The sequence below is a fragment of the Capricornis sumatraensis genome, chromosome 20 (genome assembly GCF_032405125.1).
Source record: "Capricornis sumatraensis isolate serow.1 chromosome 20, serow.2, whole genome shotgun sequence".
Taxonomy (NCBI): Eukaryota; Metazoa; Chordata; class Mammalia; order Artiodactyla; family Bovidae; genus Capricornis; species Capricornis sumatraensis.
Genome location: NC_091088.1, coordinates 60,608,374 through 60,676,191, shown reverse-complemented (window position 1 = coordinate 60,676,191; position 67,818 = coordinate 60,608,374). Strand labels below are relative to the sequence as shown.

The 67,818-nt window shown below is 52.3% G+C and overlaps 5 protein-coding genes across 7 annotated transcripts in view; 3 read left to right on the top strand and 2 right to left on the bottom strand.

Moving 5' to 3' along the window:
• Positions 1-12,970, top strand: part of RASIP1 (Ras interacting protein 1) — a 14,071-nt gene extending 1,101 nt beyond the window's left edge. For both annotated transcript variants that reach the window (XM_068992040.1, XM_068992041.1), the window contains 10 exons: positions 1-670; positions 2,410-2,765; positions 6,227-6,880; positions 7,704-7,741; positions 7,974-8,125; positions 8,244-8,347; positions 9,702-9,945; positions 10,133-10,305; positions 11,308-11,455; positions 12,010-12,970. The exon at positions 1-670 is cut by the window's left edge and continues 16 nt beyond it. In XM_068992040.1, the coding sequence (XP_068848141.1) occupies positions 1-670; positions 2,410-2,765; positions 6,227-6,880; positions 7,704-7,741; positions 7,974-8,125; positions 8,244-8,347; positions 9,702-9,945; positions 10,133-10,305; positions 11,308-11,455; positions 12,010-12,209 (2,739 nt within the window). In that variant the 3' untranslated portion in view covers positions 12,210-12,970. The remainder of the gene's footprint in view (positions 671-2,409; positions 2,766-6,226; positions 6,881-7,703; positions 7,742-7,973; positions 8,126-8,243; positions 8,348-9,701; positions 9,946-10,132; positions 10,306-11,307; positions 11,456-12,009) is intronic.
• Positions 12,971-13,954: 984 nt separating this feature from the next.
• Positions 13,955-18,221, top strand: MAMSTR (MEF2 activating motif and SAP domain containing transcriptional regulator). Of its 2 annotated transcripts, none has more exons than XM_068992836.1 (9): positions 13,955-14,030; positions 15,198-15,236; positions 15,856-16,031; positions 16,210-16,394; positions 16,693-16,795; positions 16,962-17,156; positions 17,441-17,635; positions 17,714-17,768; positions 17,938-18,221. In XM_068992836.1, exons 1-9 carry the CDS (start codon positions 13,973-13,975, stop codon positions 18,219-18,221), a joined length of 1,290 nt encoding a protein of 429 aa, XP_068848937.1. In that variant the 5' UTR covers positions 13,955-13,972. The 2 variants fall into 2 exon arrangements, with proteins under 2 accessions (XP_068848937.1, XP_068848939.1); XM_068992838.1 differs by having other exon boundaries at positions 13,973-14,030; positions 15,886-16,031.
• Positions 18,222-33,811: 15,590 nt separating this feature from the next.
• On the bottom strand, positions 33,812-35,085 carry LOC138096536 (galactoside alpha-(1,2)-fucosyltransferase 2). Its single transcript, XM_068992777.1, has one exon. It carries the CDS (start codon positions 35,083-35,085, stop codon positions 34,051-34,053), a length of 1,035 nt encoding a protein of 344 aa, XP_068848878.1. The 3' UTR covers positions 33,812-34,050.
• Positions 35,086-53,494: 18,409 nt separating this feature from the next.
• Positions 53,495-62,534, bottom strand: FUT2 (fucosyltransferase 2 (H blood group)). Its single transcript, XM_068992868.1, has 2 exons — positions 62,453-62,534; positions 53,495-54,519 (listed from the first exon to the last, which is right to left on the bottom strand). The coding sequence occupies exons 1-2, from the start codon at positions 62,532-62,534 to the stop codon at positions 53,495-53,497; spliced, it is 1,107 nt and encodes a 368-aa protein (XP_068848969.1).
• Positions 62,535-64,816: 2,282 nt separating this feature from the next.
• The window catches only part of NTN5 (netrin 5), a 4,907-nt gene continuing 1,905 nt past the window's right edge, over positions 64,817-67,818 (top strand). The window contains exons 1-4 of the mRNA XM_068991631.1: positions 64,817-65,447; positions 66,764-66,952; positions 67,137-67,286; positions 67,703-67,756. Of these exons, the coding sequence (XP_068847732.1) occupies positions 64,817-65,447; positions 66,764-66,952; positions 67,137-67,286; positions 67,703-67,756 (1,024 nt within the window). The remainder of the gene's footprint in view (positions 65,448-66,763; positions 66,953-67,136; positions 67,287-67,702; positions 67,757-67,818) is intronic.

Genomic DNA, 67,818 nt, shown 5'->3' with positions numbered 1-67,818 from the left:
ACGGGGAGCCGCAGTAGCGAGCCGCTGCCCCCGCCTCCGCCGCACGTGGAGCTGCGGCGAGTGGGTGCGGTCAAGGCAGCCGGGGGAGCCTCAGGGAGCCGTGCCAAACGCATCTCTCAGCTCTTTCGGGGCTCGGGCACCGGAACCACGGGGTCCGGTGGCGCGGGAGGTCCTGGGACCCCGGGGGCCGCGCAGCGCTGGGCCAGCGAGAAGAAGTTGCCGGAGCTGGCGGCGGGTGTGGCCCCCGAGCCTCCACTGGCCACACGCGCCACGGCGCCCCCGGGGGTCCTCAAGATCTTCGGCGCCGGGTTGGCTTCGGGCGCCAACTACAAGAGCGTGCTGGCCACGGCGCGCTCCACCGCGCGCGAGCTGGTGGCCGAGGCGCTAGAGCGCTACGGGTTGGCCGGCAGCCCCGGCAGCGGCCCCGGAGAGAGCAGCTGCGTGGACGCCTTCGCGCTGTGCGACGCCCTGGGTCGCCCCGCGGCGGGCGCCGTGGGCAGCGGCGAGTGGCGGGCGGAGCACCTGCGCGTGCTGGGAGACTCGGAGCGCCCGCTGCTGGTGCAGGAGCTGTGGCGGGCGCGGCCAGGCTGGGCGCGGCGTTTCGAGCTGCGCGGCCGCGAGGAGGCGCGCCGCCTGGAGCAGGAGGCCTTCGGGGCGGCGGACAGCGACGGTGAGCGGGATCTGGGGGCGGGGCCTGCGGAGGGCTGGCTGGGGCTGGGGGCGGAGTCGTGGTGGGCGGGGGCCTGAGGAGCTGGTGGGGCGGGCTGGGGCGGGGTCTGCGGGAAAGGATGCGGGATTGGGCTTGCCTGATGGCTCAGACGGTAAAGCGTCTGCCTGCAATGCGGGAGACTCAGGTTTGATCCCTGGCTTGGGAAGATCCCCTGGAGAAGGAAATGGCAACCCACTCCAGTACTCTTGCCTGGAAAATCCCATGGACTGAGGAGCCTGGCGGGCTACAGTCCATGGGGTCACAAAGAGTCGGACACGACTGAGCAACTTCACTTAAAGCACTGTTCAGTGAAAGACGAAGCTGGGGCAGGGTCTAAGTCAGCCAGATGGGCTAGGCCGGGGGACATCACCCTTGGGATAGGTGCATAGTTGATGGACGGAGCCTGCGATGCTGGGACCCGGCAGCGGAATCGAGTGATAGGAAGGCAGAGATATTGTGCGCAGCGGGTGAGTGGTCCTCATGGCAGGTGGCCTCTCACTAGAAGACTGAGTTGGTTCATGAGAGACAGGGCCTATACGGATGGAGGCTAGAAGGAGGATAGGCTTGGAAAGTGAGGAAATGAGTTATTAGATCGCGGCCTAAGAATGGGTGGATCCTCAGAAGGGTGGGCCTTGGAGCAGGTGACTTTAGGCTAGATTGGCTGCAAACCGTGAAAGGGGGCTTGAGGGTAGTTCACGAGAAATGAAGAGGTATTTGTCTTGGCGGAAGACCAGGCTACCTGGGGGCCTAGCATTTGGCTCTATGGTAAAGAATCCACCTGCTGCTGCAGGAGACGCAGGTTCAATCCCTGGGTCAGTAAGATCCCCTGGAGAAGGAAATGGCAACCCACTCCAGTATTCTTGTCTGGAGAATCCCACGGTTAGAGGAGCCTGGCAGGCTACAGTCCATGGAGTAGCAAGAGTCAGACACGACTTAGCACCTAAACCACCACGACCAATATTCTTGCCTGGGAAATCCCATGGACAAAGGAGCCTGACTGATTACAGTCTATGGGTTCACAAAGAATCAGACACGACTTAGCGACTAAGCAAAAACAGCTGGCACATGGTAGTTGCTAAGTAAAGAATGGCAGTTATAACCATCGTTATTCCACCTCCCCCCAAAAAAAGCATTCATTGGACACCTTCTGTGAGCCATGCATTACCTAGGGCCCTTGGGGAGTATAATGGGGACACTGACAAGTTAAGTTTCCGTCTCCTAGGTTCTACAGCCCAGTGAGAAACACATCAATTCACTCATTCAGCTCATTTCCACTGGGTATCAGTTAGGTGTCAGTGTGCTGTGTATGACAAACTTCATAGTGCCCAGCACGGCTCTTCTTTGCTTCGACTTGGAATGTCAAGAAAAGGTGTTCAAGAGGAAGTGATTTCTCTTCCTTGGTGCAGGATCTTCTCAGTTCATCGCGAAGTTCCGAACACCTAGAACAGTGCCTGGCATATAGTACGGGTTCAAAAAATTCCAACTGAAAGAATAAATGAATTTATTAGTTGAAATTACAAGATAGGCAGGACTCAGGCAGGAATTGTGTTCCAGGCACCGGGAGCAGCATATGCAAAAATCTAAATGTGGGAAGCAGCCTCACTTTGCAGCCAACTGTCTATAATCGCTAGCTCTCTAAGCCTGTCTCTCCCTTTGTCTTTCCAGTCTCAAGTCTTATCGCTCTCCATCTCTCTCCGCAGGCACAGGCGCCCCCTCGTGGCGGCCACAGAAGAACCGCTCCCGGGCGGCCTCCGGTGGGGCGGCGCTGGCCAGTCCCGGCCCGGGATCTGGGTCAGGGACCCCGGCTGGGTCCGGGGGCAAGGAGCGCTCGGAAAACCTGTCCCTGCGGCGGAGCGTATCGGAGCTCAGTCTGCAAGGTCGGCGGCGGCGCCAGCAGGAGCGCAGGCAGCAGGCACTTAGCATGGCCCCAGGGGCAGCCGACGCCCAAATCGGACCTGTAGACCCCGGCGACTTCGATCAGTTGACGCAGTGCCTCATCCAGGCCCCCAGCAACCGCCCCTATTTCCTGCTGCTCCAGGGCTACCAGGACGCCCAGGTAAGCGCAGCCTAACCTACAGAGAGAGACCTATGTCCCACCCTTTGGTTGAATGGGCGACAGAACTACAACTCCCAAAATTCCATGGGTCGCATTAGCCTCAGGTCTGTTGGACAGTAGTGCTGGCAACTGATGAAGAACCCATCTGCCAATGCAGAAGACCAGGAGACGTAAGAGACACGGGTTCGATCCCCGGGTAGAGAAGGTCCCCTGAAGGAGGGCGTGGCAACGCACTCCAGTATTCTTGCCGGGAGAATCCCCATGGACAGAGAAGCCCGGCAGGCTGCAGTCCATAGGACTGCAAAGAGTCTGACACGACTGTAGCGAGTTAGCATGCACACATATGGTTCCAGTCAGGTTCTAGAGGAGGAAATACTATCAAAGAAGAGAGTGGGAGGGTCCAGAGAGATCTCGGAGAAGGATTTCATTGGAGGGATAAGTAGGCGATGACTCATTCCGTTCAAAGTTAGGGGAAAGCACTGTCTCCCACCAGAAAACATTGGGAGAGCCTGTTTTATTTTTATTGGCCGCACCACGCTGCTTGCCGGATCTTAGTTACCTGACCAGGGATTGAACTCGGGACTTGGCCGTGCAAGCCTGAATCCTAACCACTAGGCTACCAAGGAATTCCCAGGAGAGCCTATGTTAGAATGATCTTCTTGGAAAGCTTCTATTTCTTGAGGAGTAGTAATGGAAGGGCATCTCCTGGGGAGGGAGCTAATTTGATTGATACATGGAATCTTGTCCTGGGTAAGCCTATATGGTCTTGGAAGAAGCGGATTACATCACTTTTTAAAGTTGATGGTTTACTCTGGAAGAATTTTGACCATTGTAGATGGGTACTGGTTCTTCTATTTTACATATTTGAATGGCGATAGGAGAACCGGTTTGGGTGTTGGGGAGCAGAGAGGAAGAAAGGGTTAGCAGTTGGGGGTCAGTGCTAAATTATTAAAGAAATGTATTATTGAAAATATTCGTGTGTGTGTGTGTGTAATGATGATGATGATTAGGGCTTCCCTGCTGGCTCAGATGGTAAAGAATCTGCCCACAATGCAGGAGACCTGCATTTGATCCTTGGGATGGGAAGATCCCCTGGAGAAGGGAATGGCTATCCACTCCAGTATTCTTGCCTGGAGAATCCCATGGACAGAGGAGCCTGGCAGGCTACAGTCCATGGGGCGTGAAGAGTGACGTTTAGGAGAATCATTCTGACGCTTTAGTCCTTTGGGTAATAGTGGTACAGCCAGAGTACCCCTGGGACTAATGGGAAAGCCTCTTCTGGAAGGCAGTGGAGTTTATTGAACAGTTCCATTTTTACTCTCAGAGAAGGATCCAACTGGGTTAGGTCATTTGGCTGTATATATGGGTGAGAGGTTACAACTATTCAAGGAACTTCCATTGGAGGAATTCACTCCTTGTTGGGGCAACAGGACAAGGCAAGTTCCTTGTAGAACAGGGTGTGTATATATTGCAAGAGCATATTCCTCCCGGCAGGGTTGGCAAATTGGAGGCTCTATTGTGGAAACGTGGTCAAATTGGAAGGATCTATTCTGAGAGTATAAGAAAGTAGGTTATGGGAAGAGAGGGAAACACTGGAAATGTTCATTTCTTCAGGTAGGATTGATGAGAAATTTCTTTGTAAGAGACTTCATTGGAAGTGTCCATTCCTTGGGAACAGGAATAAGAGTTCTATCCATGGGTGTCTGTAATCTGAGAGTTCATTTTAAGTGCGGTGGAGGAAGCCCTTTGGCAGTTAAGGAACAGGAAAGCCTCTTGTAAAAAGGGGGTTCATGTATTTTGGACCATTCCCGATCCTCCAGACAGGGAAGAAGAGTGGGAGGTTTTACCTTCAGAAGGTGGTCAGACTGGAAAGATCCATTTTTCTTGAGAGGTAGATGAAACAATATATTGTAGTAAGAGGATTTAAAATATATATACATATTTTAAAGTTTATTTATTTATTTATTTTTGGCTGTGCTGGGTCTTCGTTGATTCGCACAGGCTTTCTCTAGTTGTGGTGAGCGGGGGCTCCTCTCTAGTTGCGGTGCAAGAGCTTCTCATTGCGATGGCTTTTCTTTCTCTAGGGCTGGCAGGCTTCAGCAGTTGTGGCTCACAGGCTCTAGAGCACAAGCTCAATTGTTGATCACAAGCTCAATAGGCCCGTGGGCTTAGTTGTTCCACTGCAGGTGGGATCTTCCCCGATCAGGGACTGAACCTGTGTCTCCTGCATTGGCAGGCAGATTCTTTACCACTGAGCCACCAGGGAAACCTAGTAAGGGGTTTTAGAAATGAGCATTTATGAGGTGGGGGTAACGGGAGAGTTCAGTGTAGGAGGGGGGTTTATGACTATTGGGATGCCTGTTTTCTCAGATGTGAATGAGGAACAGTGGGTCTACTTTAGGAAGGGTGTCAGACTGAGTGCTTCCATTTTTATAGGCTGCAGATAGGAGAGTCTTTTTTAGGAATAGGTCTTCTGGAATCCACCTCTTCATTTAGTGGATGAAATGGGCCACTCCATTAGAAGAGGGTCTCTTTGAAAACATCCATTTATAAGATGAGGTTACTTAAAGAGCCACTGTATGGAGATCTCCTTGGAGATGTCCTCGTGGGTGATGGTAACATTGAGAGCAACCACTGATGGGAAGAAGAGTGCCTTTGGAATGCTCCATCATGGGGGCAGGGGGAGTGGGGAACAAGTGAGTCTACTGTAGAATTATGTCTCCTTGGAAGTGAATTCATCATGGGGTGGGGAAAAAAATGAGAGTCCATTATAGAAAGTGGGTCTCTTTGGAAGTGTATATTCATGGGCTGGAGATAATGGAAGAAACCTTTGTTTGAGGGGGAAGTCTCTTTAAAGGTATCCTTGCTTTGGGAAAACTGAGAGCGGCTATTATTGGAAGGGGAAATGTCTTTGAAAGCCTCCATCACAGGGGTGGCATGAAGGGCATTCAGGACCAGGAGTAGGGAAGCGGGAGAGTTCCTAGGAGAAAGAAGGTTTCCTTGGGAAGAGCCACGGAGGGTGAGTGTAGAGGAAGAGTTTTAGTAATGGGGATGTGGTGTCCTTGTAAGCACCTATTCTTTGGGCTGAATGTTATGGGAGAATCAAGGGATTGCCTTGAAGGAGTCCTTTCAGAGGAGGTGAGAAGATGGGTGAAGCCATTGGAAAAAGATCTCCCTCTCTGAGGGAGGGAAATGGTAGAGACCCTGTCAAGAAAGGGATTTCCTCCTATCCAGTCTTCAGGATGGACTTAAGGGACAGTTCACCATAGGAAGTGCCTTTGAAGAGTCCACTTATGGGAGATGGGAGGTAATTAGTGAGTTCTTTGGGATCCCAGGAGATCTTGGAAGTGCTCATTCAAGAGATGTGGTTGATGGGAGAGTCGATTGTGAAAAAGGTATCTCCTTGGGAACGTCCGTTTCTCGTGGAGTAGTATCCTTAGTGCAGCTTCACTTCCCTCCAGGACTTCGTGGTGTATGTGATGACGCGGGAGCAGCACGTGTTTGGCCGAGGTGGGAACTCCTCGGCCCGCGGTGGGTCCCCAGCCCCGTATGTGGACACCTTTCTCAACGCCCCGGACATCCTGCCGCGTCACTGCACAGTGCGCGCGGGTCCTGAGCCCCCGGCGATGGTGCGCCCATCCCGGGGAGCCCCGGTCACGCACAATGGGTGCCTATTGCTGCGGGAGGCCGAGCTGCATCCGGGAGACCTTCTGGGGCTGGGCGAGCACTTCCTGTTCATGTACAAGGACCCCCGCGCTGGCGGCTCGGGGCCGGCGCGACCACCGTGGCTCCCCGCACGCCCCGGGGCCACGCCGCCGGGCCCCGGCTGGGCCTTCTCTTGCCGCCTGTGCGGTCGTGGCCTGCAGGAACGCGGCGAGGCGCTGGCGGCCTACCTGGACGGCCGGGAGCCCGTGCTGCGCTTCCGACCCCGCGAAGAAGAGGCGCTGCTGGGCGAGATCGTGCGCACCGCGGCCGCTGGCGCCGGGGACCTGCCACCCTTGGGACCGGCCACGCTGCTGGCGCTTTGTGTGCAGCATTCAGCTCGGGAGCTGGAGCTGGGCCACCTGCCACGCCTGCTGGGTCGCCTGGCCCGTCTTATCAAGGAGACTGTCTGGGTGAGCTCCCCCAACCGCCGTCCAGACTCTTCTGCGCCCCGAGTCCTCGCCCCAGCCTCCTCTTGCCATCTCAAACCTTAGTTTCATAGTTTGGCAGAACAAAACTACTTCTCCCAGGATGCCTCAGGAGCGGGGGGTGGGGTTGGGCAAAGGGCCCCACGGGATGCTGGTAATCGTGGTTTTATCCACAGTGCTTGAAGAGAAGGCCCTACAGTAGTACCTATCTTTGCAGGTGTGGGATAATGGGAGAAACCATTCTGTGAGATGGAGTGGGGTTAGAGATCACATAGGGTGCAAAGTTCAAAGAGACCATTATGAGAAGTGAGGTGGGGAGCCCATTGGCCTGAAGCTTGGCGCCATAGTGGGCGAGACCATTCTTGGAGCCCGAGGAGAGCAACCATGGACCAACAAATGGATACGCTAGGGAGAAACCATTTAGAGTGTGTGTGTGTTGGGGGGAGGTGAGTTGCATCCTACTGAGCTGAGCTCTAGAGAAAAGATTTAGGAAATTTTGAGGGGTAAGAAGAAACTCCACTTGAGCAGAAGTAGACCTAAGGGGAAACAGACCACTTATAAACATAGGGGTGTGTGTTTTAAAAGGTAAGAAGAGAACTGATTATTCTGAAGCTTGAGGATCAGAGTTCATTACATTTTTTTTTATTGGAATCTAGTTGATTTACAATGTTGTGTTAGTTTCTGCTGTACAGATTAGAGCCTGTTTGAAAAGTGAGGAGAGTCTCTGTCAAAAGGAAAACCAGGGCATTAACTCATGGCTTCTCGTCCTCATCCCCCTCACCTTCATTCTGATCTTACTGTTCCACAGGAAAAGATTAAGGAAATTGGAGACCGTCAGCCAGAAAAGTAAGAGAAACTCTGGGGAGAAGGGTCGAGAGGGATGTAGTGGTCAGGAGGATTTGCAGCCAGCTCAATGTTCACTTTTCCATGCATGTTTTACTGCAGATTTCTTTGGAACTCCACTTTTCTAACTGTGAAATGAGGGTTGGACTCTGTCCCCAGTTAGACCCAGATCTCTGGGTTTGGACATTATGGTGGGGGTTGGGCAATGATTACAGGCCCTTTCTCCTTTTCCCAGCCACCCTGAGGGGGTTCCTGAGGTGCCCTTGACCCCTGAGACTGTGTCTGTGGAGTTGAGGCCACTCATGCTATGGATGGCCAACACCACAGAGCTACTGAGCTTTGTGCAGGAGAAGGTGCTAGAGATGGAGAAGGAGGCCGACCAGGAAGGTGAGCCCTGACCCAGGCCTATGTTTGTCCAAACCCCCAGCCATTCCCTGTACCTGGGGACCTGGGTTTCTGCCTGGCACCCTCTGGTTCTCCTTCTCACTCCTATGCCTGTCTTCAGACCCACAACTCTGCAATGACTTGGAATTATGTGATGAGGCAATGGCCCTCCTGGATGAGGTCATCATGTGTACCTTCCAGCAGTCTGTCTACTACCTCACCAAGGTATGCCTCCTGTTTGGCATGGCATCACTTCCTGTTTCCACTGTATCATATCGCTCTGTTGTCACTTCCTATTTGACCTAACAAGATTTCCTGCTTCTCTGACATCACTTCCCATGTCCCCACAGGCCAGCCCCCTACTTTGCTGTTCTGAGACTGCTTCCTGTTTGAGATTACATCACTTCCTGCCTTTCTGACTTCTTGTCTCTGCAACTATCCTCTCTTGATCGGCTGACTTTGCTGTCTGGCTTTACCATTACTGCTTTCTCAAGCTCCTATTTTCTAAGTCCACTCTTAAGTCACTGATAAGTTTGATAGATGATAGATAGATATTAAATAGAATAGGCACTGTCATTTAAACTAAACCTCTTTAAGCAGGCCTTTCTGTGTTTGCTAACCTCACTTTCTATAACTTTGAGTTCATTCCCTTTTCTTTAAAAAAGAAAAAAAAAATGTTTTTTCTTTTCCTTGAAAACTTTTTCAATAGTTTTTTTTGCCATAATGTTTAGCTTGTGGGATCTTAGTTCCCCAACTATGGACTGAACCCATATCCTCAGCAGTGAAAGCGCAGAGTCCTAGTCATTGGACTACCAGGGAATTCCCTTCACTCCCTTTTCTGAGTCACAAACCTTTTTCTCCCTGGAGTGCCCATCCTGCAGGACCTGCTTTCTGCCCCAGTCCCCTGCCACCACTCTTGAACTTAACATTGCTTGCTGGAATTCTCAGGGTTTCTGGCTTATGATAAGCCTGATTCCTTATCCGTGAAATGAAAGGGGATCTTTTGGGACAGATAATCTCTGTATTTCTTGAGCAGCCTCGATCTGTGAAGCTCTTTCCTCCAAGGCTCTACTTCCTGTACATCCCTGCCAAGTGTGGGTTTGTTTCTTCTTTGGCTCTGACCTCATTTCCTGTCCTTGGCCTGATCTCACTTTCCACTGGCTAACTGCCACCCCACTCCCACTTCCTGACTCTCCATTCTTTTCCTTTCCTTCGGGAATTCTGGATAAATAAATCTTTGATTGAAGGGAGCCTCTTTGTTCGATGTCCTTTGTTCTCCTTGAGCTGTCTCTGTTGAGAACTACAGGTCCCGTAAGGTACCAGAGGTGGTCTTAAAATACCCAAGACACTTCTGGAAAGCCTTTCTTAAACTTGAGGTATCCCAGGCCTGATGAATGCTAGGAACCCATTTGGAAAGGAGGAATTTGCTTATTGGAGACATTTAGAGTGTTGAAAGTAGAATGGACTACAATTCCCAGAAGCCTTTGGTGGAGCTCCCTGGTATCTTTGTACTCCACTACCCTGAAGCTTCCAGGGAGTTGTAGTCCAATCTCTTGCTTGCGTCTCTCTATCTCCTCAGACTCTGTATTCAACGCTGCCTGCTCTGCTGGATAGTAACCCTTTCACAGCTGGAGCCGAGTTGCCGGGGCCTGGTGCTGAGCTGGGGGCCATGCCTCCAGGGTTGAGACCTACCCTGGGTGTGTTTCAAGCAGCCCTGGAACTGACCAGCCAGTGCGAGTTGCACCCAGACCTTGTATCTCAGACTTTTGGCTACTTGTTCTTCTTCTCCAATGCATCCCTTCTCAACTCGCTGATGGAACGAGGTGAGGGATGGACTGGAAAGGGGCTGGGAGGCAGAGACAGGAACCGCTGAGACATCACAGGCTCAGGCCTCATCCTTAGGGACTCTGGAGAGCGTGCTCCAGATCCCAAACTGAAGGACACGAAAGGTCTGGGAGGCAGGAGGGCAGGGTCCATGCACCCATTGCTTCTCATACCCTTCCCTCACAGGTCAAGGCCGACCTTTCTATCAGTGGTCCCGAGCTGTCCAAATCCGAACCAACCTGGATCTTGTCCTGGACTGGCTGCAGGGGGCTGGGCTGGGTGACATTGCCACTGAGTTCTTCCGGAAACTCTCCATAGCTGTGAACCTGCTTTGTGTGCCTCGCACCTCCCTGCTCAAGGTGACTCCTGACCCCCGATCTCTGAGTCCCCAACCCCACTCACCCATTCTCTGTATTCAGCTTCCCCTTGGGTTCTGTGTTATTCCCAGCCCCAGCTCAGACACCATGGATGCTGCACTGGCAGCTAGAAGGAAGCCACCCACATCAGTGTCTGAATTTGGCTACATCTGAATCCCAGTGGGAGTCATTAATAGTTTCCAGGGTCCCCTCCCTTAGACATGCTGATTCAGGAAGTCTGGTATGGAACCAAGAAATGTGACATTTAAAGCATTCATTGAACATAAATTAAATGTGCCATACTGTGTTTAGCCCTTCTCATTGAATGCTAATTAAGCCTTGTGAAAGGTTTTTAACAGACAATTTTGTTCAGACAAAAAAAAAAAAAAAGAATCAGGAAGGCTAGGTCACTTGATTTCATTTATTTACTTTTATTTATCAAACTTTTATAGAGTACTTAATAAGCACCAGTCAGAGTTCTGAGTACTTTACAATCTTGCCTTTTTGAATCCTCATAACAACCCTGTTGGGGTAGTTCCTGTTCTCTAATTTACAGGTAAGGAAACTGAGGCACCGTGGTTTGCCAGAAGGTAATGAGTTGCCAGGCAATCTGGGTTCAGTCTGTTTTTAATCACATTGATGATTCTGTTGCCTAGATCTAGGTTAGGTACAGAAATTTTCAGATACAAAAAGTAGCCACAGTCGAACGAACATATATGCACACAATAACATAAACTAATGGTCAATTTGTTTCTTCTCCACAACTGCCTACTTCTACTTCCTTGTGTATTCTGAAGCAAATCACGTTTTTCTTTTTTAAAGCTGAGAGTAGGCCCTCTCCCACCTTCACTTTGGTGATAGCCAGGCCTCACGGTGTCTTGGAAGACATTGCAGAGACACCAGTTTCTACCCGCTACATCCACACCCCCTGTGGAGGGCCTTCCACTTAGGATTTCTCAGCTGTCTCATAATGACTGTAGATTTCTCACCTCGTCTTCCTACCAGGCTTCATGGAGCAGCCTACGAACTGACCACCCTACACTGACCCCTGCTCAGCTGCACCATCTGCTCAGCCACTACCAGCTGGGCCCTGGCCGCGGGCCTCCACCTGCCTGGGATCCTCCCCCTGCAGAGCGAGATGCTGTGGACACAGGTAAGGAGAAAAATGGACAGAGGGATCGGGGTGGTCAGCTTTCTTCTGTCCTCAGGACCTAGGAGTCCATAGCCCCAAGCCCTCCTTCTTCCTAGCTCTCTCCTCCCCCTGGATCTAAGTGCTGGATTCCAGGATATAGGATTCTTCCACAGGATACAGATCAAGCTCCCAGCTCCTTATTTTTCCTAGGGGTCAGGCCTCCAGCCTCTTTGCCCCCAAGACTACCTCCGTCACCTAAGAGGCCAGGCTCCAGGCCCCTCAACTCTAAGGAATCTGTGAAACAAGTTTCCCAGCCCTTTCTCCTTTCATCCTCGCGGATTCAAGAACCCAAGTACATGGCCCGTTTTCCAGGCAATGGTGGCCTTTCAGTCTGAATTATAATTCCCATGGTGCCTGGGGACTCCAAGAGTCACGTTCGAGGGGGACCCTGCTCCAGGAGTTGCTGGGTGTTAAAGTTTTTCCTTCCTTCCGGCGTGAGGTAGCCTCGGCCCTCCCTGACATTGCTGCCTCATGCCCATTTTCAGAATTTAACTCTGTGTTCTTCCGTCTCTTAGGGGACATCTTCGAAAGCTTCTCTTCCCATCCTCCCCTCATCCTGCCCTTGGGTAGCTCGCGCCTCAGCCTCACGGGACCTGTGACAGATGATGCTCTGCACCGTGAACTTCGCAGACTCCGCCGCCTTCTCTGGGATCTTGAGCAGCAGGAACTACCGGCCAATCATCGCCATGGACCTCCAGTGGCCACGCCTCCTTGAGAACCAATAGCAAATGAGCGCGCGAACCTTGAAAATTCATCGGCTTCTAACCTCTAGAGCCCGCCTGAGCGCAGAGCTTTCTGGGAGTTGTAGTTTTTCTCCGCGTGGAATGCTACGAGTTTGAATTTGGGGGTAGCAGAGGATGGGACAGTGGGAAGATGGGTTTGGGATTTGAGTGCCAGGAACAATAAAGGTATCTGTGGTATTGGCAACGCCTCGCTTGTTAAGACTCCGGAGCGGTAGTGGTGATGATTTTTTTGTGAAATACGTCACCAGGGCCCTTGCCTGGAGCATTGGGCTCCTGCCCAATCCACGAGGTATTTATAGCCACGGCCTCAGCTTGCCCTCTTTCCTGTAATCCAATCCAGGTGCTGGGACCTCCCACACACCTCAGGACGGAGCGCTAAACTTGTTCAGCTAAAGATCAGTCCTGCCAGTGGGAAACAGCCAACGCTCCCTTCGACCCCCATAGCCCGTACTCCAGCCCCTTCCCTCCGACCCAGGAGTCTGGGTTTCCAAGCCCCTTCCGGACCTTTGCGCCTGTCGGGCACCCTGATGAGTCTCAGCACCTCTCGTCCCTGTTCTTGACTCCCTCCTCCCTCACATCCGAAAATCTGGGCCCCCAACCCACTCTTCTCTTGGGCCCAGGAGTTCAAGCCTCTGCCTCTTTTCCTTCAAACCCAGGAATTTAGCTATCCAGTCTCCTCCTCCCTCAGACCCAGCAGGTTGGGGCTCCAGTTTGAACTCCCCCCCGCCCCAACCTCTGAATCCGACTCCTGCTGCTGCGTCAGGGAAAAAGTAAGCGACAGGTGGCACCTGTCGGCAGGGCCGGGGCAAGACCACCTGCCGCTGCTGCTCACCCCGAGCTCCTCTCTTGGCACCTGCCTCTGTCAGTCTGCCTGCCGCTGCCCAGTCCGACCCCGCAGCCCCAGGACGCGGAGGAGGAGCGAGCTGGGAACCCCGAGGTCCGCCCCGCCCCAGCCCCTCCCAGCCCGTGCTCCCTCCCCTTCTCAGGATGCCAGGAGGGGCTCCTGTCTACCCCGCCCCTTCCCCGCGCCTGCACCGCTCCCGACACGCCCCCAAAAGGGTGGGGTCCGAGGCGGTCCCAGACTGGTAGGGCGGAGCCTGCGGCCTCCAGCCTTGACCACCGGACTCGACCCACTCCAGAGCACCGCTGCGCCGAGTCCACCTGGTGAGAGGCCCCTGGGATAGGGGCTGGGAGGGGAACCGGTCTTAACTCTCCTGTCACCTCTGTGATCCCAGTCCCTTCCCCACAAACCGTGATGGCTGACGCCCACCCACGCCTCCGCACCCTTCTCAAATGCAAGTGTCTGAGACCCTTCCACTCCCTAGGGACCTGTCGGATCCTCGCTTCCCCTTGATCAAAGCTATTGGATTCTAGGCCCCTTAGAGTTCCTGCCCTTCTTCCCCTTTTCCCTCCATCTCCTTTCATAGACCCGGAGTCCAGGCCACCAGTGCCCTCCTTCTTAGGACCCAGGAGTCCCAGGCCTCAGGTGCTTCTTTCCCCAGGCCCCAGGAATTTGGGCCCTCGGCGTGTCCTCTCTCACACCCAGGAGTCTGGGCTCCCAGTCCCCTCCACCCCCAGGATCCAGAAGGTGTGGCCCGAGGCCGCTCCCGTCTCTAGATTCCTCAGGGCCTTTCCCTGCTGCGTTCACACACAGGGGACCCCTCCTGACCTCCACTCTGACCCTGCCTCCCCCCGCCCCCCCTCCCCAGTCCAGGTCCCCATCCCAGCCTTGGCAATGACCCTGGCGGCTTCCTCCCAGCGCTCCCAAATCATTCGGTCCAAGTTCCGATCTGGTGAGAGATTTCTTTCTGTGCACGTTGGGAAGGGAGCCTCCTGGTCCTGGGAATATATTCTCAACCTGGGAGCATGCACCGCCGGGCGATGTGCGGAGGTGATCCCCAAGAGGCATGTGTTTTCCATGCAAAACATTATTTGTGTAGAAGGGAGGCCCCAGCAAAGGGGTGGAGTTCTGGTCGACAGTGAGTGTGCAAATGGCTGATGCAATGCTCACGTGAAGAGTAGGGAGTGGGAGGCCAGGGGTGGGTGTGCAGAGGACCTAGGACTGCAGAGGAACAGGGGCTTAAAGTGACAAGTGCTCAAAGCAGAAAAGTGTCCACAGTGGGGACTTCAGGGTGGAACCGCGGGCAAGGGGACAGTGAGCTCTCTAGCCTTGAAAGTGTCAAAGGTGGCATTTCAGGTCCCAGCGCAGGTGGAAAGTGTGCAAGTGGGTGTACACCTGGAGGCCAAGTCCGGGGTAAACAGAGCATGCTTGAGGGTGCAGACGAATCTGCTTCTGTGTTGGGTGGATACAAAGACACCAGGAACCAGAGAGCAAGGAGTGTGCAAGAGTACATGTGCACAAAGAAACGTGCCAAGAGAGATCCTGGCTCCAAAACTGGGGGTGAAATCCCTAGTGGACAACCAAGTGTGTTAATGTGGTGGGGTGTGTGCCAAGATGGTGAGGCAAGGGTGAAGAGTAGCAAGGGGCACTAGTGTATAAAAGTGGTATAAGTGCAAGACTAGAGCCCAGGTAAATACGTGTTTAGAGGTTGGTGTGCAAAAGGGGTGACTGAAGGGAGGCTGAGAAGTAGGGAGTGGGCATGTGCGAAGCGGGATGCACAGATAAAAGGAGGCAACGAAGCACAGATACTAAGATGGCAGTTGGGCAGAGGATAGGGTTGGTGCAGGCTTGCGAAAGGGGCAGGTTGGGGGGCAGGCTGCCTCCTGCCTGCATGCTGGCTGGCTCCCCACCCCAGAACAGCCCTGGCCTTCGCTGCCGTGCTGGCAGGGAGCAGGCAGGAGGCCCGGGAAGGGAGCAGGCTTCCTGCCCACCCGCCTGCACGGGGTGCGTATGGGGGCTGGACACACATGTCCCGCCAACAACTGCAGCTCACACTCGCCTGCCAGGCCAGGCTCTTGGACACTCCCTTCCCGCCTCTCTCCTCCCACTCCTTCCACAGTCCTTCAGCTTCGGATCCACAGACGGTATCAGGACCCGAGTAAGTGTGGGCCCTGCAAGGGAGGGAATGGTGGCCCCACTTCCCTTAGGGCACCCTGGGGGGCAGCTGCCACACATTGTGCTTTGGTTCCTGAGCCCAGTCTCTACGCCCCAGGGTTCACTGTGGTCCCCTCCTGTCCTTCCCCAGGACCCACGGGTACAGATCCCCAGCTGCCCCACTGGCTAGGAGCTTCTCTTCCTGCTCTTGGGCTTTTCCCACTCCAGGGAAATGCGTGAATCCAGATCCTGTTTCTTGGGAGAATATAGGCATCCCAGACTCCACACTTGGCACACATGCAAATCTCAGGATGTGACTTTCAGCTTCTCTCTCTCCCCAAGAACCCAGAGTGCTGGCTCCACCCTTCTCCCAGCAAAACCTCAGAAATCTGGGATCCTCTTACCACACCCCTTGATGGCTGAGGATGAGATTCCTGCCTTTCTTGAGAATGTAAAAGTCTGGATCCCTTGTGCTTCTGCCCTTAGATCCAGGAATCCCGGCACTTAGCTCCCACCACTTGGTTTTTACTCCCCACATGTCCTTCTGCACTTGGGGGCTGGGACCTCCAGGGCCCTCCTTCCCACACAGCCTTGTTTCTCCCTGCCTGGCTTGCTGCCTGCAGCCCTCTCAGGGTCCTTCACCGCCTCTCCAGTCTTGGATCCTGATCCATGGATCTCAGCTGCAGATCCGGCTCTGGCTCTGGCCCCTGCCTCCGCATTGGGCCCAGCCCCTTTCCTCTTCAACCCTGAAGTCCTTCTTCCTGAGCCGAAACCCTGCCCTTGGAGGTCCCTGAAGAAGGTGAGTCTTTATCACAGTGAAAGGAAGTCCCCCTGAGAGTCGAGCCTTGGTCCTCCTTGCTGCTGCCCATTGTGCTTCTCTGTGATGATAACAAGCCGACCCCATACTTTGGATGGGGCTCTGGGACAGAAGAGCAGGAACAGAGCAGAAGCATATGACATCATACCTGCTCTTTCAGGAGTCTCCCAAGAGCTCCCAACACTGGAGGGAGCCCAAGCCCAAGGGGAACTTGACATACCACCAGTACATACCCCCAGAGCCAAGACAAGGGTGCAGGGCAGACCCCCAGGTTGAAGGGTCGCCCTTGGATCCCCCTGGACCGCCTCTGTGGGAAGGGACAAACTCACAGCAGCCACCTCCTAGGTATGACCCCCATTTTTGTTCGGGAAGTTCAGGCCCCCAGCTCCCTCCTCCTCCAGGACCCAAGAGTTCAGGTCCTCAGCCCCCTCTTCCTTCAGTTCTCAGGAATCCTGACCTCCTACCCAAGAGTCTGACCCTCTCCCCTCAGTTCCTCGCCTCCCGTGCTTGCTCGCTCAGAGCCCCATAACTCGGGTCCCTCACTTTCCTGCATCTTCATGAATCCATGTCTTTGAGGACTCCAGAATGCCTTTTATCTCTCTGCTCCTTCTAATCTCTGTTTCCCCCTCGATACTATCGCCAGGATGAAGCCCACACCCCTCACTCCCTCCCCACCAGGAGTCCCCAGCCCCTCGACCCTGCCACATAAGTTGGAACTTCAGACCCTCAAACTGGAGGAGCTGACGGTGAGTTTGGGGAGTTCTGAGGTTCAGAAGTCTAACCCTACAGATCTCCGTTGGAGGTCCGGGTCCCCAGTTTGTCCTCTCTCGCGTTCAAAATGTTCAACCCCAGTAAACCCCCACCTGCGTCCGGAGCCCGCCTAGCACGTCCTCTCCCCGCCTCCCACCCTAGGTCTCAGAGCTCCGCCAGCAGCTGCGGCTGCGGGGCCTCCCGGTGTCTGGGACCAAGTCAATGCTTCTGGAGCGCATGCGCGGCGGCGCCCCGCCCCGCGAACGGCCGAAGGCTCGGCGCGAGGACAGTGCAGCGGGCGCCCCCTGGCCTCGCTTCAGGCCCAAGACTTTGGGAGCCGCCCGGAGTGCGTGCCCGGTGAGGGCGGGGCTGCGTGCGTGGACCAATGAAGAGAAGTCAAAGCGGGATGGGACGGCAAGCGGAGAAAAGAACAGCCAATAAAGTCTGGGGGCGTGGTTAAGGGCCAAGGGGGAGGATCTTAGGAGAAGGGAAGCCAATGAAAGAAGGGGCGTGGCAGACGGGGGTGGGGTCAATGGGTGAAGGGCAGGGAACAGGCCAGGGGGTGGAACCACAGGTGGCGAATGTGTGGGGTTGATCCCCTAGTGGGCGCGGCTTATAGAAACTACCCTTCTCGGTTCCAGTTCAAGCTGAGTCCAACATCTCACTCGCCACGTGCCTCGGAAACCCTGGTGACTGCTTCTGCTTCGGCTCCGGTTCCGGTTGCGACGACGGCTCCGGCTCCAACTGCAGCTCCAGTGCCAGTCCCTTCCTCAGCACCGGCCTCAACAGCCCTGACCCTGGAGGAGGAGCTGCAGGAAGCGATCCGCAGAGCGCAGGTGAGAGAGAGCGGGCCTAGGGTCTCAGACAGGATCAGGCTGGAGTCCCAGGTTCACGCTGTTGCTCCCTGTCCGCAGCTGCTTCCGCACCGGGGCATTGATGACATCTTGGAGGATCAGGTGGAGCCTGAGGGTAAGAGCCGAACTCCTAGATTTGAGGAAAAGGGGCATGAGGTCCAAGGTTCTGGATTCCTGGGTTTTAGGGAGGAGTGGTCTGGGGACCTAGACTGGAAAGGACAAATAGGGAGCTAGGGTCTGCACCTCTGCCTTCCTAAGCTCACGCTGCATTTCTTCCCCTGCAGACCCGCTGCCCGCCATCCCCTTGGACTTCCCCGGCTCCTTCGACATGTTGTCCCCCTCCCCGGACTCTGAAGGCCTTTCTTCTGTCTTCTCTTCCTCACTTCCGTCCCCCACGAATTCCCCGTCCCTCTCTCTCAGGGGCCCAACGGACTCCTTGGATTGGCTGGAGGCTCTGAGTGGGGGTCCCTCGCTGGGCTGTGGCCCCCCAGCCCCCAGCATTTTCTCTGCTGACTTATCTGATTCCAGTGGCACCAGGCTGTGGGACCTGCTGGAGGATCCATGGTGACGGATTTTGGGGTTTCCAGGGACTGTGAACTGGTGGGGATGGAGATGTCACAGAGATAGGCTCTGTGTGTGGGCGGGAGAGGGGGGGGTTGGGGGTTGGGGGGGGTGGGCAGAGGCGGTTGGAACAACTAGCAGAGCCCCTCCCACCACAGACACAAAATCAGAGATAACTCTCATCTACACCTGGCCCCTCTGCTGTTGCTGACATGCCAACCTCCTAACTTCTGCCTGACCTCCATATGATCCCCTCTGTGCTTGTGTTGTTGGGAGCAAAGAGGTTTCATTTGCTGCTGACCAGGACAAACAAGCTGCTTGATGCTTCCTTCAGAGACCTCATGGTTGTTTTTGTTCCACATTATCACCCCCACATCTCACCAACTAGATGGCTGCCTGTTGCTGGCGAGCCTGGAAGGTGGTCGCTGCTTTTTTGGATGCAACAGGGATACAGGGATGAGTGGGGAGAGAGAATAGTCTGCCAGACCCTTGGCTTCTGACTGGAGATGAGAAAAATCAGATGTGTCATGAATCTGAGGTCAGATTCTCTTAGAAGCAGAATCTGAGACAAGATCCTTGTGTCCATGAGTTAGTAAAGACATGCTCCCAGGAGAAAACAATAAAGGAAGAGACGAAACAGAACAGGGATGGGGAAGAAGACTAGCAAGGGTGTGATGTCAGGTGAAGTCCCAACCTCAGCCTGATCCTGTGGGGAGCTCTGGAGGATAAATCAAGTTGTAGAATCGTTCCCACCTTGAAGCAAAGGGAACTGGGCCTCTGAGGCAAATGGAAATTCCTGCTTGGGTTTATTATTGCTGAGTAACAAACCACCCCAAGATTTAGATTGTTCTCAATTCCATGTGTGTTAAGTCTCTTCAGTCTTGTCCAACTCTTTGCGAATCCATGGCCTATGGCCCACCAGGTTCCTCTGTCCAAGGGGTTTTCTAGGCAAGAATACTAGAGTGGGCTGCCATTTCCTTCTCCAGGGGATCTTCCTGACCCAGGGATGGAAACTGCTTCTCTTGTGTCTCCTGCATTGGCAGGTGGGTTCTTTACCACCAGCGCCACCTGGAACTAGTCTGTAATTGTTCACAATTCCATGGATTGACTGGGCTCAGTGACATGGTTCTTTGGCGCCATACAGCATCAACTAAAGCCACAGTCATCTTAGGGCCCAGCTGGGCTATAACATCCAAGATGGCGCACTCATCTGGCCGCTTGGTAGGGATGGCTAAGGAGGCATGACTCTACTGGACCGTGGGATATCTGGACTTCTCACATTCTCTTTGTAGCCTCACTGCTCTCCCTCTCCACGTGGTTTCTTTCTCCAACAGGTAGCTGGACCCCTTACTTGGTAGCTCAGAGCTCCCCAGAGTGAGCATTCCTTGAGGAAGGAAACAGAAACTTCCAATTTTTTAAAGACTAAACTTGGAACTGGCACAGTGTCGCTTCTACCACATTCTACTCCTTAATGTAAGTCGGGGCAGGCCAGGCTTAATATGAAATAATACTACACAAATGTGTGAATTTCAGGGGCATGGTCATTGGGAGCTATCTTTGGAGACTTGCCACTATATACCTCTAAGGCAGTCATGGGTCACAGGTCACAAGAAGGGGGCATGAGATAAACTCCCAGGCACCTTGAGCACACCAGCGATCCTGGAAACAAAGTTGCAGGGTAAGCTGTTAGCAGCAAACTGTTTTAAAATATAGGTTTTATTATTATTCAGGTATGGTGAGGCCAATAGATCAGGAGACAATTGCCAGTGAAGAAACAGGTTATTTTCATAGGTCCCAAAGGCAGGGGGCATTGCCAAGCTATGCAGGGCTATATGGAGAAACACCAGGGTCAGTCAGGAGGTAGAGAGGAAGAGGGGAAACTTGGACCCAAGAGTCTTTATCTGTAAGCTCAGGATTGTCTAGTTTGAATAACATCAGCAGGCTCTGGGGTGTAAGAGTTGTCCCCAGTTACCTGGAACTTGGCCTTGGAGGGGCAAATGAATAGTGGCCTGAAGTACAGGCACTGGGTTGGTTGGTTTGCATGTGAACAGCATGCTTAGATGTAAGTCCTTTCTTACCTCTAGGGATTGGCCAGCCCTGGGGGGGCAGTCCCTCCATCAGCAAAGCCCCAGATGTCAAAGCTCCAGAAATACAGAAAATAAAAGGGCCAGATTAATGCATAAAACACTCAGAGGCTGAGTGTTGGGTGCACAGAACTGGTAAGAGGAATCTGAGGGAACCTGGGCAGGCCAACAACGATGTCCACTACAAGTGAGAATATGCTGCAGATTGGTTGTGTGTTACAGTGCCTAGAGTTGTGACTTCCCTTGTCACTGTCATGTAAGTTTCTTTATTCATTCCTACAGCCCAGTGTGACTGAGAGAGTTCACTGAGACTGTCCAGAAACCAGACCTGGCAAGTGACATGCACTGATAAATGTTAACCACCATTACTAGCTGCTGATCAACAATTCCAGTGCCTCAAATTATATAAACTCCAGTGAATATTGAAGATTCGAGATAAAAATGGAAGGGAACAAATGCTCATTACCATGAGGGAAAGGAAATCTTTGGTGTCTTCCAAACCCATCAGGTGGAATTTTCACCTCACTTTCCAGAGGAAATAATTAAATATCAGAGAAGGGGAGTGACCTGCCCAGGATCACACAGACAGGAGGTGTTGGAGTAGGGTTTGAAATTGGATTCAGAAATTCACAGCCTGTGCCCTCAGGGTTGAAAAATCAAAGAGCCTTGATCTCTGATCTGGTGAAGCTTAGACGTTTGAAAAGAGAGAGTCCCAATGCAGGGTGATAAGTATTTTCATGGCAATGGGGTAGGAGGGGCATGAATCCTAGAAAGTACCAGAATTTACAGGGGAATGGGACAGGGTGGTCAGAGGAAACATTTTTTGCTAAGACTAAGAGGATTGAGGAGGAGACAGTCAGGAATCCCTTGGAAGACAGCATCATTCTTGAGGGTGAAGAACACACTAAGGCTTGAAGGTGTGAAGGGTGCCTTACCTGGGGAAACATGTGAGGTCAGGGTTCCTGGAATAAAAAGTGGATGTCTGTGCTATGGCAGAATCTGGGACTAGAGAGGTGGGTGGCGGCTGGGTCTTGCAGGATTCTTTATGTCAGGCTGAATGTTGCTGGGAAAGGGACAGAGTCAGCCCTGGGGAAGGGGTCTTCCTTTGTTTCTGTTTCCCTTCTGACACTTCTGTGCCTCTGTTCCCACCTCTGCCTGCCCCTGGGTCCTCTTCACTCTGTCCCCATCTCTCCTACGTCCAGAGGAGGGCAGCATTGGGCTGAGAGCCTGCGGGTCCTATGTGCAGTCCCAGAGAAGAGCTGAGGCTAGGGGCAGCTAGCTAAGCAACTGTCTGGAAGGTGGAGATGGGACAGACAGACCCAAAAATGGGTGGGGTGTGCAGGTGTGAATCCAGAACCGGAGGGACGGGCTTGGGTCCTGTCTTCTCCTCTGCCTGTCCCCCAGCCCTTCTCCAGAAATTTTGTTGCAGGAAGGGGGACCCCTTCCAGGGCTCGAGAGTGGGCTCTTGTCTGACACTGAGAAATGAATTGTCCAAGGAAACACACGGACAATTTGTGTTGACAAAGAAAGAGATTTTATTGGAAAGGGTGAGAACTACTCTGCCACGTGACTTGCAGTCTCAGGGTTTTATGGTGATGGGATTAGTCTCTGGGTTATCTTTGGCTGATCATTCCAACTCATAGAGTCCTTCCTGGTGGTGACTCAAGAGTCCTTCCTGGTGGTGTGCGCATAGCTCAGCCAAGATGGATGTCAGCAAGAAGGATTCTGCCAGGCAGTAGTACACATGGGATTTCCTTTTGACCTCTCCCGAACTCTTCTGGTTGGCGGTGGTTTATTAGTTCCGTGTTCCTTACCAGACCGCCTGTCATAAAATAACTCACCAGATGGTTACTATGGTGCCTGCCCAGCGCGGATGGTTTCAGTCAGTGTATCTCCCCCAACAGTTTCAGCTGCTTCTTCCTGCCCCTGAAGAGAGTGCTAGGCCTCCCTCAAGGGGGCAGGAGAAATGAGGGCTGGACCTATGGGGGAGCTAGGGGGAGGATGAGGTCAGATTAGGGGGAGGGGTCTCCCACCATGCTGCCTTTTCATGATCTCAATGGAAGCGTGAGAAAGACCAAGAATATACTTGGGGTAGCCATTCCCTTCTCCAGGGGATCTTCTCAACCCAGGGATCAAACCCAGATTTCCTGCATTGCAGGAAGATTTTTTACCGTCTGAGCTACCAGGGAAGCCCAGTGTTTGACAAACTACCCAAATTACCAATTTAGCTTATAGACATATTCCACAGAAGGGTACATTCATATTCACTGGGTAGACTGGAGAAGAATATACGTATATATAGGTATGTTTCTCTCTCTTTCTTCTTTCTTTTCTCCTGGTGGTGCAGCTTGTGGGATCATAGTTACCTAATCAGGGATTAGACCCACTCCCTTGGCCTTGAAAGCCCAGAGTCCTAACCACAGGACCACCAGGGAATTCCTTTAAAAAAGGAATTCTTCCTCTTCTCTTTCCACCCCACCCCTTCCTCCCTGTCTCTTTTTCCCTCCCCTCTCTGTTGCCACATATCTAGTTGGCTGCTTCCAATGCTGACTTCTAGTCTGCCTTTTACCTCCACCTTATTTTTTCTTTCTGTTGCACCAGTGGTGGCCACCCCCCAGCTCCCAGCTCCACCAACCACCTGAGACCGTCATCCTCACCCTATCACTCATCCTCCTCTCCCTCATCGTCTTCATCAAGCACAGCCCCTTAGGGACCCGTGGGAGAATTTCTCTGGGAAACACACCCAGGAGTGGGTTGACACAGCAGCAGGTGCCACGCTGGTTGAGAGTCTCATCTCTGGGGTCAAATCCACCTGAGTGGACTTATCTCTCCATCACTAACTTCATGGCCTAGAGCAAGCCATTCAAACTCTCGGTGCCTCAGTTTCTTCATCCATATAATGGGAACGAAGACAATAGTACTTTGTGGGGTTGGTGTGAGGAATAACCAAGTTAACTTGTGTAAAGTGCTTAGAACAGTGCTGGCATACAGTAAGTGCTCATTAAGTGTCAGCGACTGTTGGACTTCCCTGGTGGTCCAGTAGTTAAGAATCCACCTGCCAATGCAGAGGACACAGGTTCCATCCCTGGGCCGAGAGGATCCCACATGCCAGGGGGCAACTAGCCCTGTCCGCCACAACAACCGAGCCCACGTGCTTTCACTACTGAAGCCCCAGAGACCATGCTCTGCAACAAGAAGCCTGCCCACCGCAATGAATAGCCCCTGCTCTCAACTAGAGAAAGCCCACGCACAGCAACAAATACCTAGCATAGCCAAAAAAACAAAATAAATAATTTGTTTTAAGTCAAAGACCGTTAGTTCCTCCTCAAGGGCTGTATATAATATTCTGAGTCATCCTTTGAGCCGTTTTGCAGATACTGAAACCCCCACCAGGTGAAAGACGTCAATTATATGCTGCCCACACATTTGCAGACCCCAGACTGGTTGGAACCAGAAGGCTGATGATGTTGACTTCTGATTACCTTACCACCCACCAATCAGAAGAATGTCCAAGAGCTGATTACACACCCCACAGCCACCCTTCTGCTCCGATCTTTAGAAACCTTCCCCGGAAAGCCACGGGGAAGTTTGGGTCTCTTAAGCACCAGCTGCCTGGACTCCTTGCTTGGCGCCTGCAGTAAATGCTGAGCTTTCCTTCACCACAACCCAGTGTCAGCAGATTGGCTTTACTGCGCGTGGGCAAGCAGACCCAAGTTGGGATCGGTAACAGAAGCAGATCAGTGGTTGCTTTTCAGGATATTCACAGAGTTGCCGATTCAGCACCACAGCCAATATCAGAACGTTGTCATCACCTCAAAGAAAACCATATACCCGTTAGCAGTCACTGCCCATTTCCTCCCAAACTTCCCCCCACTGTGTGTGTGTGTGTGAAGTTAGTCACTCAGTAGCGCCTGACTCTTTGGGATCCCATGGACTGCAGCCCACCAGGCTCCTCTGTCCATGGAATTCTCCAGGCAAGAACACTGGAGTGGGTAGCCGTGCCCTCCTCCAGGGGATCCTCCCGACCCAGGGATCGAACCTGGGTCTTCTGCATTGCAGGCAGGTTCTTTACCATCTGAGCCACAGGGGGAGCCTCCTCCCACTAGGCAACTCCTAATCTACTTTTTGTCTCTCTGGATTTGCCTGTTCTGGACATTTCATATGCATGGAATCATTAGTGGTGCATGTTCAGCTTCTTTCATTCAGCATAATGTTTCCAAGGCTGGTGCATGTTTTAGCATGTACAGTATTGAAACAGAGCAGGATCCCATGGTTCTTCCCCACTGTGTCTTCAGGAAAAACTTTAATCAAAGAATTAATTTAATCAGAGAAGGGAGAAAATGCAGAAGCAAAGAAAAACAGTCCAACAGGATGAAAAAATAACTAGTTAGTAAGCAGAGTCAAGGACCCTTAGTTCCTCTTCAAGGGCGGTGCAATAGATAATATTCTGAGCCATGTCTTGTGAGCTGTCTTGTAGATATTGAAATCTCCACTAGGTTGAAGAAATTCACTAAATGATGACCAGACGGTAGCCAGGACATGAGCTGCTACAATTCTGAGAACTGGCCTCAAGGAAATGGGAAAAAACTGACCCTGGAACTGAAGATTAACTGTATTTAAAACAATCAGGATGACGCTGAGCATATCACCACATGACCAATTTCAAGATGACTGTCAGAGCTGTCTGTGACATTTCTGCGTATAGCCTCCTCCTTCGATCTATGAAACCTCTTTCCCACTGATTGTGAAGGCGTGGTGGAGCGGGTGGTGGTGGGGATCAGCCTTGAACAGAAGTCCACCCTCCCTGCCCAGTTACCATCATCCAAAATAACGCTGACTTGCCTTTCCACAAACTTTGCCTCTTAGCTTTTGAGCAGTAAGCAGCCAGACCCCCATTTTTGGCTACAGAATTTCGCTCCTTTTAATGAACGAATAATATGCCATTTTAAGGACCCACTGTATTTTGTTTATCCCTTCAGGAGTTGATGGACATTTTGGTTGTTTTTACTTTTTGGCTGTAGTGAATAATGCTGCTATCAAGTGAGTGACTATTATTGTCTATAAACTGTGTTTCACTAAAACTGGGAAATAAAGACCAAGCCAGGGGACTTCCCTGGTGGCCCAGTGGTTAAGACTCCACACTTCCTATTCAGGGGGTATTGATCCCTGGTTGGGGAACAGAGATCTCACATGCCAAGTGGCACGGCCATAACAAACAAACAAACCAACCAAGTAGAACAAAACGATTGTGTTAACAGACCCACCTAGAGATGGTAAAAGGATAAAGAAAGATAGAAATATGCCAGCAAAACTGAGAGTCACCATTAGCTGCAGTAGGGGAGAGAGGCTTTCTGATAGCATCCCAGGTGTGCATTAAAGGGTGAACTCAGCAGTCTTGGGATCCTCAAACCCTGTGTATTCCAAAGAGAAGACTGACCCATGACTGGCTCCTGGCACATAAACTCAAAGCCCTTGGCTTGTCCTACCTGACAAGAGTGTCTTTGTTTACTTGGGGGCTTGGACTGCACAGTATCAGCTTGACTTCTGGTGGTGCTGGGAGGCTGAGTAGCTGAGGTCAGTCACACGGGCATCCAGACATGCCTACGTGACCGACCCACGGTAAAAATCCTGGACACCAAGTCTTGCAGGAGCTTCTCTGTTTGGCAATACTTAGCACTGTGTTGTCACACGTGTTGCCAGAAGAATTGAGTGCTGTTCATATGACACCACTGGGAGAGACCCCTAGAAGCTTCCACCTGGTCTCTCCTGGACTCTGCTCTGTGTCCCTTTTGCCTCTGCTGATTTTAATTTGTATCTTTTCACTGTGCATACATGCGTGCAAGGTCACTTGCCATGCACAATTCTTTGAGACCCCATAGACTATAGCCTGCCAGACTCCTCTCTCCATGGGATTCTTCAGGGAAGAATACTGGAGTGGGTTGCCGGGCCCTTCTCCAGGGGAATCTTCCTGGCCAGGGAATCAAACCCGCATCTCCTGTGTCTCCTGCAGTGGCAGAAGGGTTCTTCACCACTAACTAGCACTATCTGGCAGAGAAGGCAATGGCACCCCACTCCAGTACTCTTGCCTGGAAAATCCCACGGATGGAGGAGCCTGGTAGGCTTCATGGGGTCGCTAAGAGTCGGACACGACTGAGCGACTTCCCTTTCCCTTTTCACTTTCCTGCATTAGAGAAGGAAATGGCAACCCACTCCAGTATTCTTGCCTGGAGAATCTCAGGGCCGAGGGAGCCTGGTGGGCTTCCATCTATGGGGTCGCACAGAGTCGGACATGACTGAAGCGACTTAGCAGCAGCAGCACCATCTGGCAAGCCCCATCTTTTCACCGTAATAAAACACAAGTGTGAGTCTAATGGCTTTGCTGAGTCCTGTGAGTCATTCCAGCAAATCATCGAACCTGAGAGTGGTCGTGGGGTCCCCGGAAACATCTGGCCTTAAGCTGGATAGAGGTTTCTGCTCTGTTATTCTTTAAACTATACATTTTATGAACGTTTCACATGTACGATGTTAGAATTAAAAAAATAACCATCAGGACTTTGTAACTGACAGAAGGTGGCAAATAAAGAAAAGGAAAGAATTAAAACCCAGGGTTGGGTTGACGCAGAGGGCCTGGGGTGGCTGATGAGAAAAGATGGGAAAGAGAAATAGCTTAAGGGGAGCAAAATGAAGAATTACTGAATTCACCTTGACCTATTGAGTTTGAGAATCTGAGAATCTTGCTTAGTAGACTGACTTCAAAGCTCAGGAGAAGTGATAAAAAGACTAAAAGAGATCTCACTCAAAGAGAAATATAATTGAAAAAGATGCCATTTCCGTGCCCCGCTCCCCATCCCTGCCAAAGAAACTGACTCCCCTAGTGGTCCTGTGATTAAGAGTCTGCCTTCCAGTACAGAGAATGTGGGTTTGATCCCTGATCAACTAACTAGGATCCCTCCTGCTGCTGGGCAGCTAAGCAGTGGAAACAACTTGCATGCTTGCTCTGAGCCCATGTGCTCTAGAGCCCGTGGACAGCAACTAGGGAAAGCCTCCAAGCTGCAAAGCAAATATTCAGCACAGGCAAAAAAAAAAAAAAAAAAATCAGAGAAAGATTTAAAAGATAGTAATCTCCAACTTTGGTAAGACTGTGGGAGATTGGCTGGGACAGAACTTTCTTTTTTCCCACAAGTTATGCAGCACAATTGATTTTAAATGCACACTCCACAACCCAGAAATTTCAGTTCTAATAATATATCCTTAAAAAGTATTAGTACGCATGCATAAAGATTTTTCACACTACAGCCAAAAATGGCAAATGACAAGGATATTCTCCCCAGCGTTATTTGTAAAAGCAAATAACAAACACCCTTAAGTAAGAGTATGGATGTACCACAGTTGATGAATACAATAGAACTTTCTGCAAGTACCAAATGGACTGGAAAAATACTGCTTCCACACAGTGGAAAAACGTGCATTCAGTCGCTCAGTTGTGCCCGACTCTTGGCGACCCCATGGACTGTAGCCCGCCAGGCTTCTCTGTCCATGGGATTTTCCAGGCAACAAGACTGGAGCAGGTTGCCATTTCCTTCTCCGAGGGATCTTCCCAACCCAGGGATAGAATCCACATCTCCTTCCACTCCTGGACTGACAAAGCAGATTCTTTTACCACTGAGCCCCCAGGGAAGCCCCCTTTATATAGCAGATTTATAAAGAACAGCAAGTTGCTCAAGTTCATATAATTCCATATTTGAATTAAAAATGACACATGATCTTTTTACATTTTATACTTTTGTTTTTAAATTCTATATTTTGTAAGTTTTCTTTTTATGAGCTTGCTTTTTCTCCTCTGGATGTTTTGCCATTGTTTGTTAAGAAGCCACTTTTCAATCACTAATTTGTAATGCTATTCTCAACTTGCATTAAATTCCCCAGTGGATTCCTATCCATCTCTGACCTTTCCAAGCAGGTTCCTTTCATCTGTTTTCCATGCACTGGGATCACACTGTTTTATTTATTGAGGCGTGACGTTAGTTTTTAACATCTGGTAGAGCAGTCCATGGGGTTGCTAGGAGTCGGACACGACTGAGCGACTTCACTTTTCACTTCCCTGCATTGGAGAAGGAAATGGCAACCCACTCCAGTGTTCTTGCCTGGAGAATCCCAGAGACGGGGGAGCCTGGTGGGCTGCCATCCCTGGGGTCACACAGAGTTGGACATGACTGAAGTGACACAGCAGCAGCAGCAGCAGCACCAGAGCCTCCTTTTCTCAGCACACTCTCTCCTTTTGGAATTTTTCTATTTTTTTTTTTTTCCTTTGGCTGTGCTGTGAGGCATATGTGGGGTTTTAGTTCCTTGACAAGAGATCAAACCCATGCCCCCTGCAGTGAAAGTGTAGAGTGTTAACCATCGGACACCCAGGGAATTCCCTGGAATTTTTAAAGTAATTCTATTATTAAACTTTTTTTTTTTTTTTTTTTTGCCTAAAGGGATGTTTCTGGCCCTAAAATAAAAATGTGAGAGTCATCAAAATACAGCTATGAAACTATGAAATCACCCAGGGAGAAAAATGAGCCATGGATAGAACCCCCAGGGAATGCTACTTCTTAGAAAAAAACACCCCATAACCATGAACATAATTAATTAAATTGAACAGATAGGGCACAACCAACCTTTTACTGAAGCTTGGTTAACTGAAGAAACTCCATAAAACCACTAGAAACAACTCTCTCCCCTCCCTACTATCTTGTTGTTCAGTCGCCAAGTCGTGTCCAACTCTTTGCCACCCCATGGGCTGCAGCACACCAGGCTTCCCTGTCCATCACCAGCTCCGAGTTTGCTCAAACTCATGTCCATTGAGTCGCTGATACCATCCAACCATCTCATCCTCTGTCACCCCCTTCTCCTCCTGCCCTCAATCTTTCCCAGCATCAGGGTCTTTTCCAGTGAGTCAGTTCTTCGAATCAGGTACCCAGCGTATTGGAGCTTCAGCACCACTCCTTCCAATGAGTGTTCAGGGTTGATTTCCTTTAGGACTGACTGGTTGGATCTCCTTGCAGTCCAAGAGTCTTCTCCAGCACCACACTGAATTAGTCTCCTAGGGTTGCTGTAGCAAAGTACTGCAAACTGAGTGGGTTAAAAAGCAGAAATGTAGAATTTGGGGGGGGGGGTGGTCAGAATAATTTCCTAGGTAATGGTAGAACATGTAGCAGTGAGGAAACATCCCAGGAGAAATACCTCCCGTCCTAATAACCTGCCCCATACAGTCACCCTCCAGGATCTGAAGTGAGCGGAGCAGGCTATGGGGTGGAGAGGATGAACTGTAAAATGAAGCAGTTGAGGGCAGACCTCGGGACAGTAACTGAGGTGGAAGGGAAATAAGCAACTTGAACACATATCTTCATGTGCTAACTGATACTTGTTAATCATCGTTTTCAAACCATCTCTTCAATTTTTTTTGGCCCGTGTTTTCTAATGAAGTAATTGTCTTTTTCTTACTGACTTATAGGCACTGTTTACGTACTCTGCATGTGAGCCTTGTGAAATGCGGATATTGCAAACATGAAAATATATCTTTTTTTTTTGTTGAAAGTGCCAGAGTTTTAACCACTGGACTACCAGGGAAGTCCCTGTTTAGCTTGTTTTTAGAGAGACTTCTACACATGTCCAGGTGGAGATGGTGGTGACTTCCACCAAGATGGAATGGTGATGATTAAGAAAAAAAAGAAGATCAGGTTCAGGGTACATTTTCAAGGGAAAGCTGACAACCTGCTGTTCTATTAACTGTGAAAGAAAAAAGTCAAGAGTAAGTTTAAGTGTTTGGTTGAAGTAAACAGACAGTGCCATTTACTGAGGTGGGGACAGGCAGGGGAAGGCTTTGGGGGCAGCTGAAATCCAGGGGGAGACGTGGTCATGGCTGTTTTTGGAAACTATGACCCACTGTGAAGTCGCTTTAATTTAGAAGCATGTAAAATATGACCCCCCCCAAATTCATTTTTAGATGTCCATGAAGAAAATAGAGAATGCAAAATTAATAAATGAAGGTTGAATTTATTTTTTTTAAATAGCAAACCCTGGTCTAGTGATCACCACCCTCTCAAGCTGTATAAAATAAGTCTGGAAATTTGAAAGGGGACTCCTTCAATAGAATTACCAAGAAACTTATCAGCTGAGTAAAGTAGTGTGGCCTTCCATTCCATGGGTACCAAGCCATAAGAAAGGGGTCCCAAGAGCACCACCCAGAGAGACCGCAGGGGCCTGCAAGGGGATGTGAGGTAGTCGTCCATTAGAGCCGTGCATGAACCTGAGGCATGTGGGCAGGGTGCTCTAGCTCACCCTCTGGCGACATAAAACACATGTTTTATGGCAAGACAAGAAAAATTTAAACAAAAATGCTTCTCTGCCCTTTGACCTCCCCTCTCCCCACACTGTGCATCATGTGTCTATTACCCATTGACCAAACCTTCCCCACTGGCAGGAATAACTGCTCAACCATGAAAGGCCACATTCTCCCAGCAACATCGAGACAACTCTTTGAAAGATAACATTCCTTCTTGATCCTTATGTACACTGTCAATAACATGTCATCTGGTGTACAATCCACTGACTCAAAAAAAAAAAAAAAAAGAACCAAAAATCAGCTTATATAACTATGCCTGATTTCTAACCAATGGAACAGTTCTCAGACTTTTCTGAGATGCTCTTCTTGGGTTAAGCACTAAATCACTTCAGTTGTGTCTGGCTCTGTGGACTGTAGCCCACCAGGCTCCTCTGTCCATGGGATTCTCCAGGCAAGAATACTGGAGTGGGCTGCCACGCCCTCCTGCAGGGGATCTTCCTGACCCAGGGATCGAACCCGCGTCTCTTATGTCTCCTGCATCAGCAGGTGGGTTCTTTACCACTAAAGCCACCTGGGGAGAAGGCAATGGCAACCCACTCCAGTGTTCTTGCCTGGAAAATCCCATGGAAGGAGGAGCCTGGTAGGCTGCAGTCCATGGGGTTGCACAGAGTCGGACACGACTGAAGTGACGTAGCAGCAGCAGCAGCAGCAGCAGCAGCAGAGCCACCTGGGATAATCCTCAAATTTGTCTTGAATACGATTTTCCATATCTTTCTTAGATCCACTGATTAATCTTTTCTCAACACCTCTTTGAAACTGGGTATGACTACATAACTTGCTTCGTCACCGAAATGTGAGTGGCAAACCTTTTCTTCCCTATGTATCCATTTTGGGAGCATATTCCCAGTTCTTAGGGTATTCTTTCATTACCTTGTTTTGAACCAACCCCCTTATGAACACAGTGGCCATGTTGGTGTTAGGTGATCCCCTCCCCATGGCCTCAGGTAATTGACTCATGGCGGATGCCTGACTCAAATATCAACCCGATTGAGCTATCGGATCATCTTTTTGGGGAATGTCAAACTGTGGCAGAGAGACGCCAGGAGTCTTGAAATGAGACTTCTGTGTCACATTGCCTCCTTGGTCCACCATCTTAGGGTGCTGGGACTGTTACAGTAACCTTCTGACTGGTCTCTTTTTCTCCACCCTTGCCCCTACATTCTTACCTCCACACAGAGGACAGATATGTCCACACAGCAAATCAGATCATGTGTGTGCACGAGTGCGTGTGCTCAGTCCTGTCCAGCTCTTTGTGACCCTATGGGCTGTAACCTACCAGGCTCCTCTGTCCATGGGATTCTCCAGGCAAGAATACTGGAGTGGGTTGCCATTTCCTCCTTAAGAGGATTTTCCTGACCCAGGGATTGAAACTGCATCTCCTATTGCTGGATTGGCAAGCGGATTATTTTTACCACTAAGGCACCTGGGAAGCCCCAAATCAGATCGTCTCATGCCTCTAGTGAAAGCCCTTTGATGGCTTCCCATTGGTCTTGGAATAAAACCCAGAGTCCTTATTATCCTGGTCGATGAGGCATTTCACAGTCCCACCCTGCTAACTTCTCCATTTATATCTGTCTCCATGTACTCCAGTCACACCCGTCTCATTTCACTAGACTCCCCTCTGCCACGGGACCTTTGCATGTGGGATCTCAAGTCAGGTGGAGAAGTTCATGTTGGCCTATTTCATGCCAAGTCATAAAAGATTTTGCAAATACAGAGAATAATCTATTTAGTTTGTTACTCAGTTACTTATGACTGCCCAACAGATCATCCCAATACTTCACTGGCATACAATCAGAATATTGTTACCCTCATAGAATCTGTGAATCAGGAACTCAGATATGGCCTGACTCTGCAACATGTTGTCAGGAGACTGAGCTGGCTTGCCGGAAATGTGAGGTTGACTGGAACAACTGGTGGCTTCTACACTCACATTTCTGATGCCTGGGCTGGGATGAAGCTTGGCTCAGCTATGACTGTTAATTGGAGCATCTCTGTGGGGCCTCCCATTATGTTTGGACTTCCTCACAGCATGGCAGCTTCAGATAGCTCCACTTTCTACATGATGAGGACACCTGAGGGCTCCCACAGCAAATGTGTCAGCAAACAACTCGAAAGCCATGTTGCAAGGGAGTCTGAGCTATCCTGTCCTGCAGGATACTCCGAATGAGCACCACAGAAATGCAGCTTCATAAGAGACCTCAGCCAGCACTGCATGCAACAGAGACTCACCCAGCTGACCCACTGACCGGTGGGAAAGAATTAACTGCTGTCACTTTAAGCCATCATGTTTTGTCAACACAGCCCTTGAGAGCAGGGATCCTGTTGGGTTCATCACGACAGGCATTTACTAAAAGGATGAATGGACTCTTGTCAAGTTCATTGAGCCACACTGGTCTATGAGTTCTTAGCAACAGGCATGGTAAGCACTGGAAGCTAGGGTTGCAGAGGTGGGGCATGTGGGCTTGGATTCCAACTACTAGCCAATACAGCTCTCTTATGAAAATTGGACGAAAGGTCCCCACTCTGAGGAGACTAAATTCTAGAAAAAAGTGAGCCTGCTGGGGGGACATAGTCCCAGCGACACATGGCTTGGAGAGCAGACCATGGGCTCTATGCAAGCCCCACCTGCCTCCTTGGCCAAATGCCTTTATGCAGTGACCAAGGTGTACAAATATTCAAGGCTTCCCTGTTTTGCACCCTGCAGACATTCCTTCCTTCTTCCTTGGTAAGAGCACCCCAATTTTCTTACTGCAAGCCACAATGTCCTTCAGAGGAGGCCCATTGATTCCACAGCTGCAGGGAGCAATGATTTATTGAGCTGAAGCTAAGTCAACCCAGGGTCTAATTCACCATGCCTTATAAGGGGTCAGAGGGCATGCGACACCCTTCTGGTCAATGAGACCTGGGACCAGTTGCAGGGAGATTTGGAAGGTTTCCCACACTCTTCAAAGGGGACAGAGGATAAAAACAAACTTCTTTTTACTGCCTTGGAAAGAGGATATCTGTACAAAACCTGGGTATGTGGCAGCCCTCTTGGGACCAAAAGGAGCATATGGGAGCTGATTTAAGAGATTATGGAAGCTCAACAAGATGGATAGTACTGGGGTTGCTGATGACCTGTTGAGCTGCTGAATTAACCCTGGAGACCTGCCGTCTCTGCTCATGTTATGTGAGACTCATGAATATGTTATTTAAACAAGTTAGTTGGGACTTCTGTTGGGACTTCAGGCTTGCAGCCTGAAGCATTATGGTACAAGACGGAAGCCCCCCTGGAACATGTAACAATGTGCTCCTCACACCCCAGAACTGATCTTGGGGGAGTCCAAAAAGGAGAATGGGGTGCCAAGAACCAGCCAACATCAGTGCTTGAGGAGTGGGGACAGGTCAGCAGGGATCCCAATCCACTCTGGCAGGAAGGCTGCCTCTGGCTTAAAGACTTTGAGGAAGGGAGAGTCTGGGAGGGTGTAATTGGCTAGGTAGATGGTCTCTCCACCTGCGAGGTAGGCGGCCCAGATCCCAAACGTCCCAATGGTCATGATGGTGTGATTACACTGCGTGAGCAAGGCAAAATCCTTGGCGGGCGAGCCCTCATTGCCATTGCCGGCAAAGACCACGTCGCCACGGGAGGCATTGATGTTTTCCCGACACCAGGCCATGCCATTGCTGGAGACCACAAATATGGGGGCGCTGTAGCGAGCACGGAACCAGTCCAGGGCCTGCTCTAGGTATCGCCGGTCAGCCACCACACCCTTCCACACGTTGGGCATAACGTGGACGTAGTCCCCTCGGCGCACGTGCACCCCCACGTAGGTGCTCGGCCGGCTGCCATTCACCCGCAGACCCCGCAGGAAGTTCTGGGCCTCCTCACGCACGTGGGCGTGCAGGGTGAACTCCTGGAGGATCTCGGCGCGGAGGTGGTGGTAGAAGGTCCAGGAGCAGGGGTAGCCGGTGAGGCGCACGTACTCCCCCGGGATGTGGCGGTACTGCTCCTCCATCCAATCGTTCAGGTGGTAGTTTTTCCAGGGGACGCTCCTGGCCGTGGCGTCGTGCAGAACCGGGAGTGTGATTCGGAAGATGGGGGCCAGCGTGCTGTGCATCTGGGGCGGGATGAAGGCAGCGCGCCCATTCATCTTGGCCAGAGCGTACAGGGTGGCGTACTCCCCCATCTGGTTCCCCAGGCGGCCTATGGCGTTGATGGTCCACATGCCCTTCAGCTGGGGCCTCGGCTGGGGACGCGAGGGGGTCTCCGTAGTTGCTGGCTCCAGTGCCTCTAACTCCCACGCGAGTTGCATCTTCTCTAGCCTCTGATGAAGGTGAAATATGGTGGAAGCCGTGAAGACAAAGAGGATGAAGGGGGCCGTGGGGAAGAAGAAAAATGTCTGCGTGCTGAGCATGGCTGTCTGGGGAGGGAGAGCAGGGAACCGGTTAGCTGCGGGGAGGGAGGCCCTGAGGTTGTACATGAAGCTGGCGGCACAGCTGTGTTTGCAGACATTGTGGGCAATACGTGCCTGTGGATTGGCTCTACGTGTGCATGGACGTAAGTGTGAGTGCTCATGTACATGTATGCAGGTGCATCTCTGGAGTGTGTGTTACATGATTGTGTTTCCATTGGACTCACATGTGCATGTTTACACATGTATATGCACTGTGTGTATATACACCCATGGCATGTGTGTTTCCTGAGTATATATGGTATCTTTATATTGTGTACTTATGGTCTGTGAAATTGTGTGCATACGAACGTATGTTGTGTTGTATTGTATGGCTGTATATATAGAGGCACACATGATCACTGTATTTTTTTTACAAATTGAAGGTTTGCAACAACCCCAGATTGTCCGATGATGGTGAGCATTTTTTTAGCAATCACCTGTGTTTTAATTAAGTTGCGTACATTGGGTTTGTTTTTTAAGACATAAAGCTATTGCACACCTAATAGACTGCAGTATAGGGTAAATGCAACTTTCATATGCACTGGGAAAGCAAAACCACACCAACAACTTATGTGGCTGCAATATTTGCTTTATTGTTGTGGTTCTGGTACCAAACTCAAAATATCTGAGTGATATCTGTATTGTGTACATACTGAGTGTGTATTATATATGTGGTGTGAGGGTGGTTATGAACAAATACCACATGTGTATGTGAGCATATGCGTACACTATGCCTATACAAACTGTATGTTGAAATGTGGGTGTTTATTGACTGTGAGTATGCATGTGTGTGCATGCTCAGTCATGCCTGACTCTTTGTGACCCCTTGGACTGCAGCCCGCCAGGCTAGGAAATGGGAACAAAGACCCAACGTTCATACTATGAAACCACAGCAGGCGGTTTGGAAAGGGAGAGTACGGATTGGTGTGGCTGGACTTATCAGATGCAGGCTGGAGCACAAGGAGCCAGTAACCAGAGGATAGCTGAAGAGACATGCAGGCACCTCAAAGGAACTTCAACTACTGGTCAAGAGATCCCAGAAAGGACTTCCCTGGTGGTCCAGTGGTTAAGAATCTGCCTTGCAATGCAGAGGGCATGGGTTTGATCCCTAGTTCGGGAAGATCCCACATGCCGTGGGGCAACTAAGCCTGTGTCCCACAACTACCGAAGTCCAAGCTCTAGAGCCCATGCTCCAAAACAAGAGAAGCCAGCACGATGAGAAGCCCACGCATAACAACTGGAGAGTAGTCCCTGCTTGTTGCAACGAGAGAAATCTTCCATGCAGCAACAGAGACCCAGCACAGCCAAAAATTAAAAAGTAAAGAAAGAAAGAAAGAAATCCTTGAAAATCTGCTAATATTTGAACAACTATACAATGTGTTCTTTTCAACTCTGGTTACAACAAAAGTTAGTTCCAGGAGTAGGGTGGTTGCATCAGACGGACCTTCTGAAAATACATGGGACTCAATCTGGTATTGAGATAGGAGGGAAGAGGGCAGGACACACCCCTGAAGAATGACACAGACTTTGAGAAAAACAGGATGCAACAAGAACTGGTGAGAACCAATTTGGTCCAAGATGGCAGAAGATTCGACTTCCAGTAGACCTTGAGCCTCATTATATGCTCATTGGAATAATGAAGTGAAGTGAAGTCGCTCAGTCGTGTCCTACTCTTTGCGACCCGGTGGACTGTAGCCTACCAGGCTCCTCAATCCATGGAATTCTCCAGGCAAGAATACTGGAGTGGGTTGCCATTTCCTTCTCCAGGGGATCTTCCCGACCCAGGGATTGAACCTGGGTCTCCCGCATTACAGGCAGACGCTTTACTGTCTGAGCCACCAGGGAAGCTTATGCTAAATGACACACCCATGGGCGCTATGACAGTTTTGAGATTGAGTATATACAGTCAAAAAGTGGGCAGTGACCCCGTTCCTGGAACTCTCTCCCCCTTCTCCAAGATAGTGGGAATAATCTTTCCACTTCTCAGCCTGTGAAACATCCCAGCTTGTAAAGACTAACCACCCCATATCTCTGGGTGGCTCTCACTTTCTGAGATGGTCCGTACTCTGCCTAAAGGATGTGTGCGTGCATGCTAACTTGCTTCAGACGTATCCAACTCTTCGTGACCCCATGGACTGTAGCCCGCCAGGCTCCTCTGTCCAAGGGATTCTCCAGGCAAGAATCCTGGAGTGGGTTGCCATGCCCTCCTCCAGGGGATCTTCCCAACCCAGGGACTGAACCCATGTCTTATGTCTCCTGCATTGGCAGGTGGGTTCTTTACCATTCGTGCCACCTGGGAAGCCCATGAACTGTGTATCTCTCTGAATAAACTTGCTTTCACTTTTCTGTGGTTCGCTCTTGAATTCCTTCCCGTGGAAAGCCGAAGACCCTCAGCTGGTGGCCAGTCCCAGGGACCCACTGGAGACCTGGGACATGACCATCCTCTCATGCCGCATGCTCCTGCAACCTCATTCGAGGAGGTCCAGGGCACTGAGAATTCCCCATCCTGGATCATACACCTTGACTCGGTGGTTTGTAAAGAGAAGCAGTTAATTAAGCTGTTGGCTGAGATTATTTCAAACAAATCAAAGATGCCTCCCCCAAAGGATGAGACTTTGAAGGTACGGCTGCTGAACATTTAAAAAAGCAGCTGTAAGGAAAGAAGAGCAAGGAAAGGAATTGATTTTGACTCCCCATTTTGTGGCTAGAAGCCAGTAAGGATGTAATTAAGTAATGTCTTCATGGTGAACACCTTATCATTGCCAAGATCACATCTAGAAAGACTGATGGACTTTGTCCTTCCACAGTCTAGGCTGGGCCAACACACGTTGACCCAGGCAAAATCCTGGTCTGACCACTGTTTGAGCAGGTGTGGACTCTGAGTGAATGGGAATGCCAGTGTCTGAGAAGAGTCCTGGGAATGACGGCTTTCTGTTCTCTTTCAAAGACTTCCTTCTTCCTTCTCTGTGAACACAGAGTTCCCACCCAGGTTAAAGTACATCTCTTTCTCCTGAGCAAGCTTTAACCACAGCATATCCTGGAGGCTGTGCACCACAGTAGCTTAGAGATAGAAGTTTCTATTTGATTTGGTCTAGGGCTTGTGTCCCTGGGCCAGCTGCTGAACCAAGTGGCCATTAAGGGGGCTTCCCCTGCTGGCTCGGTGGATAAGAATCTTGCTGCCAATGCAGGGGACATGGGTTTGATCCCTGGTTCAGGAAGATCCCATGTGCCAAGGAGCAACTAAGCCCGTGTGCCGTAACTACTGAGCCTGAGCTCTAGAGCCTGTGCCCCACTACAAGTGAAGCCACTGTGGTGAGAAGCCCACGTACCTCAACTAGGGAGTAGCCTTCGCTCGCTGCACCTAGAGAAAACCTGCATGCAACAAGATTCAGTGCAGCCATGCAGCCATAAATAAATTAATATTTTAAAAACAGCCACTAAGAAGAGAACGTTGGGGTTAAATGAAGTTAGGTGTGGTCTGATTGAAGCTGGGAAGCTGCTAGAAGCCATGCAGATCCTTTTGGGTTTATTATGGCTGAGAAAAGTTATCACAGGACCTAATGAAGCCACAGCCTTGCTTCTGATTCATGTCACTGAAACCCTCTGAGTCCAGTAAGATTGCTGGAGGGTTCACTTTCCAGAAGAGACTCAGGCTTGTCAACTAGATGCCTGGATTTGAATCGAACCAACTCAGCTGGGGGTGTGGGCTCTTTGGGAATCCCCAGGTGTTGAACGCAGCCAGAAACAGATGTCTGAGTGGTACGACCTCCCTAGCCCCTTTTGCATTGAAAGAGAGGAGCTAGGGAGCCCGGGTTTACTGAGTAAGGTTCCTTTCAAAGGACTTCCCTGGTGGTCCAGTGGATAAGAATCCACCTACCAATGCAGGGAACACAGGTTCGATTCCTGGTCCGGGAAGATTCCACATATGGAGCCCATGCACCGCAACCACTGAGCTGGTGTTCTAGAAGCAATGCTCTGCAACAAGAGAAGCCACTGCAATGAGAAGCCCAGGTGCCACAGCGAAGAGTAGCTCCCTCTGCCCTTGCTGCAACTAGAGAAAGCCAGTGTGCAGCAACAAGGATCCAGCACTATCAAAAATGAGATTAATTTTTTAAAAGGTTCATTTCAAAGTTCAGCTTTTGCTCATGAGAGTCTCAGCCTCATTGCCCACAAGCTCCAGATAAGGCCACTGAACCTGAAGCCTTCAGTCAACGTTCTTGACTCAGTAACCACATCTCTCTGTGGTTAGGTGTACACCCTCCAGCTGCAGGCTATTGATCTCAGGCTCCTAAAGTCATTAGCTGTGATTCTGGACAAGTGGCTTCACTTCTCTGAGGATGAAAACAGTCCCTGGCACATATACACATGCGGTACATTTTTTATATGATCACATACGAAGCAAAACGTGCTGTTCCATGTGGGCTCTGGGCAAGCGACCAGTGGGTTTCCACTTTTCCTATTGGTTGTGTGTGTGTTTGCATAGTAAGTCGCTTCAGTCGTGTCCAACTCTTTGCAACCTTATGGACTGTAGCCCACCAGGCTCCTCTGTCCATGGGATTCTCCAGGCAAGACTACTGGCACGGGTTGCCATGCCCTCCTCCAGGGGATCATCTGAACCCAGGGGTCGAACCCACGTCTCTTGCATCTCTTGCACTGGCAGGCGGGTTCTTTACCACTAGCGCCGCCTGGGAAGCCCCTTTGGGTGCAGGAGTCATGGTCAAATCTAGCATTTAGACCACAGATCACACACAGCATTGGGAGAAGTCAGACATGACTGTGAGGAGGGCAGCCCTAGAGGAGGAATCAGTCTCATCAGAGGCTGGGAATTCTGAGACCAACAAAGTAGCTGCATTGGTCAGATACAGACACAATGGATGGAGCTGACTCTGGGGGCTGTTATTCCAGAGAGTGAGTGAGTGTGTCTGTGATTCACTTGCCATGATTGAAGTTTGATTTAAAAAAAAAAAAGAGTTGAAGACTTCCCTGGGGGTCCAATGGTTAAGAATCCACCTGCCAGCGCAGAGGACACGGGTTTGATTCTGTGTCGGGGAAGATTTCACATGCCACGTGCAACTCAGCTTGTGCACCACGTTGCTGTAGAGCCCAGGAACCGAAACAAGAGAAGCCAACGCAATGAGAAGCCTTACACCCCAGGGAAAAGTCGCCTTTGCTTACCGCAACTAGAGAAAGCCTAGGAGCATCAAGGAAGACCCAGAGGCAACAACAACAAAAAAAGCCATGGGGAGGGGAGGAGACTCGGAAAGCAGGCCCGCCCCGTACCCCTCCCCCGTGTGGGTCCTCGGGGGTGCGCTCCGCAGGGAAAAACCTGGCAGCTGGAGTCCTGGGCAAAGTCATGATCCAAGGCAAGTGGGAGGAGCCTGCCTTTTCCTCCAGCCCTCTGAGGTCAGGAAGTCCATCTCTTTATCTGCCCTCCGTCCTTACAGCTGCATCACACCCTTCAGGGAGGGATGAGAGGGGGGACCCCTGGGGGGGGTCATCCCGTTGGGGGTTGCGGTAGGATAGGAACTGAAAGGAACCCCAACTTTGCAGGGGGAATCCAGCCTCCAGGTCCCTCAGAAAAGCGAGATCGCCAAAATCTGCCCATGACTCCTTTTAAATGTTCTCGTTCTCGTCCACGCCTCTCTGTCCCAGGCCTGGCCTCATCCACTCCGCTCTGGAAGTCTGGCCGCAGCCTCCCCTCCTCGCCTGCATCTGTCCTCACACCAGAGCTCACCCTGTAATTTGCATGTCCGGCTCCGTTAGCTCCGAAAGCCCCGCCCCTTCCTGCCTCCTCCCCCAGGTCGGCTTGGGTACCCACCTCAGTGCCCGCCCAGCCGCAGGACGCCCTCCACGCTTACGCTGGGCGTGGGCAGCTTCGCCGCATTCACACCTCTCCTGAAATTCACCCCATGATCACAACGCTGGGAAAGAGCTTAAGACAAACATGTGAGGCTACCGTTTTGATATCCTCGACTTTAGGTCCAGCCTAGAATGGGAGCGCGGACTCAGGATGGAGCTAGGGAGCCGGGGATACGGCCACCTCCCGGGCGAGGGCGGGGCCGCAACCCGGGGTCTCCGACCAGAGTCTTGCCCCCTGTGCCTCCCGGAGGGTCACTGCGGCCCGTCCTGGCCGTTCATTCTCAGGTTGCTTTCTGGAAAACAGGTGACAGGAGGGAGGGAGGGAAGCGGCAGGTAGCCTTGAGTGGGGAAGGGAGAGCGGGGGTGATGGAGGGGATGGGGGCTCTGAAGGAGTCTTTGGGCCTAGAAAAGAAAACAACAAAGACCTTACTGAATCGGAGAAAACAAAACTGAACTTTAGGTCCCGCCCTTTATGCTCCAGGCCGGTTGTATCTATCTGGGGCGTATCGCCCTGTGTTCAGAAACCTTCCATCCCCTACATCTGCCAGAGACTTATCACCCCCTGCCCAACTACAAATGCCATCTCAACTAAAGAATACCCAAAACATCCCACCTGACCAACGTTTCCCTTATGGCTTCCACAAACCTCCCTTTAAATATGAAGCCTCCCTGATCCCTCTTGCGCTCTGCCTGGTCGTTAGGCCGACTGTCGCCCCTCCTTGCCTGAATAAAGGTAACCCACTTCCATTGAGGTCATCTCTCCTTCTTTTCTGCCTCCGCCCGAACTATACCTTACAGGGTCAAGTATCAGATCTGCCAGCAAGGGAGGTGAAGGGAGCTGAGGAGGGCGGCCGGCTTGGGGACGGACGGGAAGATCAGGCAGCCGGCGTGCTGGGGCAGGGGTGGTGGGTGCCCAGTTTGCCGAGGCCCCGAGGTGGGGGTGCAGCCCAGAGGGGATCGGAGGTCAAGGAGTGGAGAGCCCGAGTCTCCACTTGCCGCTGGATCCCTGAGATCAAGTCTCGAGTGTGTGTGTGTGTGTGTGTGTGTGTGTGTGTGCGCGCGCGCGCGCGCGCGCGTGTGTGTGTGTGTGTGTGTGTGTGTGTGTGTGTCCGCGCGCGCGGGCGGAGAGAACTCCCTGACTCCATATCTTACCTGGTCGTGGCTGGACGTAAGGTGGCTCTCTCAGCAGCTCAGCGCACACCCTTCCCTCGGGGTCGGCCCCTCTATCAGAATCGCCCCGAACCTTCCAGTACCTGTGGCCGAAAACCCCGCCCAGGATTTACTCTGCCTTCCGGAGGCTCTGGGAGGCGGGTTGGCGGGGGCGGGTGAGTGGCCGTGACAGGTGAGGCCGGAGCCCCTCCCTTCTCCCGGGGTGTGGCAGGACACGGGGCGGGAGGCAGCCTGGAGGAGGGGGATAGGTCCTGCTGGGCCCGGGCCGCCGCCTCTCAGCGTCCTAAGTTCATTTATTTTGGCAACCAACTATTAGCACTTACCTGGCCTACCGACCTCATCCCATCTGCACAGCAATTCTCTCTCAAGGTACAGCGAGGAACAACCCTAGAATCACAGAGGTGAAGTAGCTTGCCCACGCCGCAGGGCCAGAAAGTCAGAGAAGCTGGAATGTGAAGCCAGGCAGGCCAGAACCTTGGGAAACACCTGGTAGGTAGCAACTCTTCTCAGTTTCCCTTGTTTCAAAAGATTCCTGACGATTGTTGGTGTGCTGCTGCTGCTGCTGCTGCTGCTAAGTTGCTTCAGTCGTGTCCGACTCTGTGAGACCCCATAGACGGCAGCCTGCGAGGCTCCCCCATCCCTGGGATTCTCCAGGCAAGAAAACTGGAGTGGGTTGCCATTTCCTTCTCCAAAGCATGAAAGCGAAAAGTGAAAGTGAAGTCGCTTAGTCATGTCCGACTCTTAGCGGCCCCATGGACTACAGCCTACCAGGCTCCTCCGTCCATGGGATTTTCCAGGCAAGAGTACCGGAGTGGTTACCAGTGCCTTCTCCGGATTGTTGGTATATTCTGGGTCCAATCCTGAATATTTATTGGAAGGACTGATGCTGAAGCTGAAGCCCCTGAAGAGCCGACTCATTGGAAAAGACCCTGATGCTGGGAAAGATTGAGGGCAAAAGGAGAAGGGGGCAACAGAGGATGAGATGGTTGGATGACATCACCGACTCAATGGACATGAATTTGAGCAAGCTCCAGGAGATGGTGATGGACAGGGGAGCCTGGTGTGCTGCAGTCCATGAACTTGCAAAGAGTCGGATGCAACTGAGTGACTGAGATTAGTTAGATATTATTAGTTATTTTCTCGTATCTAGAAAAGCACTAAATGCCTTCACGGTGATATCTGCTCCTTGCTGACTAGCAGAAGACCTTTTGTAAGATAAGTGCTTCATTGCATGAACCCCCCTTCACCAAAATCACATATAGTGGCCTTTCCTTGCTACCTCTTTGGAGCAGGTTCTCAGAGCTATCTGAGGTGCTGTCTCCCAGACTGCAGTGTCCATTTTGGCCCAAGTAAAACGTAACTCGCAACTCTCATGCTGTGCATCTTTTGAAAGTTGACAGCAGGAACCCCCTTCCCCCGTCATTTTAGCAGAGCTGTATTGTAATTAACTTTAAAAAAAAAGTACTTATGTTTTGGCCTCATTGGGTCTTCATTGCTGTGAGGCTTTTCTCTGGTTGCGGCGAGCAGGCTTCTCATTGCGGTGGCTTCTCTTGCTGTGGAGCACAGGGCACGCAGTTTCAGCAGCTACAGCACGTGGGTTCAGTAGTTGTGGCACACGGGCCTAGTTTCTCCGCAGTATGTGGGATCCTCTTAGACCAGGGATTGAATCCATGTCCCCTGCATCGTTTACCACTGAGCCACCAGGGAAGCCCATAACTGGTAATGTCAGACGGTGCTTGTCTCTGGCTGCCAAACTCAGGCACAAGATTGATGAAGAATTTAACTGGTGGGGGGAGGGCGCGCGGTGAGGCGGGCATCACCAGAGCCCCCAGCAGTCCCAAAACACTGAAAGAGGGACCAGCAGTGCCCCCACTGCCCATCAGGTGACAGGAGGTCCCTTCACTATCTACCAATGTCCCTCCTCAGCTTTCCCCTGCTTAAAAAAAAAAAAAAAGGAAGCTGAATCCGATCAGGCCTCTCAATGTAATCAGCCGTTTTCAGGAAAGAGAAGGATAAAATTGCCAGTAAATCAACACCATGAGGACAAGGTCGGCCAAGTCCAGGAACTGAATCACTGGCTACAGGACGAATGACCTTGTTTCCCCAAAGAGCCAGTGACGTGAAAAAAAGCAGCAGGGGGCTTATACTACATGCAAAATAGATGTGAGACTCAGAAGCGGATTTTTTTCAGCTGTATGAATGTCCACAGGTTGTTGAGAAATCATGGGTGGGCAGGATAATTCTTCACTGTGTTAACTTTTAGCAATCCTGATCCCTCAGTGCTCCGTCCGCTGCTGTCGAAAAATAACTGTGACAACACAGAACGCCCTCATATGTTCCCCAAATGGCCCCTGAGGGACAGTGCTCCTGATCTGAGAACTTTAACTCTTCTCTTCTCCTGTCTCAGGAACTAGGGTGCACTGGTAAACACTTAACAACCAGCTCCCTGGAGAAGAAAACCCTGCATTTTATCGATTTCCATGGTGTAAAGAGTCTCACCATGACTAACAGCTTCATAGGGTGTGATTTTCTGTATGAAACGAACAGATCAGGCAAATCAGGAAAGACGGAAAGTGGTTGCCAAGGGCTGAGGGGACGGAGGGAATAGGGAGTGCTTGTGATGGAGTTCTTTCTGAGGGAAATGTTCAGGAATTTGATACGGGTGATGGTTGTACAAGATTCTGAGTGCGCTAAAAAATCACTGTGCCGTATACTTCCAAGTGGCAAACTGATTTTTGCTGTAGTCAGCCTGTTATAGCGAAACGAAGCCAGACTCTGTGGCGGGGCTCCGGGGCACAAAAGCCTTTCTGTGACCCTTTCCTTGAATTCCAAAGGGCAGGTTCGAACAGTTGCCAACACGGGAAGGGAGGGCCAGTCAAGAAACAGTGCTGGGACTTCCCTAGTGGTCCAGGGGCTAAGACGCTGTGTTCTCAGTGTATACAGGGGGCTGGGGTTAATTGCTGGCCTAGAAACTAGATCCCACATGCTGCAACTAAGAGTTCACATGCCTCAATTAAGAGCCTGCATGCCACTACTATGGTTCAGAAGGTAAAGAGCCCGCTCCCCAAAGCAGGAGACACAAAAGACACAGGTTCGATACCTGGATCGGGAAGATCCTCTGGAGAAGGAAATGACTTCCTACTTCAGTATTCTTGCCTGGAGAATCCCATGGACAGAGAGGCCTGGCGGGCTACAGTCCATGGCGTCGCACAGTTGGACACCACTGAATGCGTGCATGTGCACGCATGCGCACACGCGCACGCGCGCGCACACACACACACACACAACTAAAGATCCTACATGCCACATCAAAGACCTGGTGCAGTCAAAAAAAATAGATATTTATTTTGAAAATTCTCATTATTAAGAAAAATAAAAAGAAACATTAGTGTGGACTTGGGGCAGGGTCCTGGTTCTCCTTCAAAGGATAACATTATCTCTGAGATCTTCTGCAGAACTAAAACCCCACCAAATGCTGTTTTCAACGCGTTGGCATTCTTGGGCATCTTTACCTCACCTTCCCAGGCTTCCTCATTCCATCTGTAAACATATCATGGTGCTCCTCAGACTGATGAGAATATTTTTAAAATATGTAACAAGCACCTTGCTGTTACTACATCTAAATATTAACAGTCATCTCTGAATACCACGTAATACCCAGCCTACATTATAATTTCCTGGATGATCTCAAAGCTGTCTTTTTCCTTTGAATCACCACCAGCTACATCCTCATGCAAAAGTGAAAATGCCCTGGTCTCTGCCCCAGAGCCCACCTGTAATGGCACACTGTGCTTTTAAAAAATTTTTAATCTTAGTTCTGCAACCAGGGATGGAACCTGTCTCCTGGCAGTGGAAGCACACAGTCCTAACCACTGGACCACAAGGGAATTCCCAGCACCCTTTGCTGTATGTGTGATGATGGCTGATGGCTGATCCTCACTGTATAACACCACGTTGAGCAGTACCTGAAGGCCTCTGTTCACTCGGCCCTGCCTAGAATGTACTTCACAGGATAACTTAGAGGACACACGGGAAAATGCACACCTTCTGGCCACAGGACGCTGATTTCAGTCTCAGTTGCTGTGTGACCCTGGACAAGCAACATCCCCTCTCTGAGGGTTAAAACAGTGCCTGACCAGGGACTTCCCAGGTGGTCCAGTGGTTAAGATGCTGGGGACACGGGCTGGAGTCCTGATCAGGGAACTAACATCCCACATGCCGTGGAGCAACTCAGCCCCGCGTCGCAGCAAGAGAATCCACATCCCGCAACTAAGACCCAGAAACAACTATTTTTTAAAAAAAGAAACAAGGATAATTTCTTAAAATAAGTTAAAAACAAACATGATGCCTAGCCAAAGAACTACATATTATAGGAAATGTCCAGAAAAAGCAAATCCACAGACACAGAAAGCAGGTTGGTGGTTGCCGAGGGCCAGGGTGCTGAAGTGGAAGTGAGGTGGCTTCTCTTTCATTGGCCACGAGGAAGGAGCCTTATCTGGAGCTTGTAAGCGATAAGGCTGAATCTCCTGAGCCCCAGCGGAGCCTCAAATGAATCTTGTTCAACAGACCCAGACTCCCTGGCTCCTTTCAGTCCAAGAAGGCCCGAGAGGGTTGTCCCACCCAGGACACTTTCTGGTTGGACTCAAATCAACACGTGGGGAGGACCCAAGGGACCCCCAACCCCACCCCCGCCCCAGCTGGGTTGGTTTGGTTCCGGTCCAGGCATCCAGCTGACAAGTGCAAGTCTCTTCCGTTAAGATAATGCTCACATGATGTTAATGGGCTCTGAGCATTTCGGGGACTTATTTATAAGCTGTAGGTCATCCCTGGGCCACACCTGTATAGCCTCTGGCAGCTTCCTAGGTTCAGCCAGGCCCCACCCTGCTGGACTCAGCCCCACTGTCCTCTTAATGGCCCCTGGCTTCCAGGCTCTGAGCAGGAAACCTAGATCCTGGGTCAGGGCATCCGGGGACTTGCCAGCTGTAATCGGCTTGTGTCCTAAGCCAGGAACTCAGTGCTGAGCCAGCGCTTGTTCAGCCCATTCAGTCAATATTCAATTATCACTGCTATTTGTTTTACAGGGTTATTAGAACAGCATACTGGAAATGGGGTGGCTTAAAACAATAGGAAATTATTCTCTCATGGCTTTGGACACTAAAAGCCAATCTCTGCCTCTGTCATCCCGGCTTTCATGTTGGAGTAAGGGACCACCCTACTTCACTGTGCGTGTGTGTGACTCTTTGCGACCCATGGACAGGAATTCTCCAGGCAAGAATACTGGAGCCGGTTGCCATGCCCTCCCTGTTCCAGGGGATCTTCCCAACCCAGGGATCAAACTCATGTCTCCTGCATTGGAAGGCAGAGTCTTCGCCACTGAGCCACCAGGGAAGCCCTCATCTTAACTCATTACATGTGTAAAGACCCTTTTCCCAAATATCACATCCTGAAGTACTGGGGGTTAGGATTTCAACCCATCTTTTAAGGGGACACAATTCACATTTCAACTCCTAACAAACACATAGGATGTGCTGATGCTGTCTGGAGTGCTGGGCTGTGAGAGCTCTGCCTTCAGAGACCCTAAGTAGTCCCCCTGTTCCGGTATCCTTGTGTCCCCTCTGGCAAGGAGCAGGGGGAAGGTGTTGAAGGGTTTGCAAACCCACTAAGGACCTAGGTTGATTCAGTTGTGTCCAGCTCTTTGAGATCCCATGGACTGTAGCCGACCAGACTCCTCTCTGTTCATGGGATTTTCCAGGCAAGAGTACTGGAGTGGGGTGCCATTGCCTTCTCCCATGGCAACCCACTCCAGTACTTTTGCCTGGAGAATCCCATGGATGGAGGAGCCTGGTCAGCGGCAGTCCATGGGGTCACTAAGAGTCAGACATGACTGAGCGACTTCACTTTCACTTTTCACTTTCATGCATTGGAGAAGGAAATGGCAACCCACTCCAGTGTTCTTGCCTGGAGAATCCCAGGGACGGGGGAGCCTGGCGGGCTGCCGTCTATGGGGTTGCACAGAGTCGGACACGACTGCAGCGACTTAGCAGCAGCAGTAGCAGCAGCAGCAGGGTTGCCATGTCCTCCTCTAGGGGATCTTCCTGACCCCGGGATTGAACCCTCACGATAAGTCTCCTGCATTGGCAGTTGGGTACTTTACCACTTAGTGCCACCTAGGAAGCTCTAAAAACCCACTAAGGAGCTTAGTGAATATTTCTTGAATGAATTAGTGTAATTTATTATTAGCAGCCTGGAGAAGGAAATGGCAACCCACTCCAGTACTCTTGCCTGGAAAATGCCATGGACAGAAGAGCTTTGTAGGCTACAGTTCATGAGGTCGCAGAGTCGGACACGACCGAGCGACTTCTTTTCAGAATAACTTCAGAGTGTTAGCAGCTGGCCCAGTTCCTGCTTTGGCCCTGATAAAATAAAAGTTGACTTCCTCTTCCAAGTAAGGCATTTCAAACACAGAGAAGGACCTGGGTCCCCTGAGTGTCCAGATTAAACAGAGCTCAGCCCAGCATGCGGGCTTCCCTGGTGGCTGAGACAGTAAAAGAATCTGCCTGGAATGTGGGAGACCTGGATTCCATTCCTCAGTTGGGAAAATCCCCTGGAGAAGGAAATGGCAACCCATTCCAGTATTCTTGCCTGGAGAATTCCATGGACAGAGAGCCTGGTGGACAACAGTCCACGGGGTTGCAAAGAGTAGACGTGACTGGGTGACTAATACTTCACTTCAGAACAGTCTATGGTGTTACTCCACTCAGTGCTCGGAAGCCAGCCCATGCCTGTTCTGTCCACTGGCAGGACCCTTCCTCCGTGGAGACCTCCTGGGAGGTCTTCTCCCAGCACCTAAAGGTCCCCAGGATGTGCAAGAAAAGACGTGCAGGAAAACAGCACCCTGCTTCCCACCCATGGGTGCTATGACAGCTTCGCACAGACTTCACCTCCATCCTCCAAGTCAGGTCTGCAAGAAATGTCACCTCTCTTCATTATTTTCTGTAAACCAACCTGATTTTGACTGAGATGGTACAACTCCCCTGGAATGTACCTGCGGGGAGCTGTTACCACCACCTCTAGGTCAGCTGGGATTCATCTGGGAGAATATATACGCCAACTTCAGTCTCTTTCCTCTTCTGATTTCTGGATGGATCTCAGAGTATAAAGACCCCGGCTTCCTCTTTCCTCTTCTGATATCTGGACTGTGATCTCACTGGTCCAAACCAACAGGAAGGCGTACGGCAGGGGAGCCCGCAGATCCTGTGTTGGTCAGTTCCAGGCTGCATAACAAACATGCCACAGCCTGTGTGTCTTAAACGACAGAAATTTCTTCCTCCCAGTTCTGAGAGCTGAGAAACTCAAGGCCTGCTTTTTGTGTTCCCAGTGAGAGTCCACTCTAATAAATATATTTGTTAGATGAATGGTGTTGGAGAAGACTCTTGAGAGTCCCTTGGACTGCAAGGAGATCCAATCTGTCTGTCCTAAAGGAGATCAGTCCTGAATATTCATTGGAAGGACTGACGCTGAAGCTGAAACTCCAATACTTTGGCCAATTTATGTGAAGAACTGACTCACTGGAAAGGACCCTGATGCTGGGAAAGATTGAGGGCAAGAGGAGAAGGGGATGACAGAGGATGAGATGCTTGGATGGCATCACCGACTCAAAGGACATGAGAGTTTGAGTCAACTCCGGGAGTTGGTGATGGACAGGGAGGCCCGGCGTGCAGCAGTCCATGGGGTGCCAAAGAGTCGGACATGACTGATCGACTGAACTGAACTGATTTTGGCAGCTGGCCAACTTGCCGGTTGCCCTTATAAAAATAAAAGTTGGGGGCTTCCCTGGTGGCTCACTGGTGAAGAATCTGCCTGCCAGTGCAGGAGACAGGGGATCGAGCCCCGGTCCAGGAAGATCCCACATGCCTGTGCAACACAACGATTGAGCCCAAGAGCTACAATTGCGGAGCCCATGGGCGTCAACTACTGAGGCCTGTGTGCCCTAGGAGCCCGTGCTCCCCATGAGAGAAGCCACCACAGTGAGAGGCCTGCAAACAGCAGCTAGAGAGTAGCCCCCACCCATTGCAACTAGAGAGAAACCTGCACAGCAAGGACGAAGACCCAGCCCACCCAAAAATAAATAAAAAATTTTAAAAACTGTAGGAAAAAAAAAGTTAGCAGAGACAGACATGTCTCTCACTTCTCTTATAAGGGCACCAATCCTATTTATGAAGGCCTCCTCCTTACAACATAATTCTTCCAATACCTCCCAAGGGCCCACCTCCAAATACCAACGCGCTGGAGATTCAGGCTTCAGCATCTGAATTGGGGGTGGGAGATGAACACAAGCATTCAGGCCGCAGCTGATGACATCAGACAGCCTCCCAGGGCGCGGGGCAGGGTGGGGAACACTGGGGATGAGATCTGGACCGGCAACAGGAAGAGGGGAGTACTTCACTGAGACGTGCTGTGCGGCTGCCATCCACCGCTGTGCTTGGGCGCCGCCACACTTGACAGAGAGCCAGGAGCCAGCTATCAGTTTCCTCTAGCCTTCTGGCCCGAGTCTCTCCCACAGAGTTAACGTGGGGGAAAGATCCCGGCTCAGGCAAATCATCCTGAGGAGAAGGGGCTGGCCCTGAGAGAATGGAGGGAAAGAGAGAAAGGGAGAAAAACCCATCTGACTCTGGGGGGCAGGGCTGGGAAGGAAGGCTGGGAGCTGTTATGGGTTGAGCTGTGTCGCTACAAAAATCCCTGTATTGTGACTTCCCTGGTGACGCGGTGGGCAAGAATCCACCTGCCAGTGCGGGGGAGATGGGTTCGATCCCTGGCCCCAGAAGATCCCACTTGCTGTGGGCCAGCTAAGCCTGTGTGCCTAGAGCCTGTGCTCCAAAGCAAGAGAAGCCAGTGCAACCAGACAGCAGCCCCCGCTCGCTGCAGCTAGAGAAAGGTACCCCAGAGCCTCAGAATGCCACTGTGTTTGGAGACAGGATGTTTCCAGATGTGACCAAAATGGGGTCGTTAGGCAGGGCCTAGTTCCTTATGGCTGCTGCCCTTGTAAGAAGAGGGACTCTGGACACACGCATGCACTCCCCACGCCAAGTCATGCAGGGAGTGGCTGTCTGCAAGCCAAGGGGAGGGGCTGGGAGCAGACCGCGCCCTCACCAGGAAACCAGCTCTGCCGACACCTTAATCTCAGTCTTCCAGCCTCCAGAACTGGGAGATCATGCATGTCTGTGGTTTAAGCCACTCTGCTAGAGTTTGGCAGTGCTAGCAAACTAGTACGGCAGCCTCCGATATGGCCCCAAACCATCCTCACCTCCGGGTATCACGCCCTCGGGGTGGTCCCTCCCACACTGAATCGGGCTGCTCTGGGCATGACAGAAGCGGCGCTGTGTGACGAGGTCAGGCTCCGTGGTCGGTTTCCACCTTGGCCGCTTGGGCTTCTCTCTCTGGAGGACTCCAGCTGCCGTGTTGGAAGGACACTCAAGCAACCCCACAGAGATCCCCATCAAAGGAATCTGGCCAAGAGCCAAGGGCCAGCAACAATTTTCCAGCCATGGAAGTTGACCCCAGTCAAGCCTTCAGATGACTGTGGCCCTGCCTGGCAGCAACGTCCCTGGATATCCCAAACACAGTCACTCAGGTAGGCCACTCCCTGATTCCTGACCCACAGAAACTGTCGTTATTGTCGCTTAGTCCCTCAGCCGTGTCCGACTCTTTGTGACCCCATGGACTGTAACCCACTGGGCTCCTCTGACCCTAGGATTTCCCAGGCAAGAATTCTGTGCGACCCAGAGACCGAACCCGGGTCTCCTGCATTGGCACAGATTCTTCACTACTGAACCACCAGGGAGGCCCACAGAAACTATAAGTAATGACAAATTATTGTTGTGACTTTAAGCTAACGAGCTCTGGGGTAATTCGTTACACAGCAACAGGCAGCTAATACAGAACCTCCCTCCTCAACTCCCGTCCCCTTCAGACCCTTCTCCTGCTTTAACATCCCTGCATCCGTAACCCCACATCATGACGACACCATCAAGGCCTTAAGAAGTAATGTGCGTGCATGGTAAGTCACTTCAGCTGTGCCCGACTCTTTGCGACCCCACGGACTGTAGCCTGCCAGGCTCCTCTATCCACAGAGCTCTCCAGGCAAGAATACTGGAGTGCGTTGCCATGCCCTCCTCCAGGGAATCCTCCCAACCCAGGGTCGAACTTGAGTCGGGTTCGACTGGCATTGCAGGTGGGTTCTTTACCACTAGCACCACCTGGGAAGCCCCTAAGGAAGTAAACAGGGCCCCTGAATGGCTCTTAGGAGATACAATATTACCAATATATGAACAGAAAGGTGTTCAGCTTCACAAGGATGCCAAGAAATGGAAATTGAAATTAAAAAAGACACTTGGAGAGGGTTTTCAAACAGGAAAGAGATGTGACTGAAATGTTTTGAAAGCCAGTGCAGCTGTGTTCAGAGAAAATTCTCAGTGAACCTAAATGATTGTATGTTACTTTTTTTTAATATCCAAAAAGGAGTAAAAATATTGCTTATCTCCATACTTTACACCAAACACAAGGAAATCAGTATTGAAATCACTGAATCCAACTCTAGTCCACATTAGGGCCCCTCACAGCGGCACGAGGTCCTGCGGGCACGGGCACGGCCAGGGTGTCAGTTGCCTGCCCACACGCTGAACGTGGCCATGGCAGTCTCTGCGGCACCCCCCGTCCCCCGTGGCCAACCTGCTGCTTCCATGACGTGCGGACTCGGGGTGTCCTTGCCGCTGCCGGCCAGACCTGGGGTTGAGTCCTGCCATCTCTGGGAGGCCCTCCCATGCCCCCCTCACTTCTGGGGACTCCCCCTCCTCACCAAGGTTACCTCCCCGAGACCTTCCCTCTCAAATCCTATGTTCTTTCCCATTCTTTCATGATCTAAGGCCCCATCAAGCCCAAAGCCCAAATTCTTTAGCTGCCTCAAACACCCCAATCAAAGGCAGGAAGAGTTTCATCGCAGAACCCTCAAAGGAGGCAAGTACCAAATATTTGGGCTCCACATTCCCGGAGCTATAAAGGAGAGGGCAAAAATACAGGTCCACTGCAAGGCCGTCCAAAGGTCCAGGCCTGCCAATCACAAACCTGGGAGTGGCCAACCCTCACACCTTTTTCCAAGGAACTACATGAACTCGTGTTCTCGGAAGGAGCCTGCGTCAGGTTCGTTTCTCAGGTAGAACACTAAGGCACAGAGAGATTAAGTCACTTGTCCGTGGCCACCCAGCTGGGAAGCTGAACAGCCTGGATTTAGACTCAGGCATCCACGCCTGTTGGGCCCGATGGGGCGGCAGGGACCCGAGCGTGGCTAGGGGTGGCTCTCTCTGGCCTGCCCCAGGTTGGCTGCGATGCCTACCCACTCGGGCAGGAAGGCCGCCTGGGGCTTAAAGATCATGCGGAATCGGGAGCCAGGCAGGGTGAAGTTGGCCAGGTAGACGGTGCTCCCCCCAGTGAGGTAGGCGGCCCAGATGCCGAAGGTGCCCACGGTGATGACGGTGTGGTTACACTGAGTGAGGAGCGCGAAGTCCCTGGCCGGCGAGCCCTGGCGGCCGTTGCCCGCAAATACCACGTCCTGGTGGGAGCTGTTGATGTTCCTCCGGCACCAGGCCATGTCGTCGCTGGTGATCACGAAGAGTGGGCTGCGGTGGCGAGCATGGAACCAGCCCAGGGCCTGCTGCAGGTAGTCCCGGTTGGCCAGCACGCCCTTCCACACGGTGGGCATGACGCGGACATAGTCCCCCCGGCGCACGTGGACCCCCACGTAGGTGCTCGGCCGGCTGCCATTCACCCGCAGACCCCGCAGGAAGTTCTGGGCCTCCTCACGCACGTGGGCGTGCAGGGTGAACTCCTGGAGGATCTCGGCGCGGAGGTGGTGGTAGAAGGTCCAGGAGCAGGGGTAGCCGGTGAGGCGCATGTACTCCCCCGGGATGTGGCGGTACTGCTCCTCCATCCAGTCATTCAGGTAGTAGTTCTCCCAGGGGACGCTCCTGGCCGTGGCGTCGTGCAGAACCGGGAGTGTGATTCGGAAGATGGGGGCCAGCGTGCTGTGCATCTGGGGTGGGATGAAGGCGGCGCGCCCATTCATCTTGGCCAGGGCGTACAGGGTGGCGTACTCCCCCATCTGGTTCCCCAGGCGGCCCTTGGCGTTGATGGTGAACACGCCCCCCGCCGGCAGGTGTCTGGGGAACAAGACCACTCGACCTGCATAGGCCCAAGGAGTGGGCACCAGGGCCAGGCGCCGGTGGCAGTGGAAAACGGTGGACACCGCAAAGATGACAAAGAGGAAGCAGACGGTGGACGAGGAAGGGCAGGTGGCCCAGAATCTCCTGGCGGCTGCGGGAGGAGAGATGACTTAATTTAGCAGGGGTGGCTGGGCTGGCGTGAGCTCCTTCATCACCCCCCAAACCAGCCACTCATGTGCTCACTCGGCCCATCCGGAGCACAGACCCTGAACCCCTCCAACCTGGGTTTAAGTCTCAGCTCCAGCCTTTATAAAGCTGTGGGACTTTAGTCATGGTACTCCCCCTCTCTGAATCCCAGTTTCCTTGCCTGTTAAAAGGTGTGACTGGGACTTCCCCAGCAGCTCAGTGGTTAAGACTCTGCCTTTCAAAGCAGGGGATGCGAGTTTGATCCTTGGTCAGGGAATTAAGACCCCACATGCTATGTGATGGGACAAAAAAAAAAAAAAGAGTAGAGGGGATGACGAAGTTGAACCATTTGAAAGTGCCAACATTCAGCCGTGTCTTTTTCCTACACAGTCCTTTCTTATGGTTCAACCTCACAGAACTACCTCAGTCATAAGACTTTCAGCACAGTGCTTAGCACACAGCAGGCACTCTGTAAGCCTTGGAAAATAAAGACTTCTGGCGCATTTACCGTATGTAAACCTGAGAGCTCACAGTCTATTAAGGCTGCATAGCGCAGAGGTTCAGAGCATAGCCTCTGAGGCCAGACAGCCCAGGTTCGCGTGCACACTCCGCCTCCTTCTGGTGGGCAGCCTGGAGCCTGTTCTTTACCTCTTGGAGCTCAGTCTTCTTCATAAAACGGGGTTAACCAAGCACCTGCATGAAGGATGTTTCTGGAAGGCCCCCTGCATGGTAAGTGCTCCCTGCTTCTGTCAGTGGCCGTGGTGGATTCCAGCTGTCTACAGGGGCCCTGACGCCCTTGCCCCTGACTCAGGGCGGGGCCTGTGATGGGCCTTGGCCAATCAAATATGGCAGAACTGACGTTGCACCATTTCTCTTTTTTTTTTTTTTGACCGTGCCATGCAGCTTCTGGGATCTTAGTTCCCTGCTGCTGCTGCTGCTGCCTGCTGCTAAGCCGCTTCAGTCGTGTCCAACTCTGTGCAACCCCACAGACGGCAGCCCACCAGGCTCCGCTGTCCCTGGGATTCTCCAGGCAAGGACACTGGAGTGGGTTGCCATTTCCTTCTCCAATGCATGAAAGTGAAAAGTGAAAGTGAAGTCGCTCAGTCATGTCTGACTCTTAGCGACCCCAGGGACTGCAGCCTACTAGGCTTGCCTGGGATTTTCCAGGCAACAGTACTGGAGTGGGTTGCAAGCTGCCTAGGTTTAGCTTTTATATTAGGTCTCTGATGAGCGCTTCTTTTCTGTAGGTAACCACTTTACTGAGATAATATTCCAATACCATACAATCCCCCCACATAAAGTGTAAAATAGCTTTTAGTATATTCGCAGAGTTGGGCAAGCATCACAATTACTTTTAGAAAAATTTTATCACCCCCAAACGAAACCCCTTAGCCATCCCCACCCCCAATCTTCCCCGCCTCTCCACCTCCTGCCAGCTAATCTGCTTTCTGCCTCAGCGGATTCGCCTACTCTGCACATTGCATGTAAATGAATCACACACTAAGGGCCTCTTTGGGACTGGCTTCCTTCACTCTGTGTCATGTTTCCCAGGCTCATCCACGTGGCAGCATGTGTTAGCATGTCACTGATTTCTGATGTTCCCCTCCATGGCTCTGTCTCCTTTTATTTATCACTTCATCGGTTCCTAGACACCTGGGTTGTCTTCCTTCTGGGGCTATCAGGAATAATAACATTGCTATGGACATGCATGTGCAAATCCTTGTGTGGACCTAAGCTTTCGTTCCCCTCGGGGGTTTACCTGAGAGTAGAATTGCTGGGTCGTGTGGTAACTAACTCTGTGTTTAACAGTTTCGGGAACTGCAGACTGCTTTCCGAGCAGCTGCCTTATTTTCCATTCCCACCAGCAGCATATGAGGGCTCTGATTTCTCCACATCCTTGCCAACACTCGCCACTGTCTGTCTTTCTGACCACAGTGGGAGTGCCATGCTAGCTCAGTGAAGCCTCCACTTTTGAACTCACCCGGGGCCCTGGCAGTTCCTGCCCCGACTCCACGGCTCTGACTGGGCTCCATGAGCCTCAGCTTCCCCATCCGTGTAGTGGGGTGGACGAGCCCTTCTTCAGGGGCTGCTTCTTTTCCAGGCCACCGCGCCCCTCGTTCTCCCCTGGGCTCCGGGAAGCGGTCTTCTCACAGCGCGTCTCCAGTGTGTCCTGGCCCTCTGTCCCCTCCCTGCTCTGTTCCCTGACCAGCCATGCCTGGCTTCCCTGTGGCCAGGAGACCCCCAAGGCCCCACAGGAGAACTGGATTGTGTGGCCCTCACTCTTCCTCATCTGGCTCCCATCTACCCCCTCCAGGCTCCCCATCTGTCCCTCCACCGGTCCCCTTAAATGTCAGGGTTCTGTGGGCCTCGCCTCCACTCTCCTCTTCCTCCTATATCCCAGGGTCCCTCACTTTATTAATCTGATCCCTTTGGGAAATATGAACACTCTCACGCCCTCCTCAAAGGTCTCCCATTAAGTGTGGGTTCCCAGTGCGGTCAGCTGGCTCTTACCACATGAAGACTAAGTATATGTCACGCTCCCTCTCCTGAGGTGTACAGGAAATGCCTTGCTCACTGCTTTGATTTCTAAAAAGCCAATTAAATCTGTCCCTGAGCCCCTCTGCTCTCTGGGCTGGTGATAAGTGTGAAGTGAAGTGAAAGTCACTCAGTCATGTCCGACTCTTTGCGACCCCATGAACTATACAGTCCATGGAATTCTCAAGGCCAGGATACTCGAGTGGGTAACCTATCCCTTCTCCAATGGATCTTCCCAACCCAGGAATCAAACTGGGCTCTCCTGAATCGCAGGCAGATTCTTTACCAGCTGAGCTATACTCTGTCCCAATCTGTACCACAGCCTGCCCATCTCGGGCCCTTCCTGGAGTCCTATTCTTTGGGGTGGTGGTGGCGGGGGGTGGTGGCGGGGAGCAGAGGAAGGACTTGAGCCTCTGGTCAGCTCACCCACCTCAGTCAGAGCCCCAAGCAGGTCCCAAACCAGCAGGCAAGCTGAGCAAGGATTGGAGCCAGGACTACTAGGGAGGAGAAACCAGCTCAGGACAGAGGGAGCCCCTACTCAGGGTCACCTCCACCATGTGTGACCCACGCAGCTGCACAGGGCCCCTGCTCTGCTCCAGCCATCTAGAAATTCTCCATAACCACGGGCAAGGCAGCCGGTTTTCATTTTGCCCTCAGTTCTGCCAATCAGTTGACTCAGATGGTAGAGAATCTGCCTGTGATGCAGGAGACACAGATTCGATCCCTGGGTCGAGAAGATCCCCTGGAGAAGGGAATGGCAACCGACTCCAGTATTCTTGCCTGAAGAATCCCACACACAGGGGAGCCTGGTGGGCTAAAATCGATGGGGTCACAGGGTCGGACAGGCCTGAGCGACTAACACTGCTAATCAGGCAGGTGGCCAGTCTGGCTACTATGTCTTTGAGTCTCAAGGGCTCCCTCTCCTGGTCGCTCATCAGCCTACACAGCTGAAAAGCCACGGGAAATAGTGAATCAAAGCTGATGAAGCCCAGGGCTGGATTCGCTGCTTACATTCCAGTCCACAATTCCTTATCGGCCACTTTTATGAAGATTGGAGGTGAACCACAACCTGAGTTGAACTCATCTGGAGACAAAATTTTAACCAATGTGAGGCTATTCATAGACTTATTTTGGAGTGAATGCCCACTTGTTCTGCTTGTAGAAATAATAACATTTGATTCGGAGAAGGACATGGCAACCCACTCCAGTATTCTTGCCTGGAGAATCCTGTGGACAGAGGAGCCTGGCGGGCTGCTGTCCATGGGGTCGGGTCTCACAGAGTCGGACACAACTGAAGCGACTTAGCATGCGTGCATGCATGCATGGTGAAGTTGAACGATTCTATGAAGACCTACCAGATCTTCTAGAACTAACACCCAAAAAAGATGTCCTTTTCATTATAGGTGACTGGAATGCAAAAATAGGAAGTCAAGAAACACCTGGAGTAACAGGCAAATTTGGCCTTGGAGTACAGAATGAAGCAGGGCAAAGGTTAATAGAGTTCTGCCAAGAGAACGCACTGGTCAGAGCAAACATTCCCTTCCAACAACACAAGAGATGACACTATACATGGACATCACCAGATAGCCAATACCAAAATCAGATTGATTATATTCTTTGCAGCCAAAGATGCTGACTCTATAAAGTCAGCAAAAACAAGCCCAGGAGCTGACTGTGGCTCAGATCATGAACTCCTTATTACCAAATTCAGACTGAAATTAAAGAAACTGGGGGAAAACCACTAGACCATTCAGGTATGACCTAAATCAAATCCCTTATGATTATACAGTGGAAATGAGAAATAGATTTAAGGGACTAGATCTGATACACAGAGTGCCTGATGAACTATGGACAGAGGTTCGTGACACTGTACAAGCGACAGGAATCAAGATCATCCCCAAGAAAAAGAAATGCAAAAAGGCAAAATGGCTGTCTGGAGAGGCCTTACAAATAGCTGTGAAAAGAAGAGAAGCAAAAGGCAAAGGAGAAAAGGAAAGATATATCAATCTGAACGCAGAGTTCCAAAGAATAGCAAGGAGAGATAAGAAAGCCTTCCTCAGTGATCAATGCAAAGAAATAGAGGAAAACAATAGAATGGGAAAGACTAGAGATCTCTTCAAGAAAATTAGAGATACCAAGGGAACATTTCATGCAAAGATGGGCTCGATAAAGGACAGAAATGGTATGGACCTAACAGAAGCAGAAGATATTAAGAAGAGGTGGCAAGAATACACAGAAGAACTGTACAAAAAAGATCTTCATGACCCAGATAATCATGATGGTGTGATCACTCACCTAGAGCCAGACATCCTGGAATGTGAAGTCAAGTGGGCCTGCGGAAGTATCACTACAAACAAAGCTAGTGGAGGTGATGGAATTCCAGTTGAGCTGTTTCAAATCCTGAAAGATGATGCTGTGAAAGTGCTGCACTCACTATGCCATCAATTTTGGAAAACTCAGCAGTGGCCACAGAACTGGAAAAGGTCAGTTTTCATTCCAATCCCAAGGAAAGGCAATGCTAAATAATGCTCAAACTACCACATAATTGCACTCATCTCACATGCTAGTAAAGTAATGCTCAAAATTCTCCAAGCCAGGCTTCAACAAAATGTGAACTGTGAACTTCCTGATGTTCAAGCTGGTTTTAGAAAAGGCAGAAGAACCAGAGATCAAATTGCCAACATCCGCTGAATCATCAAAAAAGCAAGAGAGTTCCAGAAAAAACATCTATTTCTGCTTTATTGACTATGCCAAAGCCTTTGACTGTGTGGATCACAATAAACTGTGGAAAATTCTGAAAGAGATGGGAATACCAGACCACCTGACCTGCCTCTTGAGAAATCTGTATGCAGGTCAGGAAGCAACAGTTAGAAATGAACATGGAACAACAGACTGGTTCCAAATAGGAAAAGGAGTACGTCAAGGCTGTATATTGTCACCCTGCTTATTTAATTTATATGCAGAGTACATCATGAGAAATGCTGGGCTGGATGAAGCACAAGCTGGAATCAAGATTGCTGGGAGAAATATCAATAACCTCAGATATGCAGATGACACCACACTTATGGCAGAAAGCAAAGAAGAACTAGAAAGCCTCTTAGTGAAAGAGGAGAGTGAAATAGTTGGTTTAAAGCTCAACATTCAGAAAACTAAGATCATGGCATCTGGTTCCATCACTTCATGGCAAATAGATGGGGAAGAAGTGACAGACTTTATTTTGGGGGGGCCCCAAAATCACTGCAGATGGTGACTGCAGCCATGAAATTAAAAGACGCTTGCTCCCTGGAAGAAAAGTTATGACCAACCTAGACAGCCTATTAAAAAGCAGAGACATTACTTTGTCAACCAAGGTCCATCTAATCAAGGCTATGGTTTTCCTAATAGTCATGTATGGATGTGAGAGTTGGACTATAAAGAAAGCTGAGTGTCAAAGAATTGACGCTTTTGAACTGTGGTGTTGGAGAAGACTCTTGAGAGTCCCTTGAACTGCTAGGAGATCCAACGAGTCCATCCTAAAGAAAATCAGTCCTGAATATTCATTGGAAGGACTGATGTTAAAGCTGAAACTCCAATATTTTGGCCACTTGATGCAAAGAACTGAGTCATTGGAAAAGACCCTGATGCTGGGAAAGATTGAGGGCAAGAACAGAAGGGGACGACAGAGGATGAGATGGTTGGATGGCATCACCGATTCAATGGACATGAGTTTGAGTAAACTCTAGGAGTTGGTGATGGACAGGGAGGCCTGGCGTGCTGCAGTCCATGGGGTCGCAAAGAGTCGGACACAACTGAGCAACTGAACTGAACTGATGGGATGCTGCCCAGGCCCCACTGAGGGGTGTATAATGTATAACCTGCACAGCCCATGGTGGTGTCAAAATAGTTTCTGCAGCGTGTCTGGTGCACAGAGTTTCAGATATTAGACTGTAGGCTTATCTTCACTCATTTGGTCCTCATGATCTCCCGTGAGGAAGGTACATTTTTATGCTGATTTAACAGGAAAGGAAACTATGGCACAGAGAGGTTAAGAAACTTGCTTTGGGTCACACAGCTAGGAAAGCGGTGAAGCCTGGATTTGGAACCAGTGTGGTTCAGGAATCTGGGATCCTGATTACTGTCTTGAGTTTTTCTACTCTGCCCTGAGAAGGGGATACTCAGATGACACTCTCAATGCAGTTGTTGCTGAGTTGCTAAGTCGTTTCCGACTCTTTGTGAGCGCATGGACTATAGCCCCCCAGGCTCCTCTGTCCGTGGGATTTCCCAGGCAAAAATACTGGAGTGGGTTGCCATTTCCTTCTCCAGGGGATCTTCCCAACCCAGGGATCGAACCTGCGTCTCCTGCATTGGCAGTGGATTTTTCATTGGCTCCTTTAGAGATGATCATCACCTCAGGAAGTTCAGGTTATTAAAAGCAAAAGTGAGAAAGCAAGCTTTCCTCCAGGGAACATTAGCTTAAGAAACTTCTAATTTCTGCACAAGTTAGCCTGCCCCTCATGCCACCTGCCCCAGATCCCATGTGTCCCCCCTGATCTGGGGGTGTCTCTTTTTCTGGCAGCTAACCCCTCCTCACAGCTTACATTTAAATCCTATGTTCCCATTCTGCCTCCGCCACTGTGCGGGTCACCCAGAGCCAGAAGCACAGACTGCCTCAGCTGTGCTCTCCTGCCCGAGCAGTGGGTCCCCAAACCGCATGGGCCCATGCTGTGCCGCAGTCAGTGTGCTCAAGGCCACAGTAGCGAATACGGTGCCCCATCATCCCGAGATCCGCGCTTTTCCCAGTGGGAAGTGATAAAAAATGTTACCCTTCTAGTCAAAACCACTCAGGTATGTAACACAGCTGAGGGCAACATTTGTATGGAATTCTCACCCCCGAAGTCTTGAGGCCTCATAGTGACCTGGTCCTGGGGAAAGCCGCTTTGAGCTCTGAACCCCTGGGGGGTCCCCAATTTCTCCCTCCAGCCGCTAGAACCACCGAGGTCCCCGGCATTCATTTCTCCCCCACCCCCACCCCACCAACTCAGAAAGCGGCCCAAGTCTTTGGGTTTCCAGGTGGCTGGTGTGACCCTTCAAAGGGCACTGATTCTAGGACTTGAAAGTGCCTGACCTTCATGCTCAGTTAACCCACAGCTGGCAGAAGGTCCCAGAGGGCAGGAGGGGCCGGCGTGGGGTCCCACCTCGGTATGAGCGGCCCTGACACCGCCCCCACCCCCAGCAGGTCTGCCCCTTCCTGATTGCAGCCACCACCACGTGGCAGGGCTGAGCCCCAGCCTGCCCGCCCGTAGGAGCGGTGGGGCAGGGGCTGGGTGTGAGCGGAGCGCGGACCCCAGACCCGGGAAGGCCATCTGGCCGCTGTCCCCTCCTACCTGTCTTGAGCTTTCTGGGCCAGCCTGCTCGGGGATGTCCAGCTGCGGGCCGCTGCGGGGCAACGGCTCTCACGTCCCACATCGTCCTGGGTGGCGTGGCTGCCAGGGGTCCCTGTGGGGAGAGCGTGGCTGCCTTAGCGAGGGGACTGGCAGGGGTGGGGGTGGTGGGGGTGGTGTTGGATTCTTAGGCTCTGCTTTGAGCTCCCGCCCAGAACCCCCACTAGCCCGGGGCCTGAGAACAGCCACTCCGCACTCACTCCCCGGAGCCCAAGCTGGCCGCCAAGCTCCTGCGGGAGAGAAGAACACGTGAGCAGCTAGCGGCAAAGGACAACCTCTTCCAGGGCACAGGTTTGGACGACGGCGGGGTGAAGGGTCGGGTGGGTGCCAAAGAAATCAGGCAAGAGGAGCCTGGGTCCCAGAGGGACCCCCACACTGCCCAGGCGAGGGGCCTGACTCTGGATCTGGTGGAAACACAGCTAGTCTCTGCTCCTTGAATGGGGGGTGGGGGCGGTCAGGGTGGGCTACAGTTCCCACAAGGGGCAGGGACCAGGGGCCGGACATCTGGGCTCCCCATTGGCAGGGGCTGGCTTCTCATTCCCCCAGGAACACCAGGGGACTCAATCCGTTTGCCTGGTGTACTAAGGCCAGAAAGCAGTGCCCCTTGAACCACCCAGGCGAGAGAGGAAAGGTGGGAGATGGGGTGAGTGCCTTAACAAGGCAGGTGCCAGAGGACCAGGGCAAATGCCCCGCGCCAGAGCTCAAAATGGCGCCAGGCTCCTCCTCGGGAGGGGTGGAGGCCATGGCAGTCATCTGGGGCAGGGGAGGCAGTCTGCGCGCAGAGCGTCTGCAGTGGGGACCCTGGGGGCAGTGAAATCAGGCTGGGGAGGGATGTGACCCCACTGCACCCACTGGTGCCTCAGACTCCCAGTGGGGGCCCACACCCAGGTCCAGACTGACCCAGGGGCCTGGACAGTGGGGCCCAGAAGGGGTGCAAGACCCCCAGACCTGAGGGAGCTCTCCAGTGGGGGCTGCCAGCCCTGGACAGGGAGGGGAGCATTCCAGCACCAAGTCCTTCCCTGGTCGTGCCTTCCCAAGCCTGGACTTCCGGCCCCTGCAGTAGCCCTGGCCTCTAGCCCTGCCCTGTCCGGCCCCTCTCTCTCCTCCCTTGGCACTCGCCACCCCCAACGTCTGTTCCCCCTTCTGCTCTGGGGACTTAACAGCCAGCGGGGAATGTGGGGGCTCTGATTCCTGGACCCTGAGGCCTAGGATGGCAGTGGGAGCCAGGTGGGCTGAGATTATCAGGAAGTCCTCAGAAATGTGAGCACACGGGGCCCTCCCATCCCAATCGGGACACCAGGGCTTGACCTTCTCAGCCCCACAGGCATTCCACACCAGCCTCCCAGCCCAGGCTTCCAGGCCCCAGGCATCCCCACCGGGGTCCCTCGGACGGTCCTCTGGGTTCTGCGTCTGGGTGAGAAAGGGTTAAGGGTGGGTGGAGGCTGGGGGTGGGTGGCAGGGAGGCCTGGGTGTTTGGTGGTAATCCCCCTCCGTGCCCTGGGTGTGGAGAACGAGGTTAGGGCCCCATGTGGGAAAGAGGCCTCCCCTCGGATCCCCGATCCCCGTGGACCTGCCTCCTGCTTCTGATCCCCAGGCCCAGCACCCTTGCTCTCCCCCCAGGTCAGGCCTGCTGCACTGCCCGCTCTCCTCCAGCTCTGCAGGTGTCTCTGAGGTCCCGGCCCCCAGGCTCCCAGGCACCCGCTCCCCCGACACCCTGTGGACTCTGGTTTCCCAGCCGCCATCTTTCTGGGCCTCGTGGTCTCCCCTTGCGTCCTCCTCGCCCCTCCTGGTTCCTCTCCCTGCCTGGCCCTTGCCCTACGCTTGCCTTGCCCCCTCTCCCTCCATCTATCTGTCTGCGCCCCTATCTGTCCCTGTCTCTGTTGCTTTGTCACCGAGGGTTCATCTGTCTGTAACTCCGTCTGCCCTGCCTTGCTCCCCCCTTCTCCCCCTTATCCTTGCTCGAAGTTTCCCCATCTGTCCCCCCTCCCCGCCCTCTCCCCAGGGTCCCCTGCCCCTCGACACTGACTGATAGCGCCGGGGTGTTAAGCTACGGATTAGTTCAGGCAAAATTCTTGATTTTGCTTGCGTTCTTTCCCCTTTGGCTTATGTAAACAGTAATTCTCCCCAGATGGAACTATTTTCCTCGCTCAGAAGCAGCCGGGAGAGGTCTGGGGCAGGGCTGGGGATGGAATGCCAGGGTTCCTCAGGGAGCCTGGAGAGCGAGGTGAAGGCTGACCTCGGGGGGCAGCCTGAGGCCCCCAGCCCGGCCACTCCTCTCCTCCGCAGGTACTTGCCTCTGCTGGAACCATGCCCGTGACCTTTGCCCTCTGGCTCCTCCTAAGCCAGGCCAGCGCGGACCCGTGTTACCACCCCGGGGGCCGCCCCCGCTTCTGCCTTCCACCCGTGACCCAGCTGGCTGGCATGGCCGCCTCCTGTCCCCAGGCCTGTGGCCCCTCCCCAAGCACGGATCTCGGCCCACAGGCCCCCTGCAATGGCAGTCTGACCCTGGGCCTGGGGGGCCCTTTCCTCCTGTCGTCCGTCAGCCTGCGCTTTTGCACCCCAGGACCCCCAGCCCTGGTCCTGTCTGCTGCCTGGGCCACCGGAGGACCCTGGAGGTCACTGTGGCGCAGGCCCGCCTGGCCAGGGGCGTTGGGAGGGCCCGAGAGGGTGACTTTCCGGGTCCCAGCGGGCCCAAAGGCCAGCGTGGTGGCCAGTCACCTCCGCCTGGAGCTCGGGGGCCGCGGGGGGCTGGCAGCCGCAGGCGTGAGAGGCCGCTGCCAGTGCCACGGCCACGCGGCCCGCTGTGCTGCCCGCGACCGGCCGCCCCGCTGTCGCTGCCGCCACCACACCACCGGCCCAGGCTGTGAGAGCTGCCGGCCATCCCACCGCGACTGGCCCTGGCGGCCTGCCACGCCTCGGCACCCTCACCCTTGCCTGCGTGAGTCCTGGGTCCGCCCTGACCTGCCCTGACCCGGAGCTGGGCCCGTGGTCCAGCGGCCGGGCCGTGTCCCTGAGGGCAGGAGGCTCTCTCTACCCCAGAGCTGCCTGCCCCTTGCTTCTCCCCACACTGCCCTCCGGCAGCACCTCTCTTGGCCCCCCCGGCTCTCCCCTGCCACCTCTGCTGCTTCCATGCCCACCCGGGCGCTCCAGCCTCTTGGTAACACCTGATCACAGTGACGGTGATGTGGAGGACACTTTCTGAGCCCCCGCCCGGGGGTTGGCTTGGCGCAGGCGCTCAGGTGGTACTTAGTGAGAGGCTGCGGAAACACAGGGCAGCTGGATGTTTTTGGACTCATCAAATCAACCACGGTGGGGGAAGCTTTTATTCATTAGACACATTTTTATCCAGCACCTACTATGTGCCGGGCAGTGATTGCATCTGGCCCATTTTACAGATGAGGAGACTGAGGCTAGAGCTGGGGAGTTCTGTGTGCCAAGGACACGCAGTCAGCAGGTGGCCGGGCTGGACTGTGAGCTCAGGAGAATGAGCCCAAGGGTCCTAGCTTGTCCCGAACGTGCTCACACTAGGTGTTCTAGGGCAGCAGATGGGCACATGGCCTCAGGAGCCTGCCAGACTGCTTGGGTTCAAGTCCCAGCTCGTCGGCTTCCTGGCTGTGTGACCCCCCCCCCCCCAACTAGTGACCAAACCCCTCTGTGTCTCCATTTCCTCGTCTGTAAAGTGAGGAAAACAACAGGACTTCCTCTACAGGCTGCAGTGGAAATTCAAATCACGGATAAACATAAAGTCCTTAGGATGCAGCCCAATACAGGACCTAGCACAGAGATCCTGTGTTGCTCTTTTTAAATGTTTCCCCAGTAACTCGAATAAGTAAGGTTTGAGAATCACTGCCTTTGAAATCTGATCAATGCTCCCCAGCAAAATGTACATGGTAGGTGGTCCTCCTGCAAGGAAGTAGATACTATAAATGTCATCTTATAGCAAAGGAGTCTGAGCCACAGAAAGGAAGCGTCACTTGCCCACGGAAAGAGTGAGACACTTCCACGCGAGGGCCTGACTCTGTAGCCCACACCCAGAGTTGCCACTCTCTACACCTTACGTGTTCATCAGTCCCCTCGGGCTCACCCAGCTCCAGTCCAGAGCACCGCCCATTTTAAAGATGAGAATGAAGGGCTTCAGGGACCACAGTCACCCGGGGAACCCCAGGCAGTCTCTCTCCTGAGGGCGGTGGGGGGAAAGCTGGGAAAGGGAACGGAATGGCTGCCTGAGGCGCCCTCACTCCATCTTGTTCCCAGCCTGCTCCTGCAACCAGCACGCGCGACGCTGCAGGTTCAACTCTGAGCTGTTCAGGCTGTCGGGCGGCCGGAGCGGGGGCGTGTGTGAGCGGTGCCGCCACCACACAGCCGGCCGGCACTGCCATTACTGCCAGCCAGGGTTCTGGAGGGACCCTGGCCAGCCCGTCAACAGCCGCAAGGCCTGCAGGCGTGAGTGCAGCCTGAAGCCCCGCCTAGAGGGAAAGGCGGCAGGCAGGTCTGAGGGAGGAGGGGCTGAGGGCCGGATCTATGGGGCCTGAGGGCGGAGGGGGCAGGGAATTCCAGCCTCCCCAGTCTTGGGGAGGAAGAGGCTGGGAGCCCGCACCCCACCTCCCCAGCTCCTCTCCTCACGCAGCCTGCCAGTGCCATCCTATTGGGGCGACAGGCGGTACCTGCAACCAGACCAGTGGGCAGTGCTCCTGCAAGTTAGGGGTCACTGGCCTGACCTGCAACCGCTGTGGTCCTGGCTACCAGCAGAGCCGCTCCCCCAGGATGCCCTGCCAGCGTGAGTCCTGGGGGCGGGGCCCCGAGTCCCAAGTTGGGTGGGAAGGAGATAGCCAGACCTTCAGGGGGCAAGAGAGGTGAGGACCAGGTCCCTGGGAGACGGAAGCTAGAGACTGGAAGCCGGACTCTGCAGCCTTGGGGAGGCGAAGACTGAAGTCCAGTCTCTCACCCTGTGGAGGAAGAGGCTAAGAGCCTGGATTCCTGGGTCTGAGAGAGGTCTTAAGACCGGGATTCCTGAGTCCAGAAAGTGGTGAGGGACCAGAACTCCAGGTCCTGGGGGAGAAAGGCAAAGTGTGGTTCCACTCTTGGGCCTCAGGGAACAGACTTTACAGGGTATGGATGCCTGGTTTCTTTGGGGGTAGCGGGGTACTGGTGGGAGGTGCGAAGAGGCCCTACCTCTCCTCTGCTCTCTCACAGGAATCCCAGAGGCGACAACCACCCTTGCTACAACCCCTCATGCTTACAGCTCGGGTAAGACAGGCTGGCCTACAAATTCCTGGTAGCAAGAAGGAGCGGGGATGGGGTGATTGGGC

What these genes read in the sequence shown, in the direction of transcription:
- MAMSTR (XM_068992836.1), top strand. Translation starts at nt 13,973, where the DNA reads ATGACCCTGGCGGCTTCCTCCCAGCGCTCCCAAATCATTCGGTCCAAG. An exon ending in CTTGGAGGTCCCTGAAGAAG is followed by an intron (nt 16,032 to 16,209) that starts GTGAGTCTTTAT and finishes CTGCTCTTTCAG; the next exon opens with GAGTCTCCCAAGAGCTCCCA. An exon ending in TCACAGCAGCCACCTCCTAG is followed by an intron (nt 16,395 to 16,692) that starts GTATGACCCCCA and finishes TACTATCGCCAG; the next exon opens with GATGAAGCCCACACCCCTCA.
- LOC138096536 (XM_068992777.1), bottom strand. Translation starts at nt 35,085, where the DNA reads ATGCTCAGCACGCAGACATTTTTCTTCTTCCCCACGGCCCCCTTCATC.
- FUT2 (XM_068992868.1), bottom strand. Translation starts at nt 62,534, where the DNA reads ATGTGGGACGTGAGAGCCGTTGCCCCGCAGCGGCCCGCAGCTGGACAT. An exon ending in GCCCAGAAAGCTCAAGACAG is followed by an intron (nt 54,520 to 62,452) that starts GTAGGAGGGGAC and finishes CTCCTCCCGCAG; the next exon opens with CCGCCAGGAGATTCTGGGCC.